At 36.9% G+C, this 72,089-nt stretch overlaps 2 protein-coding genes and 1 long non-coding RNA gene across 3 annotated transcripts; 1 reads left to right on the top strand and 2 right to left on the bottom strand.

Annotated features, from left to right (window-relative positions):
* Window positions 1-9,820: 9,820 nt before the first annotated feature.
* Window positions 9,821-27,846, bottom strand: ANXA1 (annexin A1). Its single transcript, XM_027708973.1, has 13 exons — window positions 27,747-27,846; window positions 23,913-23,991; window positions 21,688-21,781; window positions 20,823-20,917; window positions 19,386-19,499; window positions 18,336-18,426; window positions 17,325-17,404; window positions 16,350-16,406; window positions 14,921-15,014; window positions 14,231-14,326; window positions 13,163-13,221; window positions 12,130-12,252; window positions 9,821-10,191 (listed from the first exon to the last, which is right to left on the bottom strand). The coding sequence occupies exons 2-13, from the start codon at window positions 23,976-23,978 to the stop codon at window positions 10,132-10,134; spliced, it is 1,029 nt and encodes a 342-aa protein (XP_027564774.1). The 5' UTR covers window positions 23,979-23,991; window positions 27,747-27,846; the 3' UTR covers window positions 9,821-10,131.
* Window positions 27,847-50,673: 22,827 nt separating this feature from the next.
* Window positions 50,674-56,965, top strand: LOC113981556. Its single transcript, XM_027708975.1, has 7 exons — window positions 50,674-50,772; window positions 51,610-51,731; window positions 52,170-52,250; window positions 53,718-53,840; window positions 54,399-54,491; window positions 56,000-56,060; window positions 56,511-56,965. The coding sequence occupies exons 1-7, from the start codon at window positions 50,703-50,705 to the stop codon at window positions 56,768-56,770; spliced, it is 810 nt and encodes a 269-aa protein (XP_027564776.1). The 5' UTR covers window positions 50,674-50,702; the 3' UTR covers window positions 56,771-56,965.
* Window positions 56,966-63,234: 6,269 nt separating this feature from the next.
* On the bottom strand, window positions 63,235-68,277 carry LOC113981552. Its single transcript, XR_003538451.1, has 3 exons — window positions 68,131-68,277; window positions 66,512-66,518; window positions 63,235-63,245 (listed from the first exon to the last, which is right to left on the bottom strand). It is a non-coding gene; the product is annotated as an uncharacterized LOC113981552 (long non-coding RNA).
* Window positions 68,278-72,089: the final 3,812 nt, after the last annotated feature.

A 72,089-nucleotide genomic window follows, 5' to 3' on the forward strand; every position in this document is an offset into this window, starting at 1 on the left:
CATCAGCAACCATTCTGGGCTCTTCTCAGTCACTGTGCTTACCTGTGGCATTGACCTCAGCATCAGTCCTCAGCAACATTATAGATAGAACACATGGTGTCACTCTTCTGTATTTTCTGGATTTGAGTGTGTCCTCCTGCATTTGTGAATATTTCCAGTAAAATTAAAACAATTACACTTTCTACATCACACAGTAAGCCACGTGCTAAATGGCTTCATTAATAAAACTGAGATGTTTTAAAGTGCAGACTATGGAGGCTAATGGGAGCCAGTGAGCTGGCAAGACATCTCCTGAGAATCTCTAAGGACATTCCTGTGTTAAATCATAGAATCATAGAATCAGCTGGGTTGGAAGGGACCTCTGAGATCATCAAGTTCAACCCTTAATCCACTACCACCATGGTTACTAGACCATGGCACTAAGTGCCACATCCAGTCCCATCTTAAAAACCTCCAGGGATGGAGAACCCACCACTTCCCTGGGCAGCCCATTCCAATGTCTGATTAGTCTCTCTGTAAAGAATTTCTTCCTAATATCCAACCTAAACCTCCCCTGGCAGAGCTTAAGACCATGCCCTCTTGTCTTACTGATGGCTGCCTGGGAGAAGAGACCAACTGGCTACAACCTCCTTTCAGGGAGTTGTAGAGAGTGATGAGGTCTCCCCTGAGCCTCCTCTTCTCCAGGCTAAACAACCCCAGCTCCCTCAGCCTCTCCTCATAGGATTTGTGCTCGAGTCCCTTCACCAGCCTAGTTGCTCTTCTCTGGACCTGCTCCAGCACCTCAATATCCTTCCTGAACTGAGGGGCCCAGAACTGGACTTGAGGTGTGGCCTCACCAGCATTGAGTACACTTCTCTGGTCCTGCTGGCCACACTGTTCCTGATCCAGGCCAGGATGCCCTTGGTCTTCTTGGCCACCTGGGCACACTGCTGGCTCATGTTCAGCTTCCTATCAATCCAAACTCCCAGGTCCCTTTCTGCCTGGCTGCTCTCCAGCCACTCTGTGCCCAGCCTGTAGCGCTGCAGGGGGTTGTTGTGGCCAAAGTGCAGGACCTGGCGCTTGGCCTTGTTGAACCTCATCCTGTTGGAATCAGACCATCTCTCCAGTCTTTCCAAGTCACTCTGCAGAGCCCTCCTGCCTTCCAGTTGATCGATACTCCCCCCCCAACTTAGTGTCATCTCCAAATTTGCTGATGGTGGACTCAATCCCCTCATCTAAATCGTTGATAAAGACATCAAACAGAACTGAGCCCAACACTGATCCCTGGGGGACATCACTAGTGACCGGCCACCAGCTGGATGGAGCCCCGTTCACCAGCACTCTCTGGACCTGGCCCTCCAACCAGTTCCTAACCCAGCCCAGAGTGCCCCTGTCTAAACCGTGGGCTGCCAGCTTTTCCAGGAGAATGCTATGGGAGATGGTGTCAAAGGCTTTGCTGAAGTCCAGGTAGACCACATCCACAGCCTTCCCCTCATCCACCAGGTAGGTCACCTGATCATAAAAGGAGATCATGATGGTCAGACAGGACCTGCCTCTCCTAAACCTGTGCTGGCTGGGTCCGATCCCTTGTCCATCCTGTAGGTGCTGTGTGATTGCACTTAGGATGATCTGCTCCATAACCTTGCCAGGCACTGAGGTCAGGCTGACAGGCCTGTAGTTTCCCGGGTCTCCTTCCAGCTCTTTCTGATGAAGGATACTAATATTTGTAAAAAATCACATATAAAGAAAAGGACTAGTTTTTATTTTGCTTAAAACATCAGAGAGTCTATGTGTACCAGCAGACAAGTCCATATTGAACACCAGCCACCTTGTGCTTGTATCATTTCTTTTTGCCTTGTGAGGCATTTAAAAATTTCCAGGGTCTAAAAGGCTTTTCACCTACCTCAGGATTATTAAGTCTAATCAAAAGGGATGTATGTGGCAACAGGATATTTGAGACTATAACAAGAAGAGCTCCTGTCGCAGTTACTGAAAATGCTAGTCTAGGTTTGTTGTTTAGGACTGCTTTTTGAACCTGGACTGTTCTCATATTTCCATTTGGTTTTCCAGATTGAAAGCATTTATATTGACCTGTATTTCACAAGTTTTTTATTAAGGGTCAGGCTCACCATAGTGGGTCACGCATATGTAACTTATAGACCAAATCACTTTGGTACTTTCTACAACATCCTCAAAAGGCTGTTGAATGTCTCTGATGCTGAATATATCTGCCCTTCTCTTAAGCCATGGCAGCTGTGAAGAGATCACACTACTGGCATCCTATTTCTTTCCACCAGCAGTCCTAGGCGTTGAGTGTGAGTGCTATATATGTGCATCTGGGATTCCTAATGTACATTGCAGGTGCCATGAAGAAAAGGATCACCTCCTCCACCAGTCCAAGGACCAGAAAAATAGCAAGATACAGAACAGACCTTCAGCCATATTCAGACTTTTCCTGTTTCTAGGTACAAGAAATGCAGTGCAACATCTGTTTTGAACTGGATCAACCAATTAATTGTAACCATAGCAGTCTAGGAGAGGTTGTAGGCATCTTTAGTAGTCAAAGTGAGAGCAGGCAGTTTAAACGAATCAAGAATGTGAGTAATGCACTGTATTTGCAATTCTTTTCCAAGTGAGCGCCTTTGTGTGGCAGCAAGCAACTCAGTTTCAAAATCAAGTTTATAATACCTGACAATTAATTTCAGATTCCTCAGTTCTTTAATGATTTTCCCTAAATTCAAGAGACAAAAGCACACACACACAAAGAAAGGAGAAAAAAACAAACAAAAAAAAACCCCCAGACAACCCCCCCCCCCAAAAAAAAAAACTCCCTCCTAAACAAATGGAAGATATTTGGACATTTGGATGGGGTTGTTAAAATAAAGGTTCACTATTGTAAAATGGATGATGTTGGTTTCAACATTTGGGGGCTTTGCCTTTTTTATATCAAATGACTGAGTCATTGCTGGAACTTTTAAACTGCAGTGGTTTGTTTTGCTTACATTTCCAAGTATCTGATGGAAATATGAAAATCCACCACCCTAAACTTTAAATCATCCTGTTGACTATGCAAAAACAGTATGAACACAGAGAGCTTGTTTTCATGAGTCTTTGTACCATAAACATACAAATTAAAATTGTTTTGCTGTACCTCTGAGGGGCAGCACAGAGTTCATGACTGAAGGAAAGCAGACCCCTGTTATGAAGCACAGATTAGGAACAATGTGGGAAACAGAAGAAAAAAATTACTTTTCCTACTCTGATTCTCAACTTCTGCGTGATAGATATTGCTGTGGTAGTTTCTGTACACTTTCTTTGGCCTGTGTACACATTTTGTAATGCAGCTCTTACCTTTAAGACCTAGACTTTCCAATGGAAGCAGCTGTCCTAAATATGAGGGGAGGGAGACAAAGGGGACAGGAGGAGAGTGGAAACAACCTCTCTTATGAGACTGGCACAGAGAGGGCAAAACTGTGTTGAGGTCAGCAGCAGCACAGGACTAAGTTACCAGAAAGGGTAAAACTACTGCTGTTTTTCTCCTGGCTCTGTGGCTGCTGTGAATTTTCCCTGGCTGAGCAGGGAATGATGCCTGAGAAACCAGTGTAAGTCATTATTAACTGAATTCTTCAGTTAATAAAGTAAACTGAATTTTACTTTGAATTCTGGAGTTTCTCATGGCAAAACTCCTGAAGTTTTGCTTCTGGGTTTGCTTAAATACCTATAATCCTATCTCTGTGACCATTAGACTTCTTACACTGCTGATCTACTTGCACTGCTGCCTGGACCACATATGGATCTACAAATGTTGATGAAACTGCATTTATACTACAGCAATCACCCTAAAAACTGTACAATGTCACAGAAGCACAACCGAGGGCAGGAGACGGGCTCAAAGAACAAGTGCACATGGGAATGGATAACACTCTATATGACAGGTTTTTGGTATCTGCAGGGTATTAACTTTCATTCAGATAAGGGTGTAGATGCCACTCTACTTCCAATAATTAGTTTGTATAACACAACTTGTGTTAGTAACAAATAGAACACTTTCATTAACAGTAGACTAAACCCAAAACTCTTGCATCTCTCCAAATACTTCAACATTCATAAATGCACTGGAATGTGTGTTCATCAAGAGCCAGACATTAACATTCTTCTAAAACTAACACTTTATTATAGTAAATATTTTTTTGCATTTATCAGCTAGAAATGAAAAACAGCATCAGGTCCCTGGCTTCAGCACTTTTTCATTCACAGGGCATGAATGAAACATAACAACCAGCAAAACGCATGACACTGTCCACCACTATATCCATCCTTTCTGTCTCTCCCTCCCTAAATGTATGTTTTACAATTACATGTTAGAAAAGCATGTAAATGCAAATACAGGTTCCTACAAACATACTTGTCTTAATTCGCAGAGGAAAATAATGCAAAAAGTTTTATATATTCTTACATGTATACATTATGTTTATCAATAAAGGAATTAATAATTTATTTTACATTTTATTTTGTTAATTAAACTGTTCCAGTAGAATATTACAGAGTGACACTGTCAAAACTATTTTGAAAATTACTATGGCACAGGTAGCTGGAAAAAAACTTTAAAAAGCAGTATAACAAGTTGTGTAACCTTATAAATGCATTTCTGATGAAAATGATAGAACAGGATACAGAAGATTTCTCAAAGTAACTGAAATTAAAACCTCATCATATGTTTTGATCCAGTTCTGCAAGTGTTCCCTGATATTTTGCCAAGTGGTCACTGAATTCAATAATCTAGCCAGATTACTACAGGGCTTCTATTTATAGGGATCCATCTGGCATTGTGGCAATTGCAGCTGGTCAGATTACTGCCATGTCCCACCTATGTAAAATGCATCAAGGCTGCAAGAGAAACCTGCACTACACCACTGTAGTGGCAATATCAAGCCAATTGCTGGAAGCATATATACTAACATATTTTCAAACATCATTACTTAATAATTAATTCATGAAACTCATGTCATGTTTAAATTTTACGGTCTACATTTTTGTATCATGTCTAATGGAAGAGGGACTGACAAATTCAGAGACTGTGAAAGGAGCTACCTAATTATTAGGAAAACTACAATGTGAAGATTTGGTTAAAAAAAAAAAAATCCAAAACACCACACACACAAAACAACAAATACTCAGCTGGAGAAGATGGGGGGGAGTGTGGGGTGTGCAAGAGCAAAGTGTGGATATGGGTTTGGGTGTGTGCGCCCTTTCTCCTGCAAGTGTCAACAGCTACATCTAGTGTTTTTATGCAGTATGGACAATTTCTCTACAGCCAAACTGTATCTCAGGAAAGTATTTTGTATTCTGCATTAAAGAGAGAAGTAAAAATCTTCTCCAATACAGAGCACTGATACAAATATCAGTGTAAAAGCACTGATGTTTCACTGAAGGTACTTTTTTTCCCCCAGTTAGTCTTGTGCAAATTAATCTACAGAGAGTGGATGTTCTTTGTCATTTTAAGTTTTAATTGTGTATTTATAAGAGTTTCATATACTACATTTGTGTATTTTCCTTATTAATAGGCTAAATACACATATAGATGAAATGAACTTGACCTTATAAATTCCAAATCATAAGACTTACATTTTGTGGAGTGGGATTAAGCAAGTTAAGGTAACTTGCCACAGGTTGATATCTGAGTTTGATAGAAACACTCAACTACAGCATCATTTCCATACCTGGTAGGTATACCATGGATTAACAAGATCTTCAATTTTCCATAATATCAATTATCCTATTTTTCAGACACTCCAGAAGCAATCACCTCAATCAATTAGAGGTAAACTTGACATATTTCAAACAATGCCACATAATGATAACTTTAAATTATGCAACAAAAAATCCACACACAACCACTCCAGTTTCTTTTTTTGAAGAGCAGGATAGTGTTTGCAGGCGTAATAAACAATGTATGATATTTATTCATTTCCAGTTATTAGTCAGAATAAACAAGTGTGGAAGTAATATTACCAATTCAGAAATCAAGAATATTTATTTGCCAGTAAACTCATACTAACTGAACTGTGAAACACACACAAAAAGTATATTAAAAATCTCCTAATCATCCTCATGATTAAACATGCATGACTCCACAAAGACTGAAGTGCTTTGCACTAAAAAGGCAGAAATAACAGAAGAAACTTAAATTTAACTGGACTTCCTGAAGCCTGACATAACCTCCCAAGAAACTTCTAAGAAATTTGTCAGTAGTTTAGCAGCCAAGTTCTAGTATAGGTTAGAATATAGCAAGAAGTGGTGGAAGAAGAAAGTGTTGACTTTCAAAATGGATAAAGCTGAACAGTAAGAAATTCAAAATTTCTCTTCATACATCAAATTACATTCATCAGCTATTTCGAACAGCAATGGTGGAGCAGTGAAAAATCCCAGTTTTCCATAATATTCTGAACTACTGTATCGGTCTTTATTCCTACAGACTAGAAAACAGTGCCGGGATAAGACCTTCGCCTGTTTGAGATTGAATTTCTGTTGTAATACAATTCCTTGTCCTTGTTCTCAATGTAGTCACCAGGTGGCACCAGAGCTCAAACTTTTGGAAACGCCATTCGGAAGCTGTCTGCCTTCTACTACTAGCCTTCCGCAAATTCATTGTTTTGTCGGGGCAAAGCCAAAAGGGCCAGAAAAGAATTTACAGTGAAAGAGAACAGGGAGAATCCGTCCAACTCGTGCAGGAGGTGGCTGATCAGAAAGCCTTAATAAATTAAATGTGAGAAATGTAGCATTTCTAGTGCATTTTATCAAACAGTAGTGAAAGAACTAATGCTATTTGAAGTAATGGTTTTCCAATACTTTCTAAATGATTTAAAAATCACCATCCTTTAAGAAAGCTTTACCTGACGAAGATGCAGGGTGATTCCTTCATTTTATTGTTGCTTTGAAGCTGTGACCTCACAGTACTTTTCTGGTTACAGAATATAAGTGTACAATGATGAAAAAAAATCATATTTCAATCTTTTTACTGCTTTTCTTGTGACTCCTTGGTTGCCTCCCCAACCACCAATTTGCAATTTAGCAAGGAAGCCCTTCTCATGAATTTCACTATGGCCTTTTTTGTAATATATTTACTGACAATTCCTTTCCTCTTGATTTCATCAGTTACCTCCCCTTCATTAGCTTTAAATGGTTGAATGGTCATTCCCCATTAAATAAGTGGTTCGCTGTTCCTCACAAGTCTGAATGCAATAATCACCACCTTACTCAAACTCTAATATATGGCTTTCCAATAAAATCGTATCTGACTGTCTTTAAAACGTGGCAGGCTACTTTCCTCATATCCCATGTTCACACTTAATTAAAAGCTTCTTTATTTTTGTAGGCTGTTATGAAATACTTTCCCCAACTCAGAAGAGGCATTATAAAATTCATAAAAATAATAAAATTCATATAAAATTCATTGTGTTTCACTAAAATAGTGGTAAAAATTGCAGCACACTGACTATGCCCAAGCAAGCCATCCTTCAGACATCCTGAGTAAGCAACAAGCTGTTTTTTTCAGCAAGTTTGTTGTGGTAGACTTTCTGGTTTGATTTTTATATAAGTTTATAAAAAGACTTGAAAATACCTTTCTTTATATTATTTTGTCTCATTTTTCCTAATATAGCTGTTTAATTTCTAATATTGATTGGGAAAACAGTTGTAGAAAATTTATAAGCATCCTTCCTTAGTACAAATCTGTGGACTCATCTCATACCTACAGCTCAGCATAGAGAAAAGCATACTATTGGACGGAGTCCTTAAGGACTTACATTTCAAACTCATTTGCAGCAATTTTATATGACATTTTGTCCTTTGATGCAAAAAGATAAGTGCAAACAATATCCAAACAACCTTTGCTTACTTGTCTTCTGTGGTAACCCAGATTTTCTTAACGATATTCTGACTAGAGTCAAACTATTAGACCTCGTAAGGTAAACATATGCAGGTATTCTTCCCAAGAATGCCAGGGCAGTGGAAAGATTAAAAAAGATTTATTTCAGATGCCAGAACCACTTTTTTACCATGTTGCACGCACCGGGCCTCTAGGGGCAAAAGGCAATGCCCCTCCTCCTCCAAGGCTTCTTGTATCTTCTCTCTCTCCTCCCCGACTCTCTCTGGCCCAAGAAGGCCTTGTACATTTCTGCAAACATGTTACCTCTCTGCATATCAGAGAGCAAGGCTGAGAACTTCTCTTGCTATGCAGTGGAGGGGAAGCATTGAAACTGCCTTTGAGAAAGAGCCATCACCTATGCAGAAAGACTTCCTACTGAAATGATTTCTAACTTTCTGATACAAATTCTTCCAGATATGGATGTATTCCTACAGACCTGCACTTACCTTTTGCTGTTGATGCTCTTATTAATTTTCACAGAAAAAAAGACTATTTGTGCTGGTCCATTTAATTCTCTGTCTCTCCCCTTTACTCTGCACATTGCTTTTTAGGACAAGGATTGCCCTTTCTTAATGCCAGGAAACCACCTTTCTACTTAGGTGTTAGCATAACAGAAAAACATTCTTTTTTTTTCACTTTAGAAACATCTTTCATGTCTACTTAAACCATCTCAAGGCCTTCTTCAGTCAAATAGATGGTGCAATCACTCTGTTTCACAAGTATTAACCTCAGCCCTATTTTTTTGCAGTACAAAAGTTTCTGGACTTTAACAGTTGGTTGCATATTTCCCATGGAAATTACAAGTTATAATAAATACATCATAACCTTGAAAACACTTGTGAAATAGCCATATGAGTAGAATTTTTATCAAAAGCTTCTGGGTTTTTTAAATGTGTATGGAAGAAGTTCCCTAACCATACAGAAATGTGTGCCTTTTAGACAGGAATGTGTGCCTAGGGGGATTTAACTTTCTTGTTGGAGTAGTAAAACTGTGACTTCTCATTGATACACCACTACACAGACCAACACTACTTCTTCAAAACAAGCAGCATTTGTAGAAGTAGACACAAATACAACACAATCAAAATGCAACTACTCTTGCCTCCAGCAAAGATGCATGCATATATGCAATACTTGAAAATATAGTGAAATGCCTTAAAATTAGGTAAACTGCTTAGAATACAGCAGTGTAATCATTTGCTCTGTTGTATGGTCCTGCAAAACTCACAATCAGATAACAACTGTTTTTCTATTAATAGCACGTTTATATCATCTCCTCCTTTACTCAAAATGAAAATGCTAGGTGCTCGTTTGTGTTTTGAAGTTGAATCATTAGGGTGGACTCTCACAAAGAACATGCTGCTGCTTACACCCTCTTGAACTCAGCCAAAAAATGACTCCTTCAAAAAATTTTTAATAATTACTTCAGCTTTAATTGGAAGTAATTTTTAAAACCTGCTATACCCAAAACTTCTTCTCCCTTTTGTTTGGGGGGTGCAAACCTGGCCTCGGTAAAGCACCTGATACTTTTGCAAATGTCCAATTGTTTGAACATTTTAGTCTCTCACAAGGAGCTATGAGGAATTTTTCATATTTTTTTTTCTACTAAATACAACAGATTTATTTATTCTGCAATTTAAATGAGAAAGAACAAGACAGAGATATTGTTAGTTTTCTTATATTTTTAACAAGTTAATTTTTTTAACAGGTTATTTTTAGGTGTTTTTCACGTATCTGGCTTACATAAACCCTAGCTGAAGTGAAATGAAAGGTGCAAACTCAGCTATACAGTCCGATATTGCTACATTATTTTTTGATTAAGTTATTTACTGATTTTTCTCTCACATACTGTACTCAGACAACTTGAAATTAAATGCAGAATAGCAACAAAGGACATACAAAGTTCCACATGGCTTAATTTTATTTTTTAAAGTTTATTTGCTTAGAATAAATGAAAACTTTACCATTTTCCTGATTAATCAAGCAAATAGAAACTTGTAGGCATTCTTTGACTTTGGATAAATGATAACAAGAGATATTAATGCCATTCAGTATAAAGATACTGGAAAAAAAATACATTCTGGGTTACAGGTTTGCAACAAAATACATATGGACCAAGTACCATTCCACAGAAACCTCACTATGTAAAGCCTATCTTTTATATAGACAGGTAAATATATAGACCTTCATCAGCTGGGGTTGAGTGTGTTTCAGGAACATAAAACTTAGTTATCACTTCCACATAAAGCCACCAGGATGCTTTCATAATCCCCTTTGAGTTCATCCTGTCAATTTAAGCATAAAACCCCCACAATTGTTAGAATAATGGTCTTAAGTGAAATAAATTTCAATAAGCATTCAATATACATGTACCAAGCATTAGTGCTTCACCTAAATAAATTAATCACTTGATAATACACATGTTCACCATAGATTGATCTGCAACTGAGTACGCTCAGTGAAATTATTTGTAGGACCTAGAAATAAACACATGCATTTCCAGAGTGGCGCACTTGTAGACAAGGTGTGATGAGTTGACCTGGACCGGATGCCAGGTGCCCACCCAGCCCCTCTATCACTCCCCTTCCCAGACAGACAGGGGAGAGAGTAAGATGTGAAACAACTAGTGGTTTAGGATAAGGCAGTTTCTTAAAGCAAAAGCTTGTGCGCACAAAAGCGACACATAACAAGGTTTATCCTCTACTTCCCATGAGCAGCAATGTCCAGCCATTTTCCTAGAAGCAGCTCTTCAGCAACGTGTAATCATTCCTTAGCAGGCAGCCATTGGAGACAATGAATGCCTGCCGTCCTGCTCCTTGCCCCAGCTTTTATATCTGAGCTGATGCCATATGGTATGGAATATCCCTTTGGCTGGTCTGGGTCAGCTGGCCTACTTGGGTCCCCTCCCAGGATCTTGCCCTCAACTGAGGAAGGAATGTTACAGTGCTGATGCTGTGCTCAGCAGTAGCCAAAACACTGGTGTGTTATCAACACCCTTCTAGCTATCAATGCAAAGCACAGCACTGTGAGGGCTACTATGGGGAAATGAACTCAGTCAGATCCAGTACAAAAGGCCAGGAGATTTAATGGCAAAAATAAAGAAGAGAAGCACAGGAGATTTCTAGACATCCAGGAGCTTAAGCTTTTCTTCTCTAAATATAGTGAAAATTCTTCCTTGACCAGTGATGTCCAATTTTCCTTAATATTAAAACACTATACACATTGTGTCTAGGGGTATCTCAAACAAAGGCTAATACTACAGAGATACTCTATCCACCATGGGATATTCAGCTTGGTAAAAATGGATAATATGCATGAAGTGTGCAGTGTAATTATTACATGCTTTGTTTTCCCTAATTTGAATCTACTTTTCAGAGAGATATGAACTGTTTAGTGTAGCCATGCTATGCTTCAAGACATTTGGATGCAATTATCATGATGAGCTGATGTACTTACATAGCAAATTACAGTTCACCCACATTCATGAGGGAAGAACAAAAGTAACCTTTGGCACCTAACTGAAAAAGTAGCAGACACCAATAAAAATCCAAAAGGTACTCTCTACGTGTAGAGAGTAGGTTTCTACTCCAATCAAGATTTTTTTTTTTTGTCTGCACTACTAGCCTCCAAAAAGATGCTCTACCTTTCTCCAAGTTTAGCTTTCATCAAGTCCCTCACTGGTTAAATTTTCCAGAAAATACATTGGGTAGTCAGTCCCTTTTGAGAAAATATTTTTGTTAGTTTAACTCATTTACTTAGGTCATCTGGAAAGCAGCCCAAATAAATATTAATAAAAGTTAACATGCATTTGCAGGAGTACCTCAAATGCTAAAACCCAATAGCCAGTTTCGTCAAGTATCTCCCATAGAGCTGTCAGGGCAATCATCTGCACTCTCCTACCAAGGTACTTTATGTCTACTTAAGTACAGGAACTTGGGGATATTGTAACCTCCATTCAGCTCTTGGCTTCTATTGAAAGATGATATCCTGAGATATGTATCATTACTAACAAAGTACTATCCCTTTTTTGACAAAAAAGTGGACTCAGAAAACGAATTAGTTCTACCACCATGTGGACCATTGGAAACATGAGTTACTCAGCTACAATGAGATACTCAGGATGAACTGGTGACTGAGGAGCAGAAGAGTTAACAAATCTTTACTGGACTTCAAAAATCATGTGGTTGTTTTGCATTTTGTATGTCACCTGAGAAAAAACCTACCATAATGGCTTGGCAGAGAGAGATGCCATACAGCCTCTTGTAATAGCCTTTGATCTCATTCATATCCACTTCATGGCGTGAAACCATGATTCTGATGAGGTCTTTGTGCCGTGTCCCAGCACCCTATTAAAAGAAAAAAAGAAAAAAGGAAAAAAGAAAAAAAAAGAAAACAACAACAAAAACTAAGAAAAAAACAAACAGAAAAGAATTATACTACTTATGTCATTGAAACATCTTTAATCGAGTTATGTGTGTTAATCCATTAGACTTCTTTGCAGGTGAACAGATCCCATATCCTTTTCCTTAAAGCATAATGGGGACCTCTTATATCTGCCTTCTGTTCCCTGTGAGCACAATTCACTTCTGAGAGTCTACCTCCACCCTGAATTTTTTTTACATATTTTTTTATCTGTTTCTTGAAAAGAGGCATCTCCTTCACAGTGCTTTCTAGACATCCGAGACAACTTAGACTTCACTGTCTTTTTTCATTATTTTTTTAACAGTGCAAGGATCCGTATTTTCATAATGTTTCACTCAATTTTTCACATACTGTTCCTAAACAAGTCACAGGAGTTATGACAATACCTGCATACTAGACTGTTTCACAATCTCCAGCTGCCTCACTCAACTTGGGTTCCAGATTTGCCAGAAGGATCATGGATGTCTCATCAAAGATTAGGCTTCCACAAGGTTTGTGCTCTGTAATTGCTCTCCTGTTTCCTTCTCACTAATATTTTTGTGGTTTCATAAGTAAGAAAAGTTCCAGTCAGCTTTGTGTTACTGTTGACCGTGAAAGATATGTGTGGATAGATAGATGCCCTCCTGAACACACTGCAGCACACAGATAGCTCCTCTTATGGAAAGACTCTCAGGTTTCAAAGGCAGGAACAGAAGGAGTGAACGAAATACACTGAGTTTCCTTCCACAATCTTTTTCTATCACACGAAGAGCTTAGAGAGCTCTACCTAGCTTGTTATTTTTCAGCTTATAAAGCACCTCATGTTTACAAAGAGAAGTTCTTTCTTTAGGTTACCTTCATCGCCAAATGGAGTTTTTCAGCAAAGAAAGCTGGCTTGCTTGTGGCACACTTCACTGTAATGAAGCAGTGAGATAATGTCACTTCTGCTCTAAATGTAAGAAGTAATAGAAGACAAAAGTCTGGCAAAAGAACACTTTAAAAACAGTCTCATTGTTCCTACCTGCACATCTTATTTATATACTTTTTTGTTACCTGTCTTGAAAATATAGGAAGAGGAGCAGTTCCTTTCCTCTGTCTATTCAGAAAACAATTCAGTCAGGGAATTCAGTTACTATAAAGACAAGAGTGTTCTCCCTAGTTTACTGCCACAAAATTAAGGAAGAAAAGAAGAAAAAGGTGAAAACATTTATGTCTTCTACAAAAGAGCTGAAGGTTATGATCTGATGTTTTGCAAAACAAGTTATAGTAAGTACTTGCCTTACACTTTTGATATTAAGAGGTATCCGATGGGAAGAATTCTTTTATTCAAAATATGCTTGATAAAAAATATTATGTAATATAAAAGCTGAAAACAAAACAGGTGCCCGGCTCCTGATTCCATCCCTGGTCCACTCGTTAGAATCAGTCCCTGCCTCACCTTATTGTTCATGAAGAACAGTCACTAACTTTATATGAATATTTTCTTGAACACAACCATAGGAGGAAATTTGTTATATTTTTAATAATCATACATGAAAAGTGTTTTCACAAAACTTGGAGAAGAGTGGGTTTGGTTGAAGACAGGTTTAAAACTATTGGGTTTTCTACACAAGTTGTGCTTGTTGTTTTTGGCATAGTGACTTCTTATAAAAGTTTTTTTATGTTGACAATTTATCTGTTCTCTTTAAAAGATCGTCCCACATATCAGGAGAGGTATTTCTAGTAATTCATCAGCAGATAATTAATTTTAGATAAGTTAATTAAATCACTATGATTGGATTAGATTTTTTTCTTTTACTTAAAAGTTTCTCAATGAAGCAGGGCAAGTCCAGAAGAGTTTCTGATCAGAGCAAGTATAGCAAAAGTAAAACTTAAGTTATCAGTCAGTACATACAGTAGGTTGCATTCTACAAAACCACTTACCAAGGGCAGTGAGGCAATTCTCAATGTCACCTTTGAGCTCCAAATCCAGTACTTTGTTCATGTCATGCTTGCTGTATTTGCTGTACTTCTGAAAGACTAAATAAGGGAAGAAAACTCAGTGAATAGAGATGAAAATACAGTACTGCCTCTGCCTTATTCTGCCCCTACTGCTGCAGCAGAGCACAGTTTGTAAGTCATCTTTCTCATTTTCTTCAGACAGCATAGTGTAAAGAGCAGTATTACTGCATGGGCTGGTGAATCTGCATATGGAATGGGATTTTGTTAGGATGGAAGGGTTCATGTTCCCATTGGTAGGGGTAGAAGTGGTCCACTGACTATCAGAGCCTGTGACATTGTGTGATAACCCTCTATCTAGGGCAAAGTGGCTTAGGACCAAGACCATGTTGAGGAGTATTCAGAAACTCTGTCACATTGATTGCTTGTCATTGTGATCACTAGCCATTTGAGACTTCATGGTAACAGTTTTGTTAACAGCCTAAATGATATTGCTCATCTCTACCAGGGAAAGAACAGTCAAGCTGCCAACTGCACCCTTAGCAAGCATGCTTCCAATTACAAAGACCTTTGTAGCAGCCAGTCACATCTTGATAATCTATATCCTATCTGAATTCATGAGCAGGCCTTGTGCAAAATCCATGCCAGCAAAGCACAAAGTTTCATTCAACATACCACTTCGAAGATGTGGGTAACTTCTTGTAGTAAGAATAGTAATAAACACATTAATATCTATTCCTTTTCTTTTCTCTCCTGCTTCATACAAGGCCTGTCATAAAGAAAAGAAAGTAGTAAAGTCAATATTGGAATAGTAAAACTCAAACAGGAATACTGTACTTCTGAGAGTCATTGCTTGTCAGCAATGAACCCTAGCCCTTGACATGATCCATAACAAAACTCTACCCTACCTCAGACCACTCCAGCTCTGTCAAGTTATACTTCGTATTTCACTTACAATGGTACTTATAGAACACAGTGCAGCTAGAAAACATACTTTCAGACAATTTACGATCATCATCTAGCTCACCTAGATATACTTCATTCTTGAATTAAGTTATTTTTCATTTATCATGATATGATAGCAGTCTGCATGGGAGTTTAGGACTGGTAGGCATTCTTAATACTAACAAAATTATCTCTGCTATTAACTAGTCCAATGTGCAAGACAAGGCTATGCACCAAGCACTCCTTGTCTTTCCAGGAGTGACTTTTACTTCCAAGAAAGTAAGAAACAAACCAGTCTCCTTCACTTTCCTTACCTCCTAAAACCTGTCTAAAAGTAATCATTAAAGACCTCCATACAGCACAAAAAGATTCAACAACACTCTGTATAAAGATAAATAGTACTGAACTTGAGCTTAGACAGAGTATTAATTTACTTTCGTATCTAGGGCTGATGACAGAACTAAACTCTTTACGCACCAGGAATAAAAGCAGTATTTCTCCATGGCCTTTTTTATTTTATTGGATTTTTCAAAAATCAGTTTAAAGTCTATCTACATTTAAATTGTAACCATGATGTCAGATTTCTCAGAAAAGACTACTAAGTTTTACCAAGACTGTAACAATAATAGTCCCACTAATGGTACAAGAAAGAAGGAAAAGAATAGATGTTTATTTTAGAATTACTGAGAAAATGACTGTGAAGTTTACCCAATAATCTTGAAAGGTTATCACTCCAAAGCAATAGCTTTGGCTAACACACTGCTCAAGGTACGCTAGCTAGTTATGCACATAGATGAATACACCTTTGTCCCTCAATTCAAGAACTGTTAAAAATGGAAGGAAGATTAGACCTAATTCCTCCACTTATTGACCTGTACTTCAAATGGTCTGCACACTTTACACGAACTAGAAGAACCCTTGCAGAAACATGTCTGAAGCTAGATATAAGGGTGAATATCTAATTTCCTTCCAACATTGAAGCTTACATGAACTTCATGTAAGTCAAGTATTACTTCATGTAAACACTATACCCCCAGAAAAGATTGCTGTATGACATTCTCTGTTTGGTCTACAATGTACAGGATTCAGGCAGAACATGTGCAGCCAGTGTAATCTCAAGTAAGTCAGAAGTTCTGCAGAGAGCCAAGTATGATCTTACCCTGGCGTCATTGTCAGCAAGCTCATGATTCACATGAAAATCTTCACATCGGTCAGCCTACGTAAGGAAGTAAAAAGATTTCACTGGTACTCACAATCATTCAGTTCACTAAAGCTCAACACTTTAGAGTTCTGTAGAACCACTGTCATACCAATATATAACTGGAAATAGTTACAGTTATGACAATCATTCTATGAATAAAGCTGTTGTATTTGTAATCAATCAGATTTCATACTTCTAAGGCCATCAGCAACTTATTTCTTAAGCTCTACATGAAAATCCACAGGAAGTATTCTTTCTTGATGTGAAATTGCAGGCTTAGAACCTGTGATCTGCTCCCTGGTGATCAGTCAATAGACTTCTTTCAAGTTGATTTGAAAGCAAAAACTGAAAAACCAAACGATGGAAATATCAAAAAATAATCTTGTGTGCATGTAGAAGCTTCATATATGTACTCAAAAATCAAGTATCTATGCATTTTTATCAGGAAGCTCCAGTGTTTAAACTCAGCTTTTGAACATAAATTTAAAAAATGCGTTGTCCACTTGTTAACTCCTTGCCCTTGTCCCATTATCTAAGTACTGGAAACATACCTTAACAGCAGGACAAAAGGTTTATTTCTCTAATTGTAAGTATTTCTGCTTTTTCTATTTCTAGTCAATTGACATGACATTATGCCTGTTGTTTTTTCAAGTGCTTAAAGACAGCACCAAAAAAGTCTTAAAAGCATGATTGGTAAACAACAAATATGTTTTACAATAAAAAATAATGTTTTTTAAAATGCATTCAAGATAAAATCTCGTTATACTTTGTTTAAGAAAAATTACAACCGATCTAGGATATGAAAGTAAAAATCAGTGCAAGGAAATAAACATTACCCAAACCTTATTTATCGTATGACTCTCTAAAATAGTCTTGACAATATTGATTTTTTATTACAGATAATGTCACTCAAAATGCTTAAGCACAGCATACCTTGGCTAGAGCAACCAAAGCCTTCTGAAAGTCACCAGATGTGTCAGAGATAATGTCTTGTGTCAGATCTCTCTTCAGCACTGAAATCAAATTGTAGTTTGTTTGGAAGTTATCATCTAGGTTGGCCAGATAATCTTTAAAGGTCCTTTCCAAACCATTCTAGGATCTTTTTCAGTCTTTTCTTAATTCCCCACTTAAATATGCCCACTAGAAATGCAGTTGTCTTACTTTCTCTCATTTAGCTTCTACTGAAGAAGTATATTTGTAATGTATCCTCTAAATTCTAAGATACGCAGTGAAATTGGAGGTTAAACCCAAAATCTGATGAAAAATGTCCTTCTCTAAGGTCTTGTGGGTAGCATTGTCTTAAGCTCTGTTTGTGAAATACAAAAGCTTTTTTCTGAGCTGCTTTTTTTTTTTTCATTCTTATTTCTGGCTGTTTTTACCAGTACTGAACTAAACCAAAATGCTTTCCTGAAAAATCAAGCTATTAATTTGGGCTTCTAAGATTATTTGAATGGATATGTCTCAGAAAATTTGGCTCATAATCTCTGAAAACATTATTTAATTAGACAACAAAGTAAACTTGACATATATGACAGACACCACACTACATTTTATTTCTTCAAACACACTGTCTGTGTTTCTAACTCAATAAGCTTTTTTTTCATGCCTAGTGATAGCTCAAAAAGTCAGCCTTGTTTAGTTACAAGGGAAGAAAAGCAGCTCAGTTTAACATGCATCCTAGAAAATATTTAAATGTGTGACTAATTCCATGAGACAGCCACAGTTCTGGTAGTGATGATGTACCTTTTCCTTCTCTATTGGGATCTACTTAGGTCAGAAAAAGTCAGTATGACATCCCTCCCCCACAAATCCTTCAAATTTTTTGTGAAGGTTCATTTGCCTCCTGTAATGTTCTCCGCCTCTCATACTAAGAAGTGAGGCTATGATTCTAATGTGCCTACTACAGAGTTGTACCATTAATGCTTCTTTCTTGCTCTGAATTACCTTCTTTGTAGTATCTCTTGGCTTCTTTGATCTCTTTGTTGTTTCTTGAGGCCAGAATCTCAATTAAGGTATTTTCATCAGTTCCAAGCCCCTAATAAAAGTGATTAAATCTTCAGAAATGTCATTCAATAGAGCGAACTTAAAATTTGTAAGAGAAATTAGATGCAAATCATTGACTTGGCTTTGAAGGTATCACGTGGAACAAGAAATAAAAATTAAAAACATTGGGCTTCCACACAATATTGTTATTTCAGCTCTTTTGAAATTAAAATTTTATCACATTTAATATACTGGTACCCAAAAGAAGTGGGGACCCCTGGTGGCCTAGTGGTTAGCATGCGGGACTCTCACCGCTGCGACCCAGATTCGAATCCCAGTCCCCCCGGGCAGATGGAGCCCGTTAGCCCTGTGAGGCCATCCATCTATGAGAAGGTCACTCTAAACAAACCTACGTCCTGAGGACCTCACTGCCATTGTCCAAGCTTGCTTGGCCCCGGCAGATGAACCTTAGGATTAAAGGGTGGGCTCAGTTCAGCGCATGCTGTGTCTCACCTAAAAAATCCATTGCGCAGGCTGGAAAGGTAAAAGACCTTTCCCCCAATCTTCGTTCGCGAAGACTGGCCATTATTATTACCCAAAAGAAGTGCTAAAGGGACCAAACAGTGCACATAAAAGATAGGAATGTAAAATCTATGAAGAAAAATACCTTCTTCTCTTTTTGTTTTCCCTTATGCAAACATGTATGTAAACACTATCGCTCTCTATCACTATATTAGCAATCCAGTTAAGGCAGAGTTAATTCTCACAAAAGAATCTCCTCCGACCTGAAATTCAGCAGAGATTACTGGGTCTTACTCCATAATCTGAATTACCAGTATAGATTTGTTTTGCAAAATTAGGTTAAAAAAAAAATATTTTTTATTTTTTTTGCAAAATGAGGTTAAAAAAACCCAATACACAAGCTTTGCAATCGAAGTCCAGTGTAACTTAGAGGCCCTGATAATTACTTATGGTCTTTAACACAGTTTTTCTCTGAAGATTTTGTCTTACCTTCATAGAGGCTCTTAATTCTTCAGCATCAAACTGAGCTGGAGTTTTGAGCAAAGCCACAACAACATCTTCTAAGTGGCTTTTCAGGACTTTTTTCAAAGCTTCTTCCAGACTCTGTGTCAAGAAGAATAAGAAACACACTAAGCCAATGAATGGTAAAGATGTAACTGCTGTTCAGCTACAGTCCAAAAATTAGTCTGACCTCCAATGAATCTCAGTCTACACCATCCTGTTGGCTACTAAAAAAGATTATGAAGACCTACATTAATTTTTTGTCACCTTTATGTTAAGCAAATCATCAGGGTTTTTCAGTAAATATTCAGAAGTGTTTTCACACATTGCAGTTCAGCTATATTCATCCCTTTACTGCATCAGAAGATGACTCAAAATAGGCTGCCTGTTTTTCAAGAGAAGGTAATGCTATATTGTTCTTAAAATTATGACTAAGTTGCTTATGTGGATAACATTTAAATTTATCCACTTATTGCATGAAGGATACAGAATTTGCAGTGGAAACTCTGGACATATATAAACAAAATTGCAAGTTCTGAAATTAAGATATGGGCTACATTCTAATGTGACCTACATTTAACTGAAAAAAAAAAATTAAAAATCTTATTTATTCTGCCTCCTATCTGAAAATCCCCAGTACTCTTATTTTGTTACATTAAACATTTCAGCCCTGTTGTTCACCATGTATGTGTCCAGGCTGTAGCTATAACAGCGAGAAGGTCAACCTGCTTTGCCAAGATAGCTAAACCAACAAGACTATTTCAGAAACAAGCCCTATGTCCGTAGTTAGTATTGTTCTGCTTTAGATGGTGTGCCAGGAACTAGGGTATCTGATAGTTTAACATCGTTAGTCTTCCTATGTCTTTAAAGTTATATTTTAATATAATCATTTAAAAAATATAATTGCAAAGCTGGAGCTTTCTCTGAGGGAGAAGAGAGCTGCGAAAACCACAAGTGAGGTTTTCCCGAACATAAACAGGAAATCTAGGCTAAAACAAGATATTAGACTTATTTTCTGAGTTGGCCTTTAAAATTACACTTAAAGGAATCGCTGTTCCAAGAAACAAATGCTAAGTAACTTCAGTATTGCCAACTGTGAAATTGCAATTTCAATTTAGAGTTGCAAGTTTAACGGAAGAAAATCTGTAACAGAGAAGAGTAAGAGCAATTTAAACACATAGAAACATGTAGTAACTGCCAAGATTCTCAGTTCCAGGGACTAGCAGTTTTATCACTCAGAGGTAAGAAAACACTGACAGTGTAGGCCCAGCCGTATACCAGTGGTGGTATATTTATGGAACAGTATTATGGTCCTGTAACTCTCCTATCCAATTCAGTATGCTATCTAGATTCATACATGCCATCTAACCCAGGACAAACATTGATCTTCTGAGTGTAAATTTAATCTTGGCTGGAATACTTTACCTTTCCTTTAGTCTGCTGATAGGCAGCTTTGATCTGCTGACGCTGAGCATTTGTTCTTTTAGTCAAGATGTCAATGATGGTAGCTTCATCCACACCTATGAATCACCAAACAACAAAATTCCCAATATATTCAAAATATATGCATCATTTAGCCAATTGTATTTTTATTATTATTTGCTTCCTGTCATATTTTGATTTCTTGACACACTTAAGTTTAACTGAAAGTGTAATCATTATGGACTCATAGTTAGTGCTGTAGTGAAGAAACCAAATAAACAGATTCCCATAGAACTCAAAAACATATATTTCTGCAATTTCAAACAGAAATTCCTAAAGTGTCCTGAGTGCAGAACTTCCACTAATCTGAAAACAATAACAAAAAACCTAAAAAAAAAGATGGTATATTCATTTAATCTCAGTTAGTCAAACTGAAAAAGGTTTCAAAGTACAGATGAAGTGCCAAATGTGAATTTCATTAAAAAAGAGAAGCACAACAGAAGCATGCACTATATTATCAGCATATTCACTGCCTCATGCAGGAATGTTAGAGAAATCAAGTCGAAAAGTATCAGTATGGTATCTTATAATACTTTTTCCTTCTCTAGAAATTAAATTTTTACAACCCTTCATTCAACATATTCAAGAACTTTAATGCAGCATTAAGGTCTGAACTGTAATACAACATCAGGTTATCAAAGAGTTGAGATTCTTTAGCAAGTGGCATAATTTAATGTATTGTCAAGCCTTGAAAAGCAGAGGCACCTCTCCTGCTTGCCATTGCCTCTTGCTCTGATATTTTATTCAGTGCTATTCTGAAAATTTCCTCAGGAAGAGTCTTAGCGTAGCAAGATAATACTCCTCTTACCTTTTACAGTAATAGCTCTGTCCAGAGCAAAAACATCAGCTGATGGATCAAAATTAGGGTATGTTTGTACTCCTTGGATACCTTTTGAACTTTTCTGCAGAGGGAAAATAAAAAGTAAAATTAAAAATAAAATAAAAATTGCTCTTTCCAAAGAATATTTTTGCAAAGAAGCAATTTTGGATGCCTAAATAAAGTATGCATTTGGGATTGTCTATTATAGGAGTATGAAGGACACACAATTTTGTAACTCCAGAGAATTAAACAGATTCAGTAACGGATATGCATCAGATTTATTTCTTTCACAGCTCATATATTAAACAGAAAGTACTTCATATATCGTTTTAGGTACCTGAAGACCTGTTTTTCAGACTAAGTTGGATTGTGTAGGAAAACACTTAACTGTCATATTAGCAAATTATGTCCAAATTTTAAAGGTTCAATTAAATTCTACAGGCACTGCCATTAAAGCTAATTTATCTGTTCACCTTACACAAACTGTGCATCACATTAAGGGTCTTCTCATAGACTCATATCTAAGGCTATAAACACTTCTTGCATTCAAGATCTGGGAGAAGAATTCAAATCTAATCCTATAAGGAAGTGGAGACCGGTTGCCCAACTTCTTTGAAACTTAAGACATAAGCCACACTTTGCACAAAGCATTGTCTACTTATCGCCTTTGGTAAATCTACTCCTGGGTGGCCACTCTCTAATCAGCCTCTAAAGGCCTCTGGGGATTATACAACAGATTACATGGCTTGTCCTAAGTCAGCAACATGACAAATCATGTTAGTGGTAGGACCTATAACTCAATAGTGCTACCTAACTGATGCCTACTTCTTTTTCAGAAGTTACAAGATGCCCCAAGATTCTTGGATGAAATATTTGCACAAAATTCCCATTGTTCTGACGTATAGCAAGATTTTTTTATCAGAAAACAAAATCAGTTTAGCTAGACTTTTCAGAGTCACCTGTACTCTTTCTCTTGTTTCAAAAACTGTTATTTTAATTTTTTTAATCCTTTGCCATTAAAATTAAGCACCACAAGAGAAATGTCAAGGTCCTATGGATATACGTTTTACACACAACACTCTATTGAATTTGGTACACTTCTAACATCTGATAATCAAATGTTCATCTCCCTACACAATTTTATCACTAGGAGTCATAGGAGAGCAGACAGACTGCATATTTAAAAATCTCTTGCATACATTTCAAAACATCGTTGAGACTTGCATGATAAGTCAACAAAGGAATGTTTGCTGCCTGTTACTCATTCTCATCAAGTTTGTATAGTGGTTTCCATGATAAACTTATCTACCAGTAATAAAAAACTGTCTGTAACCACCACAACCAAGAATGTCTCAGGACCCTGGCAGCGAAATGGGGATAGGATGGTGGAGCCAAAGTTTTACACACAAAATGTTGTGGAGTCAAAATTACAAAATCCACAAAGGTCTAGAGCAGAAAACTTTATTTACTGAAATTTCCCCTATATTTCTTTTCAATATAATAAGTTCTTTAGGGAACTACTGTGACTTCACAGTGTACTGCTTTGCCCTTGCTGACAGTCATTTCAGTATCTTAACCTCATTATCAGAAAGCTTCTCCATATCATCCTAGTGAAGTAACTCTAAACTTCCCACCACCATATTCCTCCCTTCTAATTTGAATCAGTAGTGATTGTCTGAGATGTTTTATTACATAATGTGGCTCTTTCAAGCATAAGCATGACATGTGATATGATAACTAGGACATGTATTAATGACTTTATTTCCTTCTTTACATTCCTGGGTTCCAACTCCTGGCTTCCTGTACCTCAGCCTAAGGGTGCCTGATTTTCATGTACATCATCTGAACATGTTCTTACACATTCACACACCCCAGCATCAGATTACTACTTCAAAGAGGCCAATTTGAGTGAATCAGTGACTGGCCACTGGGAATTAGAGTTTCATTACAGTAACTAGTTTTGCTTAGGAATCAATAACTAGGTAATATGTACAAATAAGAGTAATTTTTTCTGATTATCTGATAGCAGACTTCCTCACTTATTGCATTATACATTGCAATAAAACTGAGTTCCAGTTCTAATCCATCGGAGTTTTGCCATTGTTTTTCCTCCCTTTGCATGTATGCAAAATGTTTGGTGGTCTGTGCCTTTAAATCACTTGTAAGAGTACAGAAAAACAAGCATTATGCTTTCAAAAGTTGATAATACTTACAATACATTCCTGCTCCTGATTTTCCATGAACCATGCCTGCTTCAGAAATTCTGATACCAATGCCATGTTGACCGAGTTTCTGGAAAGAGATGCATCAAATTATCATTTTTCATCATTTTCAGCACCAGTGAAACTCAAGGTTTTCCACTCTCAAAGTCTTTGCTCTAGAACTATGACATGCAGCGGTTAGTTTCCCAAGTGGTAACTGACCTGTGCTGTTGGAAACAGGGAACTTTGATGTTTGGCAGGGGATGCGATGCTCCCCCACTGTTTGCTCACCCCCATACTCTTAGTTACTTGCAGAAGTTTTAGATTAGAACGGTAAAGTAGTTGGACTATTTGCTTATTAGCAATACCTTAGGATTAGAATTGACCTAAAAAGGGAAGTTACCAGAAACCAATTAGTCTGTCTTTCTCTATCAGCTATACCCATTTAGCTTACTGAGTATTTAGTTATTTTCAAACTCAGTGGTAAACAAGTATTCTTGTCTGATTGTTTACTGAGGCTGGAGTTCTTGTGTATTATGTCAGGACAAAAGATATTCCCTTGTAAAATATATTCTCATGGAATTTCATTATGTCAGGACAAAAGATATTCCCTTGTAAAATATATTCTCATGGAATTTCTTTGACTAGACTCTTTCTAAGGAAGATGTGTAAAACTGGATATTTTCGTATACATTGTTCTTTTTTTCTTACATATTTCCTACAATTTCTACATAATAATAGAGCTTTATGCATTTAAGAAGAGAAAAAAGAGCAAAATTGTGCTCTTTGCCACTTGAAAGGAAAATCCATCCAGCTTTTTCATAAGTAACTATGCAGAATGGGAAAAAAATATGAGCTGTGATGTTACATTGAGCACTCAAAAATAATTAACAGGTTGCTTCACATAACCTATTGGTTGTGAAATAGGTGGTGAGAAATTCTCTGTTTGTTAACTGAAACAGTGAGTGAATAGAAAGGAGGAACCAATGGTTTATCAAATAGAGTTATTCAAAAGAATTTTTTTTTCAAAACACTCTTCCACAGCAAACTCTAGGGAAGGCTTGGTTTTAAAGCATACATACAAACAATAAACTAATGTTGCTGAGTAAGCCAGACTAATTTTGAATCTAATGTGAAGAGACAAAATTCTATTTGCAGTCTTGTGGTACAGATTATGTAATGTAGATTATATACACAGTTATAAAAAATAATGTTGATTATACTGCTAACACATGCTGTAGGTCCTACAGGAAGGGCAGAGATCAGTCTGTTAAAGCAACACACATTTAGGACCAAGCTACGTAGCTACAGTCCAGCTGGGTTTTTTGCCTCATAGCAAAACTGTAAAGCTTACTTCCATGTTCTGCAGACAGCAAAGGAACAGCTACCTCCCCCAGCCTGCCTTAAGCTCTCCTTACCTCCCCTCTCTGAGGCAGGAACCACCTATATTCCACCTTCCCCAGCAAACTCTTGCTTTTGTGCCCTTCTCTCAGCCCCAAGGGCACAAAATTCAGCTCTGCCTGTGCTGCCAGAAAACCTGAAACTGATTCCAAATCTGTATTTCTATGGTATTTAGAGTAGGTCTCAGCTGGGTAAACAATGGTCAGAATATTGTGTAAGTTTTAAGGACCAACTTTTATAATGTGTCATTTGTTCAGGATCAGAAAAGCATACTTACATTGTTATTACAAGAACACTTTTATCAAGCTGTTAGAGTGACTCCTGCACCCTTCTTGTATTGACAGAACTGAATGAGGGCAGATGAAGTGGTATTGTAGCTGAAGTTCTGCTGCATTTTATAACAGAACACACGAAAACCATATGCAGAGGATGAAAACATTTAAAGGTCTCCATACTGGGTGCACTGAGTCATCAACACCGACATGTACTGATATGTCTGTTGACAAGCTGATTCACAGAGCGTACAACCATTTAACATTAAGAAACAAGATTAATTCTCACACCACCTCTAAGAAGAAGAGGGAAAAAACTGTGTTTTGGTTGATAAAATAACGCTTCTCCGGGAGAGCTGGTTTCAGGAATGTATCCATGTCTTCTGCACATCCCCACACACATCCCTCACACCCAGCTCTACGGGTTTTACTGCTCTTGGGGTTGGCTAGAGCACAAGGCTGACATACTACACTGTTTATTAAGCTTCTAAACTTTTATGTATTTTCTAATTTAATGTATACATTAAAAAAAAAATCTCTGCCTTAAAAACTAAGTTTGGGGTTTTTTTTTCTTTTTAAATAAAGATATTTTGGCATGTAGATCCATCTATTTCTGCCTAGTAAACAATTTTAATGGAAGTCAAAGTAGGCAATGGCTCTTGAAAGGAGCTAAAAACCTTAGACTGTTTGAATTGGCTTAGAAAGATAAGAAACTAACTTACATATAAAACTCTTCTGCTTTATATGTCTAATAAGAAAAAAGAAGATTGGAATCTAGGAAGACAGCCAGCTCCCTGACGAGGTCTTTCCAAATGTTTTGACTCATGCCACTCTAAAATGCAAACAGCTCAAGTAAACAGTACCTAGATCCAGGACAGATACATTCAGCCCAAATACTATTTTAATTTAGTATCAAAAAGGACTGAAAGGACTGATGGGTGTCATATTTTTGGTCTACTTTTATGCTCAGGACATAGATTATAAACAGGGAGAATTAAAAAAGCATGTGCCTACTGAGTGATACAAACAGAAGTTGACACAGAAAAGTGTGATACTACTTTCTCGTTACTCCATACCAGATAACTATTTGAGAGTTATTCTGTTTAACAAAATATTGTCCTGGCCATGTGTCCCACTTTCCAATCTGGAATCAGTAGATGTCCTGTTTAAAAGGAAAAAGGATCACGAACTTAAAATATCTCATTTTGAAAAATATTGTGATTTTTATGTATTTTATCATTCCCAATTGGAATGATCAGCATTGCAACTGGTTTCAAAAATCAAACAGACTGAAAGCCCTAACTGTTGTTTCACAAAAATTATTGCAATGCTGCTTTCTGTCTGGCTCTTAGTCCCTAAAAGATGCGCCCTTGAACTGGACATATCTGAATTTTTGAAAGTTTTGAGAAGGTACTCTACTGAAAATATTTAAAGACACAAACTAGACTTTTACACTACAGTTTGTGTCAAACAGCAGCATTTATCTATGCTTATTTAACCATATCATGAACCACGTCAGATACATCTCCAGTTACTGTTCAAGGCTAGAGACTAGGATATTGATCTAAATTATAGTGATGACACCCAATCAGAAAAACAGGCAGAAGACCTAACACAGTAATTCATTTTGCATTGGAAATTCTGCTGAATATGAAAACATCAGAGAGAAAAACAATCTCATCCTTGTAAAGTTCTGTGGAAAGATTTAGCAGAACAAACCACAGATGTCATTTTAATGAGCAAAGACTCCTCTACAGTCCCAAAGCAACAAACTGTTGTTGAAGTAACAACAGCTGTTTCTATATTTTAAGTTTCCATACAAAGAATAGTAGTTTTCTAGGACCTCCAGTTTTACTGTAGATTTCTAGAGCAGCCTACTACAAAGGCAAAGAGAAAGCATTGAAATGGTCAACTCCAAATACATTTCCTTTTAAACTTTTAAGCTTTTTTTAATTCCCTTTATTTAATTACATTAAATAAAAGTGATAATTGTCCAAACCCTGCCATAAAATGTTTCAAAACCAAAAGAACTTCTCCTTCCCACATCCATCTTTTCCTTTGCCAGCAATTCCAACCCACAGAAAATTTGCCCCAGGTCACTTGACAAATTCAATGTAGGATTCTTAAAATGTGTCAGGTTTACAGAGAGCAGTAATGAACTACAAAGACCTACCTTCCTCCTCACAAACACTGCCTTGCAGGGCTGCACAGTCAGGAATAAAGGAGTGGAGGGTTCTCAATGCTTTTATAGCCTGGAAGGGAGACTCCACCCAGCAACCAGTGTTTCCACAGCGGCAGAAATCATCTGCAGCAGCTATCTGGGTGCTGCCCAAAACAGAGAACCACACGGAAAAAGTCGTTGTGAAACTACGTGCTGGAGAAAGCATGTGCAGATTTCAAAAAGGAAAAGACAGCAAATAAGCATGCTGTGGTAGCTCTCCTCCCCTGCCATGGCCCCATCCCTCACTGTAATAAATTGCCATAAATCTTTCGGGACTGTATGATTAAATGTTAAGAAAACTAAACTTGAGTTACTCCCTTCACATTATGACATGTCTGATACCAGTACAAAGTGAATATATTAAGATATATCTTTGCTTATTGAAACTTTTAGATAAAAAACAGTGAAGACTCAATGCAGCTTCCTCAATTCACTGAGCTCTGGTGGCTATTAGCTCTGCTTCTTCTGCACATGGGCCCATGGCATAAATGGCCCAGGAATAAAAGAGGTCTAATACTTAATATAAATCTCTTTTTTTTTTCTTGAAAAGAAACACCTGGAAAATGGTAGGCTTAATAGAATGGCAGTAACTGGCACCTGCATAACTAGAAAGAGGTTGAAACAATCTGATTAGACTCTGAAGATCAAAGTGAGAATGGTTTGCACAAGCTGAGGGTGTATCCCAGCTTGCTAGAAGCGGTTTTCTGCAAGCACTTCCTCACCAACCCAGCCAAAGACATTTTCCAGAACATGTCCAGCACAGCACCTTGCCTATAGATAGATAGATGAGGAGGAAGGGGAACAGACTGATGGTTATTATTAAAGGGGACCCTCGCAAATTTCTCAAATGTAACACATCATTACATATACATTCCACCATAGCTTACCCCTTCCTCTGTTTAAAATAGCTCTGTATAAATGGCTGGGCCCTAAACATATGCCGCCCATAGGGTTTGGTTGCAGGTGCTGGGGATAATCTGGTGCAGGATCATCACAGTCAAGGAAGTCCTCTTCCAACCAGATTAAGGGGAGAGCCTCCAGGAGGGCTGAAGGAGACAGTGGCCGACCACCCCAGTCCTGGGATAGGAGGGGCCTTGCTGACCCTCATGGGAACCCCTGCCAGCCCCCAGGGAGTACCCAGACCATGCAACATCAATTTTCCCCTGCACTTTATTTCATTTTTCCCTGTACATTTCATATATTATTTTAAAAAAGTATTTCAGATATTTGCATAAACTGAATAATTTAAGGGGCCTACCAACTGACAGTGATATTGTGAGCAAGCTGTCAAGTTGTATTTGGGTTTATTTAATTATGATGTGTGATGTTCAGAGTACTCCTGCACTCCCAGCTTCCATGTCAAAATGATATTACCAGTCTTATTTCACTTGTGTGAAGTGTTGGCCAAAACTCTGTTTACACTCTTTTTCTGGAACTGTTTCCCTTGTCTGTTAATGAACATATCTAAGGATAGGAATCATTGTGCTACAAGTTAGACACTCCTTGATGTTGACTCTTTTTTCTAATATAGTTTCTCCATAATTAGACTATTATCTAATTTTCTTCATAGTAATTTTTCATCTCTGGGTTTTTGTTTCTTGTTTGTTTGGTTTTTTTTTTTAATTCACTGTATTTTCTTTAAGGTCTGTCTTTCTACCTTCAGAGTGATCTGACAGGAAGGCATTGTTCTACAACTCGTTGCAAAAGCTGTTTGCATTTGCTTTTCCTCCTTCTTAATGGGCGGGCAGATGTTGACTCATCATCTTCCTGGAGCTGGACTGAGTCACCATCTGTGCTAGAGTGCCTTTTTGTGCAAAATGCTGACACTTAAAAAATGCAATTTAATTGGACAGAGCTCTTAACAATTGTTTATTGTTAAGTTTTTAACTGTAACTCCATCATTTGCTTCATAAAGCTGTAACAGTCTGTGTATTGTTGACCTGGCATTAGTTATTCAGAAGTGGCAAAGCTTGCAGCCACTGTCATAGTGGTTCAAATTTCTATACAAGACAAAAAGAAAGGTTCCTTTTTGTAAACTGTCAGATATGGTCATGCTAAATATTTCTTTTGAGGCTAGTGATAACAGCTCAAGTGGGGAGACAGAATTTCCTCAAGCCTACACGAAATAATAGTACAGTGAGTCAGGAATATTCTTGGAGTTTGAGAGAAACATCAGCAGCCATCACATCTATTTCAGAGGCTGCTGCCTACCCTGTTGTAACTCTATCTTTATTCTATCCAAGTTGCTTTAAAGAAGACTTAAGTCTGAGGGAACTGGGGAGATGACCATTCTACTTACACTCAGCTGAAAACCCCGTTTTATAAATGACCTTCAGATTACATATGAGATAAACTTTAAGTTAAAATTGATGTTAACAAATCACATTGTTATGAAATAGCTTTATCCTGAAAGAGCTCCTGAGAGTACTGTCAGGTAATAAGTCACAAATCAGAGCTCAGCCTGTTTCACACCAGGATAGCCATCTGTTCTGAGCCATCTGATATCAAGCCAGAGCCACCTGGAATCTGTGCCTCTCATCTCTTGCACCCTGTGACTTCAATTATCTTCAGTACCTTTTATCCACATCCTAAAAAACTATGGAGAAACATTACTCCATTTTCTTAGGCAGCTAAGACTTGCAATGTAGCAGCTGTACTCAAGTTTCAAGCAATAGAGAAGTGATATAGGTGATACAGATCTAAGACTGTGTATAAGTTACAACGGTCCTACACAAGACAATAATAGTTCAAAGAAGGCATTCCAGAAAGAACACAGTACTTTTACTGATACATTTTTGCCAATTCCTATATAAACCCAGTTTTAGGAAGCATATCTCAGTTACATTATTCAGAAAAATATCTTTCCTGCATGTTGAGTTACAGTGCCTCCTCAGACCTTCATCTATTCCTTTGACATTACAGCAGATTAGATTTCAAATTCAGTGAGAATAGCTACACTGTCTTCATTTGCACCTAGTATACATGATTCTAGTCAGTCCATCTATAGTCGAGTTGTGGTCATTGGTATCCCTGTAATCCTATACTATGGGCTGGATGACACAGACCTTCCAACCTAGACACAGAACTTTTTTAGTTTCATGCTTAAACAAACAAAATATATTCATTGGACACAATAAGACACAATCAAAACTGTGTAATATCTCTTATGGCTTCTCTGTTAAAGGATTTATTTTCATTGATGTGTTATTTACCAATCAGATCATGTTTCAGCTGTGGACCTCTTTGCAAGCTTGTAAATAGGGAAAAGATTGGACAAAATACTTTTGTGTCTTGATACTGATTCAAAATAATTAATAAATGTTTTTGAGGAAATTTCTAGCTGGCATTAACTGAATTTGCTTTTGCAATGCACAAAATATTTAAGACCTCTGTCTTTATAATGGATTTGCCAGCATTTTGTTCTTGCCTCATGAAATACTGAATTGGCAAAAATTCTCAGGCAACAGGCATTCCATGCATTAATCAAACATACACCTACTTCTGTAATTAGTTCTACTACTTACTGCTCGCTTAGTTGCAGTAAATACCTTTCTGTAGCTCCAGAGATTTTTAGAAGGTTAAAGGGATACTCTGAATCTCATGGTAAAACAAAGGTTGGCTGTCCAGAAGACACAAAACATTACTGAACAGCCCCCTACACAGAAAAATAAAAATAGCCCATGCCCTACTATAAATAGGCAGAATAGCTGCATGTAAAATCATTCCAAGATAACCATTTTGGGAATTAGAAATCCCATTCAGTTTAAATGAGATCAAATTTTCATTTTAGTGGAACCAGAAATTCATCTTAGGGATGCTGTGAGACTCTGGATTATTATATTAGTTATTGGCTCAGGTCAACTCAAGTGAGTGTGCATGGAGGGGGAAGGGACAGGTCAAATTTCACGAAAGTGAGGTGGTGGCCTGTCCCATACCCCAGATCCTTGGAGTCTCTTTGGGCAGCCTGGGAGCACTGCCCCTCACACCCTGGAGCCCCTAACCCAGCTCCACACTGGCTGGCACACCAGGAACATTGACTCTCACCCTGACCTGGAGCTCCAGAATGGCCAGTGGGCTGGAAATCCCACCTGGGGGTGAGGTGGTGTGAGGACAGGGGGGGACAGAGCAAATAAAACTAGCAACATGTGCTCTCCATGTTGTTTGGACCCCGCCATGTTTCTGTGCTCCTGGTAGCTGGATATATGCTGGATCTAGGGATGGTAGTTATAATTCTCTTTCTCTCTTTCTCTTTCTTTACTTGTTCTTCTCCTAATCTCCTTTCTTAGTATTTTGGGTAACTTAAAGCTTGATTTGTTGGATTTCACTGAGTTGAATGGGTTAGAATGTGCTAAGTCAATGCTTTGGGGAATGTTTTATTTTGGTTGAATGTTGCCCTTTAAACTTTTGCCAAGTGCTCTTATTTTCTACAGTTTGCCAATAAAAGTACTTCCTGAGAAAATGTGTACAACATTTCTCCTTTGCGCTTTCTCTTAAGGTTTTAAAAGAACTGAAGGCTCTTCTAATAAATTTGGTGGGCAAATTTTTGGAGTCCTGTATATTTTTGAAATAAAACCCCTTTGGTGAACTTGTAGCTTGGAGCCTGGAGTCTTACAGACACAGACTGAGAAACACTTCCAGAAGCTTTTGAACTTGTCAGCCTGCCTTCCAGACATAAACCCTGACTCTGCTATGGTTGTGTGCCAAAGTAATTTGTATGTGGAAAATCTGTACCTGCTAGGAAGCCTCTAGGAAAAAACTTTGCAAACAAATCCTGGTTACACAAATCTTCCTCCAAATTGCAGTAAAGCAAAATAGACCTGTATGATGATATAGCTGCGACAAAAATAGTAAATGACTGTGGAAGGGATAACTTAAGTACATATTCAGGTGAAAGTACTAAGGGTACAAGACAAATTCAGAATGCGTAAGATTTTTATTGCCTGCGAAGTGTGTGATGCTAATCAGAGAGTGTAAATAGTAACAGAAGTGACATGCAAAGGAAGGGAACGCAAATGACAGAGTGCTTCTTTAAACAATTGAACTGTATTATTAATGCTGTGGAAAGGTCAGTGCTCTTGACAGAGAAAAGTCTTGAGAGGAAAAAAAAATAAAAACAACACAAAAACAAAAACCAAACCAAACCAAAAAAACCCAAAACCAAACAAAAAACTCCAACCAACCAACCAACCAACCAACTAACCAATCAAAACAACAAAACCAAAACAACAACTACAAAACAAAACAAAGAACAACAACAAAAAACCCAACCAAATAGTAAGCCCAGGAGAGGTGCTGGTGTGTCACAACTTGTCTTAGGACGAGTGGAACTGGGCAGTGTCTTCCACTGAGACCAAGAAGCAGGATGAGCAGTTCTGTGATCTATGAGAGACTGAATCCTGCTCCAGAATTATGTTGTCGTAACTTCAAAGAAAGAAGAGACAGCACTAACTAGCAAAAAGTTAATCAGCAGATGAATCACTTCTGCCATTGCAATATGCAGGTTAAATTTAACCATCTAGGATTTCCCAGTTTATTTGACATTCTGACATTGCTTAGATCCCTCAAAGTAGCTTTACATCTACTGCCATTTCTTGTGCAACTCTTTTTCTTTTAAAGAAAATTAATAAGTTTATAAATAAGTATTATAAATATATGAATATATTTACAAATATTTCCTTAGCAAACTGTGCTGCTTTGGTTGTTTCTGTATGTTGCATTATACCAGTGAGAAGATCGATTGACAAAAAACACCTAGGTTAAACAATAAACCATATCTTAATCCTTATTTACAATGAGAAGCAAGTGTTGTACTCTGAAGCTTCAGAGTCCCTTCAGTCAAGCTGATATTTGTTCAGTGGCACAGCCCTGTCTTGGGTCCCATTACCATGCAGAAACAGGAATCACATAATAATTGAATGATAGTAAATCATGTTTTGCTCATTGTCTACATTCAGGGTGTGGTAAAAACAGTAATAAAAAATTGAGGAAACTGTACATTCCATTTGCTCTTGTAATACCTTGTTTCCATTACCAATAGGGGGGTTTTGTGCTTAGGAAGATTTGTTTAAGACAGCTTGACTGTTATTATTTCACTCAACAGCTTACCTGCCAAAATTAGGAGACAGAACTAATTCTCAATTAGTCAGTGATTGCAAAACTGATCTACTTCTATGGAACATTAGAACAGTTTCATGTTCTAATGAAACTCTTCATGTGCTTTTACCTCAAACCTTCACAAAAACAAAATACTGATAGCAAAAAATCTAAACTGCAGTATTTCATTTGAATATGTGCTTTTTTTTACCTTCTCCATTTTATATGTTTTTTTCCTCAATTTAAATATAATATAATTTATATCCAGGAGATTTCCTACAGATTTCTGTATTGAGATGTTGAATAGGAATTCCTTGTTACATTTCCAGCTAAAACCTCAGAAAACTGTTCTTTTGTTTCAGGTTTACCCGAGGTTGGATTGCCTCAAGACTGTTGCTGTTTGGGAAGAAATACCTCCAGGACGCGGTGGCTGGCATGGTGCAAGTCACAGTTATTAATGAGAAATTTTAAAGAATTTAAGCTTGTTACTGTTTCAAAGAGAAGAAACTTAAAGGCATGTTTGTATTTGTTGTAATTTGTCCCATTATAGAACTACCTGAAGATACAAAACTCAGAGCTGGGGTTTGCATCTTCATTTCCTCAGAGAAAGGTGCAGATGTGACATTTGAAATGTGGCCCAATTCTATACTACAATAAATTATTTCTCCCTGGAGCTGCTACAAGGTTCTAAAGATAATCAAAGTAAATGGGAATACACAAAGAGGAACATGAGATTTATCTTCACATAATTATGCATGAAGTATTACGGACGAGAAAATACCAGAGACAAGAATGGAATAGTGAGTCCCAATGATGTTGATTTTAAAAAAAGGCATGAAGTGTAACTGATTACTATAGGCTTTTTGTGAAGGGTGTTTTATTTAAAAATGTAAAGAAGGTTTGTCAGGTAGAGATTCTTCTTAGTGTAAAATTAGCAAGAATACCAATCAGAACAAAAGTACTGAAAGAAATGGCGTTAAGATATATGTGGCACTACTAATCCGTTTTATTATGTTTAATAGCTAGCATAGTCACATTCTAATTCAAGGCTAGGACTACTACACACTCCTTAAAGGATTAAACAAAGCAGTAAACATTACAGTGAATATTAAAAAATTGAAGTAGGAACCTAAAATATCTTATTTAAATACAACTTGAAGTCCAGTAATTTTTTTTATTTTGCCAAGTTCTTCTTTTAGCAATAGTTGTAGTGCTAATCATATGACATACATAATTATATTACTGTGTAAAGATTTGGATACGTAACCTGTCAAATATGTTTTTAATTTTAATAAAATAAAAGGTTGTGAATATTTAAAATCCAACACCCTCAGTTGTTAAGATGGTTTTCTCCTTTTCTATTCATTATTCTTTTTTTACTGATGTGGTTAGAGGAAAAGATAGGGGAAGACAAAAGCACCCCTTTATATTTTTGTTATCATAAAAAGAAAAATCACAAAAGGGTTCTTTTTTTATAAGAAAAGTACTCTCTCAGAGAAGCCTTTTATCTAGGTCTCATATCATGCTATATTCTTTACCTCTCAGTGAAGCTATAACATATTCAAAATAGCAGACTAGAGAAAATAGTCGTCAAAATTAAATTAGTTGTCAATTATTTGTACAAATATTCACAATGAAGCTGCTCCCTATAAACCCACAGCGAAACTGCTTGTTGAGTTAGTGATACCAAAAGCCTTCCTTTTGGACTACACTCTAAAGACAAGTTCCTGTTTTTAATCCTTTTTGACATAAGGGTGGAGTGCAGAACAATAGTGGTGAGGTAGAAATCCTGAGCCACTGTTCTCACCTGACGAGGGTGGATCACACCAGCCTGCAAACACTTCATTCTGTATTTGCTTTTGCAACTGTGGAATAATACTTGCTTCTCCCAGTTTCTGCTGCTGTATTGTTCATTATAATATAGGAACATATCAGAACTTCTGTGCCTGGAGTTATTCCAAAAGAACAGCATATTTGATTTGCAGATCAAAATAACCTGCCTATCTCAGCTGAGGCCAGTCACAGCACAATGGTATTGACAATGATAAAAGTGTGGGTTTTTTACCTTTAATTATCAAAGAAGGAAAATGGCCTTACACGTATGTGAAGCAATCATAAAAAGCAGGGCAAACTTTGCTCTAATGTGGCAACAGTTTCATCTGGAACCATGTAGTAACTTAGTTCATATGAAATTAGGGCTGAAATTGCATAAAACACCACTTGCATCTTTGCCAGTTTCATCACTACTGGAAATGTAACAGAATACTGTTTCACATTGTTTCTGTTGAAATGGGGAAGAGTGGGAGTTTGTAAAATATTCTAATGAAACACTTCTAAAATAACCCTTGTGGGTATTTTTGGTTTCAGATATATAACATCAGCCTGTATTTTTTTTTTCAGTTATAGTTATGCTTTCTACAGCATTTGGTTTCATTTAGTAAGTTCTAATCTGCTGGTAAAACCAACATTTCCCACCCTAGGAATCAGTGAGAAGAAACCTGATCTATGTCTCTCATTTTACTTTTTACAGGTATCTTGTTGCCTAGTGAAGCTCTTGCATTTTTTGCAGGTTAAATATTTATATACACAGTGTGGGAGGCTTTCAGAAAATACCAGAAGGTAATGTCATCTCTGTGAAAACACTGGCCCTGAGGAACAGACTGATTACCATGGATGAAGGTAATTTTTTAGGATATAATATTTGTTTAGTTTAAAAAAAATGTTCATATATGTTACATTATAGCACACATAATGTTGAGAGTGGAAGGGTGGAGCCAGACCACTGTTATATTAAATAAGCTGAGTGAAAAGTGTGAAGAGGAAATCCTTCTGTTTTCAGCTTCTCAGGTGTAAAAAAAATAATAATAAAAAAAAGAACCCACAGATATGAAAGACATATTAAGAGAGCTAAGTTGTTTACATAGCAGAAAGATAATCACAAATGAATGAGTATAGTTTTAAATACAGCTAATTATTTTTCAAAAGCTGTCTTGCTAACCTAGGAAAACATGTGTCCAAATGCTAGGGAGCAGTTGGAAAATTGTGTACCTGTCTTCATAAACATTCAGAAAAATGTGACAAATTAAGGTCTTCTAAGTGAAGTCAGTGCAGGTTTTACAAAAAGTTTGTGAGTTTTCAGAAAAACAGGATTGAGTTTCCACAGATCAACAAGGTAATGAGTATTTCAGGCATGACACTCTTGTCGTTTCAAGAAATACAATATTAGAAAATGAACAAGAGAGATTGTACAAGGGAATGATCAAAGGGCTGATGAATGTGGCTTCTGATGAAAGACTAAAAAGTTTGGTGGTCTAGTAATGTAAGAACCTTGAGTTCTTGCTCAGGAGACTGAGTTCAGAAATCTTCACAAGTCATCAATTTGGTTGTAGGAAGCAATGAACTTACACTAAAGGGGAGGGAGTTTTAGTTGGACTTTAAACATTAACTATTCTAACTAATAAGTGACTAAAAATGGGATAAGCAAGTCCTACTTTCTTTTCTACCACTGTTTTATTTAGGAATATCTTTCTGAAAACTCAGACCTTTGCTCAAGTTCTCATTTCCCTGCTACTTATTTCTTCCCTGAAATCTTAACTCCTATTTGCTGAAAAAAGCCCCAAACTTGCAAGGCAAATAAATTTATCAGAGGATTTTGCCTCAAAGAAGATATCATTATGCCACAACAAAATTAAAAACTTATATTGCCAAAAATTGTGGGTTTCCTATCAGATCTTCCACAGAGATAGCATGTATCCTAGCTTTGACATATGAAAATTGTCTTTAAATTGCATGTGTACTCTTAAAAGCATTTTTGTTATATAGAATATAAAATACTATTGTGAGTGTTTGGACTTCTTTTTTGTTTCTTATACCTATCATTATGTGACAATATTTGAGGGCTGGCAGCCAGCCAAGGTTGGGGTCTCAAAAATTAAAACATTCAGCATCTACAGTCATTTATAGTTTGAGACTTTTATTGTGCTTAGGGGTTAAGATAAGGGAAAGCAGAAGGCCAGATTCTATGACTGCTTTTCAAGGGTGTTTAATTAAAGAATAAATGAACAGTTATGCAAAGCCTATAATAAAAAAGCAGGATGGTTTGGTTTGTCCCACCTTAGGGAGCAGGCTGCTGAAAAGAGGTGTGAGAGAAAGATAAGGAACATTTCTGTCTTTTTCTATGCAACCTGCAGATCCTGCCCATAAATCAGGAGGGAACAGTCTTCTCTTGCATAATAATAATGAACCTATTTGAGGCCTCCCTACACGTATTTGTAAAAGTAATTTTTTCTTAGATGTCAAATATACTACTGAAGAATTATGCTTAAAATTTAAATGTAATAATGAATATTAACATTAAATTGTCATATCTGATTTAGAGATGAATAGCACTCCACTAGTGGGGCACTGTGGTCTGTCTGTATTCTCAGGCAGCTGACTAATGAATGAGCAAAGATTGAGAATACCATGGAATCTCAGGTCTAGCCAATATGAATGGAATAGCTGTGTCTGTCAATAGACATACAAATACAAATCATTTTCCAAGGAAAGTTAGATCTAGATTCTTGCATTTTTCTCCAGCATTTCTGTGACTTATAGTAGGAAATATGTGTCTTTATTTTTATTTTTAAGAGGAAAGTGGTAAGATAAACAAAACACAGCAAGAAAAAGCTTTGCTGCCTGTGGTAGCAAGCTGGAATATTGACATTGGCGTTTTGTTCCATATCGGCAACTTAGCAGTTGATAGCTTCTATATATTCTCTTCTTCGTGCTAATGTACGATATTAGTGTACCTAACCTGACTGACTGTTTGACCTTCCTTCACACCAGAATGAGGAATAACAAGTCAAACAACACCTTTGAGTGACAGCTCTGTTAGGCAATACCATTGGGCAAGGTTGTTGCTTACAGCAGTGTAACCTGAGAAAGTTAAGAGATAAAAATGTAGTTTGCACAGACTGAGTAAAAGGAAAATGTTTGCATAATTCATTTCCTTTTGTAAAAAAACTGAATTGTAGCTTGTAGCAATGTAAACAAATATCTATCTTTAACGCATCTTTTGAGTTCATTGTTAAATCACTTTCAGGTGATGAGATGGAGTTATAAAAGATATTACCATATGAATCTTCATACCAGCTGATATCAATGTGACACAGTGCCAGTGAGGAAGGACCAGACTTCTAAAACCACCCAGAGTGGGTAAATAGCAGAGGAAGCTACTATCCAATTCACAGGCAAGAGACAGGCCCCAGAAGGCCCATATTCCAACCACAGCTACACTGAATATTGCAACTACATTGCTACTTGCCCATTTCTCTGAGCAATCAGCAGCACCAGCAATAAAAATGATAATTTCCACTTTTCTGTAAGAAACAAATAGTAACAATGTGGTCTTGGTTGTCAACATCTTTTTGTTTAGGATGTTGGGTGAACAGTTATTCTTTATCCACATCAAGTTTCGCACTCCGTTAATGAAGAAGGGAACACTGTCCATCTGCCCAAGACACAGAAGCAACTATCTTCTCTTTCATTTGGGCTATTCTAACAAACCATGCTTTAAGGATACTCCCAAGAAACCCTGCCAGTCCACTCTCACACTGCCGTTCCTTGTCTTGCCTCAGAGCACAAAGGGTGGGACAGGCTCCATTCAGGCCACTGATGTTTTCGTGAGAAAGCCTAGTGCATTCACTTGCACTATGGGTAATATTGAATAGCAGAGAGTCTATACATTGATAGAACAGTGCTGTAACCAGGAGCAATGAAGAAGCTTAGTCTCCAACAGCCTCTCTATACAAAGTTATTAAAAGTACATTTGTTTTGTATTTTATAGATATTCTTCTGTCATTGCAGACAACCTTTAGTGAGATACTGCAAGCTCCCCAATATACACCCACTATACCAATAGTGGGTATTATTCACAACATAGGGGTGGGGCTGAGACCAAGTACTAAGTTAATTCATCCTTACTGCTCCTCAGAAATCATATATTTCAACTAATTCCTGGCCTGGCAAAATATGAGAAATTGATGTGAATGCTAAAAGTCACTCCACTATTTTGCCATGTTGATGAAAATTGCAGTGTTGTGTACCTTGCTGTACAACGATTCATACAACAAACACACAATGTTAAATGCTATTAACGAGAAATAGACACAAAGATATTCTTTCTTTTCTATTTTTTTTCTGCCATACTCTTAAAATGCCTTTTTATTACATAGAAAAATTAATCTGTGTGGGGTTTATAATACTCATATAGTGAGATCCACAAATATTTAACTGAGTACATTATTGATTTAAATACTGTTTTTCCAGAGTTAAGGAATGTTATAAAAACCTAACTTATTTCTCCACCCCTTTACTGCATCTTTTCTTTGATGTCTGTGGAACCTCTCAGTACAATAAGCTGTGCCTTGTGTTTCAGAAGTTCCCAGACATGTAGCATGCTTGCAAAATTTGCAATTTGAATGAATTACGTATGTGACTGATTTACAGAAATCCTCAGAGGCCCACTATCAGAGCTAGTCTAGGTTGGCTCTAAGTGTAATCAGAAGCCAAGGAAAGCTCAATATGATTTTAAAGCACAGGACTGTTTTAGTTGTTTCCCTGCATCTTATAGGACACTTATGATACAACATTGGTATTGCAGTTAACATTAAAGTACTGAGAATTAGAATTTGCTGTGCAGTGAAACTCCAGAGGAAGAATCCTATACATCTGTGAGATGACTTTTAATCCCTAATATCCTAAGCTTTTCTTATAGTGTTTTTTATAGTGATTTTTTTCATCTGAAAAGGCATTAAATAGGTGCATGCTGTAGCTGGCAATGCTATATGTAAAATTTCTCAGATTGTGGACTAATTACTGAGATGTTCTATTAAAACTGGTTCAAAGATATAAAAGGTCTAGGTAAGCTTATAACACTATTTTTTTTCTTGGCCACATGCAGAACATGAATACACTGTATAAGAATAAAATGGTTGATTTTCATCTGTCTCTGTGGAGATTTTCTTTACATAACATACCTTAAATAGCAGATAGTGTATCTTTCTCCTTTTACTATAACATATGATAGACGGGCGTGCCTGATTATATTTTCTAGACTGTCTCAGATGCACTGCCATCTATTCTATGCATATTCACAGAATAATTTGGTTTGGGGTTTTTGTTTGGTTGGGGGTTTTTTGTATTTTTTGTTTGGGGTTGGACGGAATTTTTTTGAGTTTGGTTTTATAACAAAAAGCTCTGCTAACCACTGGAATAAGAATTACTTTTTCATAATATAATTTGGTGGGGTATATTTCTGTTCCCGGGTTTTTTTGTGGTGTATTTTTGGTTTGTTTTAATGGGGTCTTTTTTCAATTTTACTTAGACCAGTATTCCCATTCTGAAGAAATATTCCCCTGTCATCACAATCCTCATCCTGGAAGAAGTGTAGTTCTGTCTCTCCTGCTGCTAAAAGCCAAAGCAAAACAGTTAACATCAGGCTTTTTTGTTTGAAAAGATTTCCGCACACCAAGTTGTTAGAAAACTATTAAAAGGCATATGACACCACTATAATGGATGTGTGCGGTTTTCTTATTTATACACCAAACTTTTTAAACAATAAGATAAAACCCGTTGATACACAGCCTGAGAAGAAGATGTCAAGCTCTCCCACTTAAATGACAGTCTGAATTACTCCTTCGAGCAGCTAAACTGTAGTGCCTGATTGCTCTAATTACGGGTATACCATATGTGCGGCTGAGAGGACCACCTGAGACCAGACTGGAAACCTTTGATAGGCCACAAAAGTGGAAGGTCTCTCGTACTTTAGACTAGAGGTAGTGTGGCTGAGCCAACAGCACATATTTGACTTTTGGAACATTACTGACACCAGGCTATCTTTTTAATGAAGATAATCTATTCTATCTTGGTTTAAGTCCAGATCTCCAAGCAAATTCTCAGCCATTCTCTTTTTATATTTCAATGTGGGGATGGAAGAGAAAGAGAAAAGAGCATTTGGAAGAGTTTCTAGCTGTGACGTTCCGACAGCTAGTTTCAGACATGACCTTAGAATGTCACTGTCGGGTGTATTGATATTATGATAAACCAAGTATGCTTGAGAATTGAAGAATAATTGGTTAACTTGTATTTCCATACAGGGCTTTAGCCTATAACTACTGTAGCTCCCTGAGCTTCTTTTCATGTGTCAGCTAAATCTTTGTGTATTAAGGTCAGACAATTGTGTGCTATCAGTCACCATGCAGCTTGAGTGGAAAACTGTGACACTATAAGAAATAATACTTGTTTCAGTGACTAAATGCTCAACTTGTTTCAACAACTAGCTGGCCCAGGTGGATCGCTAGCTAGTTTTGGGACAGAGTCAAGCCTACCATCTCTGGGAATATCAGAAGTAGTATTGCAGTAGCTTTAAACCCAAAAATAACACACCTGTCAAGCACATGGCTCCACCTTCCCACAAGGTTAGTTTGAGACCTAACAATTCGGTGACTCCAGCTATAGAAAATGACTGATCTATAAGGTTCAAAATAGTTTAAAGAGGGTTGTGCCATACTTCTGTTAACAAGCTGTACTGTTTCAAAAACCAGAACAGAGACATTTTTCTGGAGCATTGCTCTTTTGTAACTTCATGACACTAAACTTAATTAAATACTAGTAAAGAAACTATGCTTGCATCACTTCTATTTTTCTCATCCAAAAATGAGGAAAGGGAAAAGCAATAAGTTTTTTTAGCTCTTGAAGTGATAGTGCATTCAGTAGAAGTAATCAATTCAAAATACAATCATCTTTGCTTTGTGGTTAGAAAATTTCAGAACTCTAGAAATAACTGCCCATAAACTGCAGGATTCAACAAGGTCAGCTGCGTAAGAATCTCAGAAATGAGATGCAATGAAAGATCTACATTACTGCATCAGATAGTTCTGGCAGCTGATCCAGAATGAAATGAGTATAAAAACCGTAAAATTAGAACTGCTTTGTCTGACAAAATTTTAATCAGAAACTCTACAAGGAGAGCGTAAGTTTATCAGAATCTTGTGTGGGGATATGAGAACGTTAAGCACATAACAGAGTTCAGAATGAATCTAGAACAGAAATTGCTATCAACATCAAAGAGACACCTACTCCAAAATGTGCAAAGAGTAAAACAAGTGTTTATACTCTCATTCCACTGGACATTAGGAAGTTGAAAATCAGGTTATACTTCAGTGGATTAGCACACACAAGGAAAGTTTACCTCCATGACACACCTTTCTGTATTGCTTCCCATGCTAAATTATTCCATGCTCTGCTGCTGCCAATTTTCTTACTACAATACAGCATTGGTCTGCCTATGAAATTTTCTGAAGCTAATTGCAAAAAAACAAGACATTCAGAGACCTGAGGCAGGTTCTTATGACTGTTGCTCAGACGTTTTTATTATGGGGCCACCACACCACTGTCTTGCAAAAAGAAGTGGTTACTGGAAGAGATGAAACACTTGGAGGTCTCCTCTTCAGAATATCAGTCAATGTTATTGTGAAAATTTTGATCTTATAATTTAAAAAATATTTTAAATATAAAGAATTCATGTGCATATATGCATTATATAGTTTATACTTTTGTTATAATGAAAGGACTACAATTTTTCTTTTGTTTTTAATTTGTACTTATTATTTTAGAAGTTATGCAGGACACAGTTTTGAGGTTTAAATATGTATATTTTCTCCAATAGCTGAGTACTACTGGCTAGTTCCTCCTGGCAAAAAAGAAAAAGTTTGCCAAAACAGCCAATTATTACTCAATATACAATTAAAATTTTGTACCAAAACTGTAGTCTTGACCATAATTCTGTATTAAAAAATACCATTCCTCCATTCTTTAGCAAGAACGAGCAGGCACAACTTGCTTGTCTTAAACTGTCTTTTCCTTTTGGTAGAATAATAGTGTAACTACAATAGCAGCAGTTATACCTTTCAACGATGTTACTACTAAGAATTAAAAACATATGTAATATTTCATGACTGCAAAGAAAACAAGCACCAGACCAGCTACCTTTTCTTTGAGATCCTCAGAGACATTATCTTAGGTAACGATAAAAACCATGGCACATCTGCTTTGTCTTTTCTCTTCTCCGTCTTCCGAAGGGATTAGTTATGAGGAAAGTGGAAATTGAGAGTGCAGTGCAACGACATTTTTTCTGTTTTTTGTTTTGATCACTTAAAAATGCAGATTCTAATACACAAATACTTTTAAAGTATGATGAAAATGTGTCCTTAGAATGCAATATAATAGCATTTCAATCATAATATAATAGAATTATGGTTTTTTTCCATTCTGCCTATTTTCAAGGTTGTTAATAGCCACTTTTCTGAAAAGAAAAAAGCCCACTATCACAAAGCAGTATGTGCTGGTGCGAAGAGTAAAATAGAAGTCACTATAGCAAAAAAGTACCTAAATGGGGATGTGACAGCACAACAAGATGGATCTCAGAATTTGTGCTCAATACATCTAGATATTAGAACAATGAAACTTACTGGAATTGGCATGAAGTAGCACAGAAATAACATTAAGAGATTTCCATTACCATTGCATGCATTACAATGGTAACTGAAGTGTATTGTTAATTCTTCAGCATAAAATACCAGGAAGGAGTAGCCTAGCTATAAACAAGTGGGCTATAAATTGGAAGACAGAATGTTCCTGTTAAAATTGTGACTTTTATTTCAAAAAAGAAGAAAATCCTGCTGTACTTCCCAGGCATCAATGTTAAAGCGTAAATTAAGATTTCAACTCGACCAAACAGGTATCTTTCTCGACACAGCCTGTCACCTAGGTTCCTTAACCATCACACTGGAGATGCAGACACAGACAGTGGTTGTTCACTTTCCCTGCGGACACAGCTGGTTACATAATGATGATAGACACTGAGGATGATTGAGCATGTTCTCTGTTCAAGACTTGAGAGTAAGGATTATGAATGTGAGAATGTTTTATGTTTCTCTTTAGACATTTAGCAGTTGTATGTACACAAAGGACAAAAACCAGCTAACAGTTGAGAGAATGAGTGACAAAAATGCTATGTGCTAATTTCCAAGAATGGAACACATTAAGAAAGTTCCTATCTTGTCAGAGGAACTAAAACTTTATATGAAAATTAAAACTTTCATGTAAAAATGATACCCCTCTACATTTCAAAATTAGTCTTGTACATGGAAAGATACTGATTAGGGAATTAAAGATGAAAAGAAATCACATATTGAGATCCACATCTGGAAGTGAGGGTAACATGAAAATTTATCACGGAATCACAGAAGTGCTTGGGTTGGAAGGGACCTGTGAAGATCATCTAGTCCAAACCTCCTGCCATGGGGAATTCTATTAAATCTTTTTAAAAGAAAAGAAATTATTCAGGTTGTACTACAAGGGGTCTGCCTCCATTTCTCAAATTAAAAGTCTCTCCTTTTACAACCTAAATAATGCTAGGCAGAATTGATCCAAACCCTCACTTCAAACCCCAAATCTAGTATTTCTGTGTCTAAAATACAATAAAGAAATGACTGCAGGTTAAATAAAACTCCAAACTACTACTAGTCAGGGATAGATATTTATTTCAAAAAATCTTTGGTGGAATCCTCTGTTTACAAAGGAAAGAGTGGGGTAGAGTGACTGTCAGTAGAACTTTGTGGTTTTGTATTTATTTTATGCGGTGAGGCTTTTTCCAAGTACAAAGAAAGACAGATATTTAATGAAGATATTACAGTCTGAAAGAAACACACTAGATGCCTTCTTAAATTATGAAAATACTTTTAATTTAAACTGAGTTCTGATCACAAGATGAAATTTTCTGGGAATTACTTCCATTAGACTGCAGACCAGTTAGCCTGGACATAAAGGAAGGACTTCCCGACTCAGTCACATTGTATGAATGAAAGATCATCAAAACTTCTTAGGTTTAGTCCTTTTCTTCTAAATCACTGTTATTTGATATACAGAAATGAAGATGATGATAGCTTAGGGAAATTTATAGTGTAATCTTTTTTATTAAAAAAAATTTTTTTTTTAAAAAGAGAAAAATCCTTGTTTGTATCCTGACTACAGTAGAATCCAGCAGGTGATGGTTTTCTCTTTACAGATACAAGCCTCTTACTACAGTAAATGCTATACTCAAAATCTGCTCATCTTTAATCTTAGCTTAAAATGTATTTATAAATATATATCTGAAGCTTCCTTCGCTCTTCCAATGGTGCTTCTGTGTGTGTCACAATGTTTCTTAGTCTCTCTCTCTCTTATAGTGAGTACTATCAAACAATATTGTATTTGTATGTAGCCTTCATCAAAACCTGTATTCAGCACAAGAACCTATAGCAGTTTGTTTTCTACACAGAGTTTTTATATTTCTACTTTCTTACTGCATAGGTTTAAAAGCTTATTACATTTAACTTGGATGAAAACCATTGTTATCCTTCTAGCTTCAATGAATTTTCACTCACCTACCAGCCTAATATCACCTACCTTTCAGGCTACTTGGAAGCTCCACTGATTTGGCTGGGATAGAGTTAATTTTCTTCGGAGCAACCTTTATGGTATTTTTGATTTGAGATCAAAACACTGTTGATAACTCACAGTGTTAGTGGTGAGCAGTGCTTACACAGCATCCAGGCCTTTTCTGCTCATCACATTACCCCACTAGTGAGCAGACAGTACACAAAGAGTTGACCCCAACTGTCTGTCCTGATTCTGGCCACATCATTTCTGGGGTCAAGAGAAAGGAACTCTCTCTCCTACAGGAAGAAACAACTCCATCTGGTGAAGAAAATGTGGGAGCTGTCCCCTACTGTTGGGGCCCACAGTTAGCATTTTTGCATATGAATCACTGTCTTTTGTATACTTATGTTTTTAAAATTATTGCTGTTCATTTTCTTATTTCATTGTTGTTTTTGGTAAATTGTTCTTATCTCAACCCGTGACCTTCACCTTTTGTGCTTCCAATTCTCAACTCCATACCACCACAGCAGAAAGAGGGAGGGGAAGGGGCAGTGAGAGAGTGGCATGTGATTTGGGAGAGTTTCAGTGGGGGCACTGAATTGTGGAGCACTATTCCTAAATCAAGACAGCGTCGAAGGGAGTGTCACGCGCCATACAATATTGAGCACAGCAATAAAAGTTTAGAGAAAAGAGAAAGAAGAAAAGACTTTTAGAATTAAGTCATTTGTCTTTTAAGTAACAATTAACATGATGGAGCCCTGTTTTTTTACTGTAGATGACTAAACATCGACCTACCAATTGGAAGTAGTGAATTAATTCCCTATTTTGTTTTGCTTGCACGTACAGCTTTGCTTTACCTACCAAGCTTTCTTTAACTCAACCCATGAGTTTTCTTGCTTTTATCCTTCTGATTTTCTCACCCATCACTGTGGGGGAGTGAGCAAGCAGCTGTGTGGGGCTGAGCTGCCAGACAGGGTTAAAACACAGCAGAAGCTAGTATAGAAATATAGGAAAATACTCTTGTGCTGTTTATTTGGCTAGTGTTACTTACTAAATTGATGGGGGAAACATAAAAAAAGTTCACAATTCCGGTGGTGGTGGGAGGGAAGGATTAGTTAAAGCATCTTGATCTTTGCTATATTCCATTTCTGAGCTGCATTTTTCAATCTGCCATATGAAAACATTTTGTCAGTTTCATTAGCTATACACAACTTCAACCAGTCTATGTTCATTTTTACTTTGCTATCATCATAATTATTTATGACCACTGTTACTTCTGGAAGTGTAATTTACAGGCCTTTTCAATGAACACAAGCCAAGTTTTTAATGGTTTCAGGACATTTTGTGCAATGTTGACAGGAAGTGAGCAAGTACCAATGCTGAGACCCCTAGCCAGATAGCTGGAAATTCTGTAATAACATGTGTTCTGTTGCTGAAATTATAGTCACCTACATTTTAATTCCTGCACATGGGCTCTGATTGCTTCCCAAAAAACCTATCATTTGTAATTCATGTTCCAAATCAAGCATTCGTTTTCTTCCCGGCTGTGCCATATACACCATGAAGAGCTAGAAAAGCAGCATATTTCTCTATAGAACCTATGAGATTGGCAAGGCATTAAAAAAAAAAAAAGGGAAGGCTTTTCACTAGTAAATATTTTTGATTTATTTGAAACTCAGCAAAAGGAAAACCTTTTTTCGAGGAGACAGAAATCGATCAGAACAAGAAAACAAATATCTTTAAAATATCCAGAGGCAAAAGTTGGCCAAGAGTTATGCATTGAGGAAAGTGTTTGAGATGTGCTTTTGGGTGGAAGCTGCAGGAGAGTTGGCAGGTTTTATTCGGGATAGGTGGAGAATTCTGGTAATTTTATTTCACGGACCTTGATGTGCTTGTTATTCAGCTAAATCTGACAGTCAAACCAAGAATAAATCACCAAATAATGTTACATTTCAAAACAGAAAGAAAAGACCCAAAATTAAAAGTTTGCTCTTATCAATTTCTAAGAAACTCACCCAGGTTTAATTAAATTGGCTGTCAGTTTCCATTTTTGGGTGTGATCTTACAAATCTGGTCTTGTTTCATGATATTTGTTCTTAAGACTCTCAATTTTTCCTGTCTAGTATCTTATTAAAAACAATTATACTGCTTGTTTTTCCAGAAGCATTGGTGCAAAGAGTTAACCCTTCAGACTGGCAAGCCTCTGAAGACTCAGCAAAAATTGATCCTGAAGCTAAACCACAGACCAACATTCACTCATTTGTTCTTCTACCGGGCAGCGTTATTGATTACTCAGAGGACATACGGGAACATCCTTCATGTGTGATTAAAAGTGTTACAGTGGAAGATACACCTGAAGAGGGCAAGTAGTAGTTTATGCCTCAGATGCTTAGAATGAGATTGTACTTCACTGTTTTCCACAAAAGATGTGTATGGTAGTGTCACAGAAGCAGAGCTGCATAATCATTATAGTACACAGTGCTAATATAGCCTGAATACACATGAGCGACAGTATAGACTAAGTAGGAATATTCCTGTCATGGTTCAACTTATGGATGTGATCATCAAACTTCTCATGCACAAGAGATGCATATTGGCTTTGTACATGCTAAAACTAAAGGCATCAGAACAGAACTTAATTGTTACATGTGCTATACCTGTAACTTCTAAAACAAAATGTGCAACCTCTCTAAAAACTGTCAAAAAATACAGTTGAAACTATTCAGAAGCAATAATGTGGCCGCCTAGTCTGTACCAGATGCTTGCATTCTAGTTGTAATCTGAGAAAAGAGAGACCTCTGGTTTGAGGAGCCTTACATTCTAAAGGAATTAGACTGCAAGGAGCTGTGGTACTCAGAGTGCCTTTTTGGAGCAGTCTGAATTATGGCATTGAAAAGAAACAGAAAGAACTGTTACAGATGTCTTGTTCCTGCCATACCAGAGAGTTCTGTAAGGGTTAACTCACAGGAATGGTGTAAAAAGGTATGTTCAGTAGTTTTTAGAGTGACATGCTCTTCAAGATGCAAAGTTAAACAGAAGGCATGTAGATTGATTTTTAGCATTCATGAATTAACTGGTAGGAGTTTCAAATATTTTTCTTCCCACTGGTCTGTATCATTTGGAGACAAACTTTGTCGTTATTTCAGTAGATGGTGTAGTAATACATTTTTTCTAGTTGGAAATGAAGTCTATATTTTGATTTCCATTAAGGGTTTGAAATTAATCTTTATCCTAAAGGGAAGGATAGACTCTACACTCTTGGACTAATGGCTACTTTTGCCTAAAGTAGGATTATGTGAAGTGGAAGGCTAGTAAGAGTCTCCAAGGCGGCAGAAAGAAAGCAAAATGTGAACCAAAAGGATGTAGATGTGAGAGGTCAAGTCTTTTAAGAAGTAGCTGTTCTATATAGAAGTTAATATGTGTCTTTCAATGACATAATTCACAGAACAAAAGTTGATATATTTATACACATATGTAATGTATAGTGATGAAAATAATGAATTCAGAATTTGTTTAGTTATGTATTTTATAAATCATTAGAACTGGATTTTGAAAAACAAGACTTTTTTGTCTGTATCTGAATAGGATCTGGTGACTCCATCTAGTAGCTGGACAGATTGTATTTTAAAACAGTTCATCCTTCTACAATATATCTAGTAAAAGCAATGTGAAGAGACAGATATTTTGTTATATAAAATCATTGCACTATGTAAGTAAATGAGTATTGCTTTAGGAACTCAGGATTTGGAACATCTGGATTTCCCCAGTGGACAAAAACTCTGAATTTCTGATAATTGTTTTGACCAATTCAAAGAGTCAGAAGACTTCTTTCAGGCACTGTTTTCTCTTTCATAACAGAACACTTGAAAGTGTTGTGGCTTTGTTTTCTCTCAGCAGGAGTGTTTTATGCATCCGGAGAGCTCATAAATAAACCAGGGTGAGACGTACCTCATATAGCAACACAAACAACCCCGCACACACACACCCTCATACACATGTTTTTCAGGATATTGGGCAAAATCCAGTTTATTTTGTAGTTTTTCAAAATACATTTTGAAAACATTTTCACAGAAAATGAGAAACAAGGTCCGGAATATAGCCTTTAGATTAATTGCCTCTCTGTTTTCAGATCAGGTGGAACCATTCAAGAGTCACACAAGTATTAAATCCTTCTTATGCTTGCAGCTCTCTCAGTGACTTTCCAATTTCATACTTTTGTAACTCTTTTAATAATTTAAAAAACTTTTGGTCTGAAGAGAATTAGTGCAAAAATTTCAATGGCCTTAAGAAGATTTTAGGACCTGAATTTTGTTAACAGATGGAGGGGGAAACTCATGGTTGCACAAGCTTGGAATGAATATAAACAAGTGGTCATTTCTGAATTCCCTGATTGGATGGAGTGAAAACAGAACTCAGGAAAAAGGTATATTTACCTATCAAGTATTATTGTTGCTTTCTGGAACATGTGATACATTAAAAAAATTAGGAGGATTGTTCTTTTTTTTTTCTTGTATGTGAGCTTTAATTGAATGTAGTTGCGTAACTTGGATTTTCAAATGAAGTTCCTAAGTGTAGATATATACAAGTCACTATTCTAGGTATCTAAGTAATTAGATCAGTCTTTTTTGACCTTATATACTTGTTAGTTAATTATGATAGTTGCTTGAGGATTATGATACTCAAAGTAATTTTCCAATAGGAAGTCAGCTACTGTGTTAAGCCAGAGAAATCTCAAGAGGGTGGGGGAGTAAGGAGTGGGAAGTAATTTTATGTTTTTATTTAACAAAAAGGACAATTAAGAAAAAAGATTAGAATTTATATCATACACTGTTATAAACAGGGTCTGTCAAATAACCTGTAGTTTTATAAGGATTTAAAGTGTCTTCTTAACTCTGATAAAAACTAGTTTCTTAAGAGGCAACATGTTTCTGCATGATTTTTTTTTTAATTGTAATGACATGAATTTATGTAAGTAATAAATATCACAGTAGTGAGGGACAAGTAATTGTCAAACTACATAAATATGTGTGATGGTGTCCAGAGATCAAAGTTGACAAGTAAGAGTTGCTATAATTCTCTTTCCAAAAGTCTATTTTATTTGTTATCAGAAAAAAAAAAAAAAAACACCAAAAAACACCAAAACAAGAGGAAACCCAAAGATTTAAAACTATACTTGATGCCTCTAATAAAAAAAAAATTAAATGTTCATCTGAAGCTGCTGTGCATTTTAGTTGATAAAGTAAACTTTTTTATGCAATAGATCATGTTACTATGTTCGGAGATTGTTCTGATGCTGATCACAAAGCAACTGAGCTGAAGGAATGTACAACCAAAGAAGTGCTGTATATTCCCTACAACTTGGCTACATCGTATATCATCAAGGTAAAAAAAAACCCTACACTCCATTACCTGACTCTTAAATGCAAAAATGCAATCTTCTCCATTGTGTCCCTTTTTTTCCAGCAATAAACTTCACAGACTGAAGCTTTTGCAAAAGCCTTAGAAAAATCGTAATGACTGTGTCTTCCATATTCCATTTAGATCACTACAGTAAAAAGGAAGAAGTGGAGATGGCATATTAGGACCGGTAGAGAAATTCCATTTCAAGTCATCTACAGATTTTTGTTCAATAGCATAACATATTTTCTAGTTATTGAAGCCTGAAAGCTTTGGCCTGCAGTCATTTATCTGTTTTTAAGATCAAACTCTTCGCTGTACTGTATCTGTCATTTCGAGAAATGTACCTCAAAGTTGTTTGATGGTTCATTATAACTAGCATTGCTAGTGCTCTGAATTGATCATTTCCTTCATCCTCTACAGATTGTAAAAGACATGCAGCAAATGAAAAACAAACACATGAAAATAATCAGAAAACTAGACAATATAAGGAAAGAAAAACATGTAAGTATTCTGGAGCATTATCACTGTTGTGTTTTACCATCAAAATGATACAGAAGGATAAAATCTACTTCATTCAGAATTACATCTCTATACACCTACCCTTCTAAGTGTCTGTAAACAATGTCAGTATATCTTGAAATGTATTTGATCTTACAATTTTGTGAAGTCTGATTTTACTTTTTACCTGGCACAATGACAGAGATTTTTCTAAACTTCATTTGTTACTAGAATTTTCTCATAAATTACACATTCTTTTCATTACTGACACCATGATTAGAACATTTACATTAGAACATTTTGAGGCTATGCCTCAAAAATGACTGTATTGTAAAGGATGGTGCTGAACTGTATTGCCTTTATGCTTTTTCTTCTGTGGTACTCTTTCGTCTACTTTGCTTTAGCCTTACAGTGTTTTGTTAATATAGCTTACAGAGTATTAGACTCTCTTCACCTGTAAACCCTGAAAGGTCACAATGAGGATCCAGAGGTGTCATTCCTGTGACCATAACTCCAAATGCCTCACTTTACTTAGTGAAAGCATTTCTGCATTCCATTAGTCAATATTTCTCCCAAAAGATGAAATTATCCACATCATTTTGGGCTACACTGTTCTGGAATCTTTTCTTGCAGCTACTGCTCTATCTTTCTATTTGTCACATCATTCTCCTTTTCTGATCTAGAGTAAAATAGGCACTTAGTTCCTATGAAGGTGTATGTTTTCCACATAATTAAAGTTTATTCTTGGTGCATAGACAGCAGAGATTTGGAAATTCCTCTAGACTCTCCAAGGGGAAGCGAACAAACTCTTCAGATTGTCAACTGAACTTGAGAGTTTCCTGTATGTAGTGTAGAAAGGCTAGATACCCTTTCATAGGGAATGCAGAAGAATTGTAATACCTGTGTAAATCCATTTCTGTGCTTCAGTAGGAACGTAATCCTGGCACAGTCCCATCTTACACTTTCAACTGACTCCAGATCGCTCAGGGACGAGAAAGAGAATCAGGAAGGACACAGACGCATAACAGGAGACAATTGCCTTCTGGGCACTGATGCAAACACAGGGACTGTAATGATCTTTCTTCATAGAAACTCTTTCATTTTTGTTGCTGTATTTATTTTTTTTATGCTACTTCCAAGCTTTTGTTTTCTGAGCTAAGTTTACTTTCTTTAAAATTGCTTAGCTATGCTTGGAATGACTTCATTCTGGTCTGCTCTCAGAAAGGCTTTGGGTTTTACTTCTGCAGAAAGATACATAAAAGATAAATTAATTTAACAGTAATTGTTGTTCAAAGTCTGCAGCAAATGAAAGTACAAACCTCCTGTGATAAATAAGAAATGTTTGCAGAAAATAAAAGACATTGAATAAAGAGAATCAAACGTTAGCTCTTGTGGAAACTATTTTTTAAATCATGCCTGGCTTTCTGCTCTCATAACTATTCATTTTCTCAATAATATTTTGTAATACAGGAGCAGATTTTAACTACTATAAAGAAACATTATGGAGAGAAAATGAGGTGTCTGAAATCCCAGTTAGAAGCTTACCAAGAACTGATGAACAAGAGCAACACACATTGGGAAGATACAGTTAAGGTAACCCAGCATTACAATTTTTACACTGGGATAAGCCTGGCGGGTACTTACAGAGGTTGCTTTCTTCTTCTGGACTAACAGTCAAATGAAGACACACAGTCTGTGAAATCAATACAAAACTATGTCTGTCTCCTTCTGGAGATTAGTAAAGCCTTGCACAGTACACCTTCAAACCAGTTTTCATAACTTGGCCTAACTGTCCTTATGCACTTGGAAATAGCTTTGTTTTCATGCAAATAAATGTGAATTCATTCTAGAATATATATGATGTGTGCTGCTTTTCTGGTGAAACAGGTATTAAAGTTTATCCAGTTCCTCATTCTGTTCTGCTACAGGAAAAAGTTCAGAGTGTTCAAGTCTTTAGAGAGAGTCTTTAGAATCAGACCTCTGGTCACATGTGGTTGGGAATTTTAATTATTATTTGTGTGAGATCTCCAGGTCTTAGCAGCCTGGGCCAAATGTTATGACTTTTCAATGCGTGTATGGAACAAAAACCCCTCAAATTTTAGGCCTTTCTGAAAAAGGTGTTAAAATTTTGCCTTATTTTAATGTCTTCAGAGCCTGAGAGAAAGAAACAGGCAACTGATCCAAGAGAATGAAGATCTTCTTCACCAAATGAAACAACAAACTGAGAACTGGGAAAAAGAAAAGGTGAACAAAGCAAGTTTGTGTTTTCTTTTTGGTGTTCGACAGTGTTCTTTTTACTGCATCCAGTGTGTGCTGTTTGCCTGCCTGTCTGCCTTTAGATATCTACATCTGAATCAGCCAAGACTGAATTGCTGTGCACTTGCCTTCTTCTTTTCAGGGAGTCCATCTAGTTTTTTGCCCTTTAGACAGCAATGAAGATGACATACGCCTTTTTGTCTTACTATATTATTCTTTCCACTAAAAACTACTAGACTGTCATTTTTTCTCTCATTTCACATTTTATGTCTTTTTGAAGATTTCTTAGATCACAGTACAGCACATTCATTCTTTTTTATTTAGCAATTAGCATTAAAAATCAACATGTCACCACCTAAGCTATTGCAATACTGCATTTCACCTGGCTGACATAACAGCAATACTACCTCATTTGGTAGTTCCCATGGAAAACTACCTAAAGTTCCTCAGGTTTTCCAAATTTTTCTGTAATAATGCGACTTCAGTTTACCAAAGATTTGAGATGACTTCCTAGGTGTAAAAAAAGAATTTTTTTTTTCATTGATAGCATCTGTGATCATGGTCTAATATTTGTTGTTTTCTGCCTAGTGTTCTATTCTGTCCAATATGGTCAAGTCTTCCTGCAATTTTGCAAATCATCATCATCACTTTGTTACCAATTTTCATGATACTGCTCCAAGACCCATATTCAGGGAGATCCTAACCAACTTTGTGGTGGGGAGTGGTGGGGGCAGTGAGTCTGTGAGCCAGATTCCCTTTTGCATTTGTGAAACTGAATGTAGATTTCTGTAGGATTTCTGAGTGAAGATCTCAGGCAAGTTTTTAGGTTCCTTTTTCAAACAATGTGGCTCCACCTTCTGTTTTAGTTTTGCGTGGCAACAGTACTTAAAATTAAAGTGTTTTTTTACTTTTCAAGCACTTTGACGCATGTCTACTGGGCCTTATTGATGAACTGTGAAAAATCATGGGGTTTAAAAGTCAATTGACCTAATCATTACATATCAAGGAAATGTAGCAGAAGTATTACAATAAAGAGAAAGAACTGATGAGGATACAATATTCTGAGGCTTGTAGGAAGAAGGAATACTTTTTATTAGGCCAAATAATGCTGGTAAGATTTGGTGCACACAACTTTTTCTTCAGGGCAGTCTTAGAAATTCTCCCAAAAGCTTTTGTTATTCAACTGTTTCAGGAGTATCTATCATTTTTGTCTCCATTATTATTCCAGTAACATGGACAAATGCTTTAGAAAGTATAAGCGTGGGACAACTTGGTTCAGGCGCTTGTGAAAACACTGGAGTCTGAGCAATCTCTGGTTTATTTCAATATTTTCTTTTCAAATAAGAGCCAATTACTGCTCAATAGCCCATTTCTGTACGTTGTACCTATAAGTAGCAACAGCATTATTTTCTTATTGTTGACTATTCTCCCCAAGGAAATATAATGAAAAATGGTAGAGCACTGATTTCCTGCTATCTTCTTTGCTTGCCTTGCAGGTCTGGATTCTACAAAGTTTGAGTAAAAACCTAGATTATCTTTATACCCAACATGCACTGAGTGAGTTTTATATTTCAGATGTAGTTTCTTGATTTCTTTCCTGTTTACTTTTTGCTGCTTGCGAACTGAAGTCAATATAAGCCCTTCCATTGCAATACTGTGTGTGCAGATGGAGTAATAAAACAATATTGAAGCTACAAATAATATCTGTCATGAATCCAAACTCCTTAGCACAACTGTCTTATTACAGTCAGCATCATTTCTCACTAGGTTTATTTCAGCACTTAAAGTCTTCCCTTTAGAAGTTTAAAATCCAATAAAGCATGACCCCTTTATAATTCTTTGAGTTTTAATAAATTGAAATGAATTATTGAGTACTAAAAAAATATTAGTTCATGACAAATTCTTGACTTCTAAAGGGAGATCATTTGGCATAAACAATATTGTGGAAAATGAAGATTAGAAATGCTTAAGTTGTTCCTACCTAGTTTTCTCTTGTTTTTAATGCAGCTTTGCAAGAACTACACAACATCAGTCTACATGTGGAAAGATTGCATGACCTCATGAGTTTCCAGATAAAAATTCTTCAGCCAAAGTCTGAAAAGGCAGAAGGAGAAAAATCATATGTGTCAGAGGTTTTACTATTAAAAGCAGAACAAGTGAGCACAAAAATGGAAATGTTACTTGTTGTTTATGGGATTATTGCAGGTATTTCAAAGGCAATCAGGATGACTATAGCAAAAGCTGAAGTAAACCATGGGACTAAGTGATAGTAAAAATTGTGTGCAAATATATACATAGCTGGAGAATGATAAATTTTTGATGAATGACTAAAATATCACAGTAATGAAATCAATTCATTGGTTCAGGAATCATTGATAGTGTTCTGTTCTCATTATAATATTTGATAGCAGAAAACTTTCCACAAAAATCTTTTAAATATCCACTTCTTTGAATTATAAAAATTATATTCTGAATGTTGGAACCAAACAGACCTTTATATTCAATATTTCTTTTGTTTTCTCCATTTTTGCTCTACCTTGCTCATTAAAATCTTTGTAATTTCATATGAAAACAGTGAAAATCTAGATCCTGGCTTAGTGTATAGGAGTTATCTTTGTTGCCCCCAGATAGCTAATGAAGAAGAGAAGACTGAATGGTCAATGGAAAAGGGATATTTTTGGCAGGGACACACTATCCTTAAAAAGATACAAGGATCTTTGCAGAAACGAGAGAGGGAAGTCACTGAGCTCCTGCAAAGTGAAAGAAGATTTAACAAGGCAATGAAACCTCAAATGACAATGCTAGTTTTCTTGAAATCTCTTGTCAAGAAGGTAAGAACCCAATTTCTGCAAAGATGAAACTTTATTCGATGGGTTTTCTATACAGTTCAGTAAGGAAAAAATGCTGTTTTGTTTATTATTGTTATAATCCTAAAAATTGCAAAATGTACATTAGTGTACATTGATTTGCAGGCTAGATTTTAGGAATAACACATGGCATTAAAGAACCATAAGTACCCATTGAAAGTCAGCCTACAGAAAACTGATTAGACCAACTTGAACACTCATTAATTGGCGTTATTTTAAAAGATAAATTAGTGAAGCATGAGAATGGCATCATGGAAAAAAAATGTGTTTTTCTATCCTTTCAGTTATGTGAACTGCATGAATTACAAGCAGATGCACCAGCTTTACAGGAAATGTGATCTAATTTTTGATCCATGGTAGGTTCACACCATATATTGTGATGTTCCTGGGGCACAACAATGTGTCAGTCAGCTTATCAGGAAGAATGACGATAAAAGAGCTGATCGGAAAGAAGCCTTTAATAAAGCTCAGGCTGACATTTTGTCCTATGAAGTACTTTATGGAAATGAGCCTATGGATGACAGAAGGTATACTGAATAGTGAATAAAACAAAGATAGTAAAAATATAGAAAAATAATTAAATAACATAGAAAAATAATCTATTTTCACAAAGAGAAAGTACATTTTGAAGGATGCTATTATAATTTCCATGTGCAGTTATAGGGGGGAAAATATCAAAGTATTTTTTATTTATATGATGCCTAAAAGAAAATTCAGGGAGGAAAAACTCCGAGGCAAATGAGTTTTGAAGGTGAGATAAGGAAAAAAGAGAAGAAAAATTTGTGCTTCTGAGGCATGAGGTTACAAGACACGCGCATGTTTACAATTTATAATACTGCTTGTCCAATCCCAGATGTTTCCACCCCATGGCTTTTGCCCTGGACCACCCTCAGTCACGCCCCTGGGGAATTGGGGCTGGGGTCTTTTGAGACCACCTCTTCATCAATCTTCATCTTCTTCAGAGCACAAAGGGTACATGGTCATCCAGTTTCTGACAGTGTTCTGCGGTTTAGGCTAAGATACAAGCATTCTCCAAACAGAACAGGCCTATCTTAAAGTGAGACTAAAGATTTCTAATGGAATCCAGGGGTAGAATTGATATGGGGAGCATAGAATGAGGTAAGAGGGTTGGAGAGTTTCTGTGCGAAGGGTAAGGGAATAAATGCTGCTGCTTCTAAATCTACTTCTGCTATATAACTACTTATAAAACTTATAAAAATTAGAAAAATCAAAAAACTAGATGGACCTTAAGGTATCAATATTATAAATATAAAATATATATAATATATATAAAATATATTATATTTACAATATATAATAGAATATAAATATTTTATTTATATTATAATTTATATTACCAAAAAAATCAAGTAACTTAGAAACACCATAAAAAGCAGAAAAACATTTCAGCTTAACTGGCTTATGCAAGTTTCATCCATTGTATTATAAAATATGCTGAAATAAGCTTATTTGGCAGCCTTGTACTACAACATCAACATATTTTCTTCCTATTCTTTCTACAGGAAGTTCACTACAAACTTCTCTCTCTTTTTTTTTTTTAATGATAGGATGCACCTCCCAACGAAGCTTTTCAGAAATATTGGGAGAGCAAAGTCTGATTTAGAATATGCTGAAGTGGAGAAAATTGTGTTTGATTGTATCCAGACAGGGGAAATCCCCAACTGGATTAAAAGGGATTGTCTTTATGTAGCCTGGACAGGTGAGAAATCCCCTTGTAAATTGACAGAAGCCTAACTATCCTCAGCCAATTTACTTTTGAATATAAGAAACAATAGTACATCAGTAAAAGGCATTTAGACACATGTTGCTGCCATGCCATGTGTCCCATGACACATCTTCCATTATGCATGTGCATTGTAGTGAATAACTATATGAATTCTAATACCGAGTCATGGCTTGTAAACATATGGTTTCCAAGTTTATACCCCACTGTTCATTTTTCTTTAGTATCTTTGTTGTTTTGAAAATAGAAGTCGTTTGTATATTGTGCCTAAATGTCTCAGTGCATGTCCAAGATAGACTTGCACAGAATCTCCCCAGATTTGTCAGTCATGCACTGACTGCAATAACAAATGCAGAATTCAGAAGGAAGTAAGCCCTTTTTAAGAAAACTTAAAAATATTCATTGCATAAATTTAACATACTGTGCTTTTCTAAGGGGACTGTCTTCAAATATTTGATTTGCTTTTTCTATGATTCTGCCATACAAAGCCTGGTTGTTTTGGGGTTTTTTTAGTCAGGAAAAAGAAGGTGGATGTGTCTGAGAGAATGACTATTTCTAATTTACAAGATTTACTGCGTTAAATGCTGATTATATGTAACTATATAATTATTGGAACTCCCCAGAAGACCCTGCAACATGCTCTAAGGATACAGAGTGACCATCCCAAGGAACTCATGCAGAAGTTTAGAATGGAAATCAATGTAATACATTACAATGTATCACCCTACATGGTTTCAAAGAAGTTATTAAAATGCACTCATTTTCCTAAGAATTCTTAAAAGATTTGAGATTTCCTCTGGATTATATTCTGTGATGTCTGTATTTGCATCATTTTCTATAGAGCAAATTTCATTGGCAATTATGTACAAAGACCTACAGTTGTGTATCTCTATCCCCTAAGCACATTTGCATACAAGAATACCACAGCTTTGCTAACTAGGGAATGACATGGTCAAATGTTTCTTTGTGTGAAAAGATTCCCAAGTTATATTTTTCACCTGTATATTTACTTTACATGCAAATCCTTATGCATCTTGGTGGCCCTTGATGCCTGTTACAAGTAAAAGTATATTAGAATCATAGAATCCTTTAGGATGGAAAAGACCGTTACGATCATTCAGTCCAACCATTAACCCAGCACTGTCAAGTCAACCATTAAACCATGTACTTAAGTGCCGCATCTACATGTTTTTTTAAAATAACTCCAGCTGTGATGACTTAACCACTTCCCTGGGCAACTTGTTCCAATGCTTGGCAACCCTCTGCGTGAAGAATTTTTCCCAATATCCAATCTAAACCTCCCCTCAACTTGAGGCCATTCCTCTGGTCCTTTTACTTGTTACCTTGGAGAAGAGACTGACGCCCATCACACTCCAACCCCCTTTCATATAGTTATAGAGAGCAATAAGGTCCCTCCTGAGCCTCCTTTTCTGCAAGTTGAACACCCTTATCTCCCACAGCCGCTACTCATAAGATTTGTGTTCCAGCCCCTTCACCAGCTTCATTGCTCTTCTCTGGACACACTGCAGCATCTCATGTATTCATATATCTAATGATTTGGGATGCATGGTGTGAGACACTGGATTATTATATAAATTATTGGCTTGGACCAACTCAAGTGTGTGTGTGGGCAGGGAGGTGATAGGTCAAATTTCACGGACTGTGCCCAGTCCCAGAAGCCAGCCCCTGCAAGCCTCTTGGGGCAAACCCAGAGAAGCTGTTGGTCAAAAACAGCCCAGATGAACTGCCCATACCACACATCAGAGCCCCTGACCCAGCCTCGTATTGGCTGGCACACTGGAAGTCCCACCTGGGGGCAGGGGGTGTGGCCACAGGAGGGACAAAGCACATAAAAACAGCAACATGTGCTCCCCATGCTTGTTCGAACTTTTCATCTTTTAGACTCTTGTAGCATGACCTATGCTGGATCTAGGAATGGTAGCTATATTTCTCTTTTTCTCTCTCTTTACTTCTTCTTCTCCTAATCCCTTTTCTTAATATTTTGAGTAATTTAGGACCAGATCGGCTAGATTTTGCTAAGTGGTCTGGGTTAGCATGTGCTAAGTCAATACTTTGTGGAATGCTTTATTTTGGTTGTATGTTACCCTTCAAACTTCACAGAATCACAGAATCAACTAGGTTGGAAAAGACCTCTGAGGTCATCTAGTCCAACCTTTGACCTAACACCCACTTGGCTATTAGACCGTGGCACTCAGTGCCACATCCAGTCTCTTCTTAAATACCTTAAGGGATGGTGAATCCACCAGCACCCTGGGCAGCCCATTCCAATGTCTGATAACGCTCTCTGTAAAGAATTTCTTCCTAATGCCCAACCTAAACCTCCCCTGGCAGAGCTTAAGATCATGCCCTCTTGTCTTACTGATAGCTGCCTGGGAGAAGAGACCGACCCCCACCTGGCTACAACCTCCTTTCGGGTAGTTGTAGGGAGCGATGAGGTCTCCCCTGAGCCTCCTCTTCTCCAGGCTAAACAACCCCAGCTCCCTCAGCCTCTCCTCATAGGATTTGTGCTCGAGTCCCTTTGCCAGCTTTGCCCTTGGAAGCCTTGCCCTTCTTTGGACCCACTCCAGCACCTCAATATCCTTCCTGAACTGAGGGGCCCAGAACTGGACACAGTACTCGAGGTGCGGCCTCACCAGCTCTGAGTACAGGGGTAGAATCCCTTCCCTGGTCCTGTTGGCCACACTGTTCCTGATCCAGGCCAGGATGCCCTTGGCCTTCTTGGCCACTTGGGCACACTGCTGGCTCATGTTCAGCTTCCTGTCAATCAGCATCCCCAGGTCCCTTTCTGCCTGGCTGCTCTCCAGCCACTCTGTGCCCAGCCTGTAGTGCTGCATGGGGTTGTTGTGGCCAAAGTGCAGGACCTGTCACTTGGTTTTGTTGAACCTCATCCCATTGGATTCAACCCATCTATCCATCCTGTCCAGGCCCCTCTGCAGAGCCCTCCTACCCTGCAGCAGATTGACACTACCCCCCAGCTTGGTATCATCTGCGAATTTGCTGATGGTGGACTCAATCCCCTCATCCAGATCAAGTACTTTTGCAAAGTACTCTTATTTTCTAGAAGTTTACCAGTAAAAGTACCCCCTGGGAAAATGTGTGCAGCTATCCTCCCATGTGCTCTCTCTTAAGGTGTTAAAAGAACCAAAGGATTTTCTAATGATCTGAAGGGTGGATATTGTTGCAGCCTTGCATATTTTAAAGTAAAACTCCTTTGGTGAGCTCGTAGCTCAAGACTTGGGATCTTACACATGGATTCCCTCTTTAATACAAATGAAGTATTGCCTCATATGAATTTACATCAGACTAAATAACTCAAAAAAATAACTGTTTGAATTGAGTTTTCTCAGCCTAGGCAAACAACATCCACAAGTCCATGGGCCCTGATAGGATACCTTCATGGGCACTGAGAGAGCTGGCAAACACCACTGTGAGCCCACTCATATTCAACTTTGAAAGGTCAGAGCAATCAGGAGAGTACCTGAGGACTGAAAGAAAGCAAATGCCAGTTTTCATAAAGGTCAAGGAGTACACAGAGAACTACCCATCATCTCAGTCCCTGGAAAGGTGGTAGAGTGCCTCAATTCTGGAGGCCGTGCCTTTCCACATGGATGACAAAAAGGTGATCAGGAGTAGTCAGCGTGGATTGGCTAAAGGTAAATCATGCTTGACTAACCTAATTGCCTTCTACATTGAAACAACTACATGGATGGACGAGGAGAGAGCAGTGGATATTGTCTACCCTGAATTTAGCAAGGTTTTCAACACTGTCTCACAACATCTACTAAGGCAACCATAGGAAGTGTGGACTGGATTAATGGACAGTGACATGTATTGAGAACTGCAGCTCTGTGGAGAAGGACCTGGGGGTCCTGATAGACAATAAGCTGTCCACAGGCTAACAGTGTTCACTTGTAGCCAAGAAGGCCAATGGTATCCTGGGATGCATTAGGAAGATCATTACCAGAAGAGCACAGGAGATGATCCTGACCCTCTTCTTAGCCCTATGAGGCCGCGTCTGGAGTACTCTGTCCAGTTCTGGGCTCCTCAGTACAAGTGAGACATGGAGTTCCTGGAGGCATCCAGTGAAGGGCAACAGATATGATTAAGGTACTGGAGCATCTCTCTTATGGGTATAGGCTGTGAGAATTGGGCCCGTTGAGCCTCAGGAAGAGATAACAGAGAGTGGACCACAATAATGTCTATAGTATCTGAAGGGAGGGTGTTGAGAGGATGCAGTCAGGCTCTTCCTGGTAGTTCTGAGCAATAGAACAAGAGACAATGGAGAGAAAGTGATGCACAGGAAATTACACCTGAATATGCCTCACAAGAAGAGGAAGAATGTCTTTTTATTGTGTGAGTGACCACACACTGGAACAGGTTGCCCAGAGAGGTTATGGAGTCTCCCTCACTGGAGATAATCAAGAACTGTCTGGATGCAATACTATGCTGTGTACTCTAGGATGACCCTGCTTGAGCAGGGAGGTTGGATCAGGTGACCCACTGTAGTCCCTACCAACCTTACCCATTCTGTGATTTTGTGATTCTTTGCTGAAATTGACACAACCACAGATATCAAAATTCATCAAAACCAGCATGCAATAATGCATTTATGACATTGCTGTTGTTGAGTCTCAAAGCGAATAGACTCAAAATTGCATGAAATAATTATTTTCCCTACATAGATGTTAACACAGTAACCATCATGTCAGTTAATGTACAGAAGTTCTTTATTGTTAAGTAGTGAATAAAAACTGTGAAATATTTTTGTTCGTAATTATTAATTATACTGTTGGTTGCATTTTTTTTGTTTGATTTGGAGTTTTTAGGTTTATCAAATAACAAAAGAACAGTAAGAAAGATACCAACTCGGGAACAAGCTCCCCATTTTAGAGAGGAGAAATGGAAAGAAAGCTTGAAGTAGAAAAACACTGTTGAGTGGACAAAGAATTGGAAGCATTAAAGACCTATGATTCTCTAAATGTCAGAAAACTTTTGCAGGCATTTAAGTGTTTTGAAAATTTTATGCATTTTATTAAATACTTTTTTTAAATCTTCAAAAAGAAAGAAACAAAAACCCACTACAACAGTAGCCTGAAAGATTCTGAGTCAAACACGTATAGATCTGCTTGCAAGTAGATGTGATGTATCTCAATAAGTTTTTGCTGTCTAAAATGGGGCATTTAACATGTCTCTACAAGCAATGTATGCAGAGAGAGAGCTCCAAAAAGTAATTTGTCTCTGTGAAGCACAAGCCTCTGTAACAGCATACTTTGCCGTGGGAGTGAGGTCAAGCAACTCAAAAATGCCCTATTTTCAAGGCTACAGTGGTGGACTGAGAGAGGATATATCATACTGCTTTTTGTGATGAATTATGTTAAAACCAGTCTGACACATCAACCCCAACATTAATATCCTGACAGTGAGGCAAAGATTTGGCTGATAAACTGACACAACTGGACTGGAGATAATGTGGAGACATATGACTGGCAGTCAATCACTTTACATTATAAAAGTCCAGTCCACTTTCATCCAGTAGGTTCTTCTAACACGCTCTTTCTTAGAGTATGTATGGAGATCTCCCTTGAGAGGGATGCCCCTCAAGAGTACTCCTCAAGGCTGAATGAAAGAGATATGCCCAAGGTCATAGGTATGGGTATTTAATAACTGTTTCTTTCTTTTTGGATAGCTTTAATATAGTTACTTTAATATAACTGCTTTGATATAGAGCACTATACTATATCATACTATACTAATAGTTTTAGCTTCTATACTGTGTAATAAATAATTCTGATACAGACCTTTTTGTCTAATCATTTTTCATAATAAATAATTCATTTTATGTAAATAGATCTGATTTTCCATCTCTAACCCTGCAAGACAGTTTTATGAAAGTTCAAACACACCTCTATAATTCTTCAGACTTAAGCTGTTGACAGTCTGGAGCTAATATTGGATTCAGCTGCAATTGGATTCAGACTCCTCTCTGAGGAGCGCAAGAGGATCTTTTGTGCACCTCATGACTCAACAGAAGGGCTTTTCTAATAAACTTTTTGTTTGAAACTTCCACTCCCACCCATGACAGCCTCCAAAATTTACTTTGCTCTGTCCCACTTCAAATTATTGACTGGTTGTTTTAAAGTGCTGGCTCTTGTACCATAGTATACCTTTCAACTTTTCAGCTTTTTTTTTTTTTAATAGAAGATGAAATCAAAGAAATAGATAGGAAGAAAAGCTTAAAACTATGAACTTTGAAATTATAGATCAAATAAAGAACAAATGAATGTTGAGATGACGGTTGTTGTTGAAGACAACAACAGCAGCAACTTGTTGTTGCCTCTAACAAGTGGTTGTTGAAGATGATAATACTAAGTTCCTGGAAGAAAATGCAGACTGCAAATTTAAATACCAAATGTGCACTTTTAGAATTATTTTTTCTCTGCCAAGCATAGATATCTGGGGCTGAGTGGTTTATTTGAGTTAGTCAGCTGAGTCAAGTCCCTAATGTTACCATCTATATACTAAGTTGAAAAAAAGTTTTATACTGACACTGACCTGTCATTCAGAAGGTAACATCCACAGGCTTTAGTTTTTTTAACTGCATGCCTGTTCATTATGTGCTGCTTTTAGGTTTGAATCACGTATCCAAAAAGAACACTTTGTACAGATGAAGCATCCCTATGACAGTGCTTTTATGAAACAAGTTGATAAGTGTGCTTATCACTGTACTGCTGGGAACACAATGTCTGTTCCTGAGTGCATTAATGTACTTATGGCCTTTTTCAATTAAGTCTTGGAGTACACTCTAAGACTATTGGAAGGGAACGCAAGAGAAAAGAAAGAAGGACATGAATGTCACTAAAATTTAGATGCATTATGATGATAATGCTTCAGAGAAAAACAACTAGAGTGGATGAAGAAGGTGATTGTGAATGCTTTGTGACAAACTCCAGGATGAAGCAACACTGATGATAAGTGCAGGCTTTAGACAGGACTGGACCAGTTCCAGTACACCACAGGGAGACAAAAACCCCTAGATATTTATAAAAACTATTTACAATCTATATGCAGAATGTGCACATAGACCCCTGTTTGATTTTATGCTGCAGTTAGAATTTTGATGTTTTGGTGAGAGACAGTTAAGGGCAGTTTTAAATCAGTTTTAAAGAATGTAGTAAGCCAGAGCTCTGTTATAAGTCAAAGGAGATTGAATTGTAGTTCAGCTATCGACTGTATAGTGTAATTTAACATTTTACATATAGAAGTGTAAAATAAAATATCAAAAAAAGAAATATTTTTATTAACTTTATTAATTAACTTGGTTAACTATTTAAAATCCTCACAGGAAAATATTTATTTCTGTGAAGAAGTTTTGACACAATTCTTCTTGTTCTTTTTTTCTAAACTCTTTGAATATCTGACTCCAAAACTTATAATTTGGCTCCTACTTGCACTTAATCTCATGTCTATTCAAGTTTACTGAAGCAATTTCATGGCTTCGTGTGCAAGTTGCCAGTTTTTATCTGTTTTCAATGCTGCCACAGAGAGAAAAGGACTAATTTCTCTACTAGGCAATTGATTTTTACTTTTAATATAAAAGTTAGAGCTGAGAATTAAATTTTAATTATAATTATTTTCAAACAGCACTTCAAATAGCAGCTGTTACATATTTTAAATTTTATTAAATTAACTAATATATCATAAGTGATAAAAATAAGAATAAGAAAAAAATATTATTTTATTTTAGAATCATAATTCCAGAGCAATGCATCCCAACAGGGAGGAAACCAAGCAAAAATGCCAGGTTGTCTCTGTGGAAGGATAAGGAACTGCCAAGCAAACTCAGAGTACAAAAAGAAGCTGTAAAAATGGCAGGTGGCCTGGGAGAAGTACAGCGGAATTGTACAGGAAGACAGGGATAAAATTAGGGAAACCAAGACCCAACTAGAATTGAATTTGGCCAAGGATATTACGGTTAACAGGAAAGGACTTCTATAGACAAGTTGCAAACAAAAAAAAAAAAGGGATAGGGATAATGTGGGCCCTCTCTGGAAGAAAACAGGAGATCTGCCTACCCTGGACAAAGAGAAGGCTGAGGTTCTCAACAATTTCTATACCTACATCTTCAATGTCAAGTGCTCCAGCCACACCATGCAAGTCAAGAAGGACAAATGCAGGGACTGGGAGAATTAAGACTCCAAGCCCACTGCAGGAAAGGATCAGGTTCAAGACCTTCTAAGGAACCAGAATGTGCACAGCCCATGGGACCTGATGAGATTCATCCACAGGACCTGAGGGAGCTGGCAGACAAAGTTGCTAAGCCACTATCCATACTTTTTAAAAATTGTGGCAGTCAGGTGAAGTCCCTGATGACTGGAAAAAGGGAAATATAATCCCCAATTTAAAAATGGGAAAACAGAAGACCTTGGGAACTACAGGCCTCACAGACTACAGTCTCACCTCTGTGCCAGCCAAGATCATGGAGCAGATTCTCCTGGAAACTACACTACAGCTCATGGAAAACAAGGATGTGATTGGTAACAGCCAACATGGCTTTACAAAGGGGAAATCATGCCTGACGGTGTTACACGGGATACAGCATTGGTGAGGGCAGAGCAACTGACTTCATTTACCTGGACTTATGCAAAGCATTTGACACTGTCCCACATGACATCCTTGTCTCCAAATGGGAGAGACATGGATTAGATGGATGGATTACTTGGTGAATGAAGAACTGGCTGTGTGGCTGCACACAAAGAGTCGTGGTGAGGTGTTGTACATGGGCACGAACCCCACTCAGGCACGGACGAGTGCCAGAGCAGAATTGTCGTTTATTTCCAACGTTTAAGTTTAAATACAGCGCCTTAACATGTCATGTGATCTTCCAACCAATGACAATCTAAGCATGCATGAGAAGACTACAACTCCCATGGTTCTTTATTACACTCTTCCTGCCACATCTCCCTCCTCTTTTTATTAACAAGTTGAGAAACAATACATTTTTAACATTCTTATTATAACCGATCTTATTTCAACTAATTATAAAAAACAGGGCCTATCGTCACAAGGCCTTTATTGAACTATTTACAACTTTGTTGGTTCGTGCAATATTCAAGCAACCTCAAATTACCCAGGGTTTGAAGATCTGTATAACCTTTTATCTGAGGGTGACTTTGTGTAATGGCATCATCTCTATTTGAAAGGGAAATGTGTTGGGTTGTACTTGTGTTCACGCATCAATACATGCATCCACTCAACTTTCTCATTCATACTCCGGGGGCCACCGTTTCATTCTCTCCTCACACATGCATTCTTAAACCCTTTATTGTGTTTGACTCATGGTGTTTTGGTTTTGTATTGGTTACTGTTTATGTGTTTCTTTTTGGTTCTGTTGTATCATTTATTGCTTCTTTGTGATTATCCCTGTTTTAAAGAAATGTTAATGTAGATTTACACACATGGGGACTAGATCCATATCACTTCCCCCCCCCTTTTTTTTTTGGTTTTTTTTGGGTTTTTTTGTGGGTTTTTTTTGTTGTGGTTTTTTTTTGGTTGGTTGGTTTTTGTTGTTTTTTGGGGTTTTTTGTTTTGTTTTGTTTTTTTGTTTTTATAGTATGTTTCTCAATGTGTGGTGTGTTCCTTTTACTATTGTTGGTCATGTTTCTTTTAATCCAATTTCTTCACTCATTTTTTCTGGTGATTGTTTCTGTTAAAGGGGAGGGCCAATATAAGGCCTGATACATTTAGAAGGAATCCTTTGTGATTTAGTACTCTTTGATACACAGGCATATATCTCCCCCCAAGTTATGAGATCTACTGGTGTTGATCATTGCTTAGATATTAAATTTTTAATCATAACTGGTGTTTTGGAAGAAGAAAATATTTTAGTTTTATGTTAGTATTCATACCTGTTATGGTTTGCATCATCACAGTTTAAGAAATTTAGAACATATGATGTTTTTTACAAGTGTTCCTGGGGGTTATACACCGACCCCCTTCTTTTTTGCCTTTGAAGCATTTTCTTGTGTGTTGTTGTATTATTCTATTTGGAGTGTGTGAGAATGGATGTGTCTTATGAAAAAGTTAGATTTTGTGTGATTAACAACAAATTATGTGATGTGTATTTTTCTAGGTAAATGAAGGTTAGTGAAATCTCGAAGAAAGGAGGGTTCGAGATGTGAAAGTAACTTTGTAGCATAGCATGAATCAATTATGATATTCATAGCTTAATTACAAAGCAACTTAAATGTGCTAAGTACATGAGTAAGTTGTAACACTTATATAGAGTCCCGGCCCAAGGTTTGTACCTTATTGTTGAATTGTCCTTCTTTGTTTGTCCAGACGCAGATGGTCTCAGTGTCTTGTTCATTTCTTGTAGTCGTTTTTTATCCTTAAAAACAATCTTGGCAAACATGTTAATAACAGTTTAGTCTATTTCAGATGAAAGGTGGGCAAGAATAGATGCGAGGTTCAGGTGAATCTGTAGTTTTTGAAGTAATAGCAGTGAGTCACTCCATGTCATAGTGTCTTTGCTTTTTGGCTGAAGGCTTTAAAAATAATCTTTTGTTCTGTAGTTTTCTTTGGAGATTTCGTTGTTGGACCTGTTGAATTTTTCTGGAACGTTTTACAGTCTCCATTTCTAATAACATCAGTTAGAGCAACTGTAACCAGGTTTAATTCAGTCTCTTAGGTAGTTGCGATTTACAAGCAGCTATTTTTTACTCTTGTTGACATTATGTATGTTGTTTTGTGATAGCAAAATGTTTTGAGAATGTTTGAATGTATGTTTAAGATTCTATACTTATTATTTGAATAACATTGTTGAGATAATTGCATGTATGTGGATGTATTTGAGAATTTAATAACTTCTAATAACTTTCATTTTAAAAGCTGCTGTGAAATTAATGAAAAAATAGGGAAAAATTTTAAAGCTGTAGTGTTCTAGTTCGTGGAGATAAATGTTCTTGGTTAAAATGACACTAATTTACATCGTGAAAGATAATTACAAAGGTTTTTAGTCAACAAAGAGAATTTTTCTCTCCTTTTATACTATGAAAGAGAAGGTTTCCAGTCCTTTTCTTTACCTTGAGTTCAGTAATTGATTGGTAATCAGCCTGCAATTTATGCTGAAACAGTATATAGGTGAATTTATTTAGTTCAAATTTATCTCCCTAGTAAATTGTTTATATTGCTCCAGTTTTTATAATATGTGTAGCAATTTTGTTTGCTGATTGATAAGAGGTTCATCTTGCATACTTTATCATAGTTAGAACAACATGAAACTGCTAAGCTTAATGAAAGTTTTGTATCAGCCAGTTTTATATTTAAAAAATATGAATTAACGAATATATTGGGTTTTAAGATGGTGAGATTTTAAACTTCATTCCATATGTAAATGTTTTTAAACTATTTTCTGCTCTTTTTTTTTCTTTTTTTTTCTTTTTTTTTTATTGTTAAGAAAACAATTTACACTTCCTTTGAGAATACCGATTCAAAAACAAAAAACTACAAATGCTACAAGTAACATTGGTACCTTCTTGACAATGTAAAATGCAGTGGTATGAGCGAATAGTTAGTAAAGGAGATTCTGAGTGAGAGATGAGAGGGGCTTGTTTGTCATTTTCCTCACCCAAAGGTAAGTCACTTATTTGTTTAGCCAAGGAATTAGCAGGAAAGTTTATATAGGAACAGGAATAGTGGTAGAAAATGACAAAATCTAATTCCACCCAGCTGTTAAGCAGTAAACTATTGTTATTATGTTTAAGGGGCAACACATTATTTCCTTTTTTGTAAAAGCAATCATGCAAGAAGTGTTTCTTACCCCTTTCTTTAACTAAAAAGTAAGTTATAAAATCTCGGTTTTCAAAAACTTCATTCTTTTCTAACTCTGAGATAGGGGTAAAAAGCATGAAAACCCATCTTTCTTTAGGTTTGGGAGATTGACAGATTAGTGAAAGGATTTTTGTACATAGTGAGGCTGTGTTTATATGGTTTTCTAATAGCGTATGTAAATGCATCGCCTCTGTTTTAAGGAAAAGCCATTGTTTTATTGATTTAAGGTTACCTGTTTCTTGGGTCACTTGTGGGTTCAGCTGCAATAAAGCTGCCTTTGGGAAAAATCTGCTGTTAATTGACTTCCTCTTTAACAGAGGCAGTCTCTGTTCTACAGAATAAGTGATTTCAGTGGGTCCAATGGAAACAGAGTTAATGTCTGGGTTATTGCTGGTTATAATGTCTCTGTTTTGCTTTGGGGATGCTAGTTTAAGAAAACTTGTTAAATAGGTTTGGATGTTTTTTAAGGCCCATTGTGAGGTTATATCTGTTCTGTTGCTAAAAATGTTTGACATTCTTGTCTTTGTCTCCCATTCTAATTGCTTAATTTGGGTATAGGCCAATTTATGCATGTTTGTGTTTTGGGTGGATTTGGAGGTGTGTATTGCTGTATGTTGTAACTTTGTGGAGCATCTTTGGGCTTGTGTTGTATGAGGGTTTTGTTTGTTTTGCTTTATCAAAGCTCTTGCAGTGACTGTGTATAAAGAGTTATGTGTTTCTGCAGTTAAAATTGTAACTGGTTGTTTGTTTGCTCCTTGTTTAGGTTTGGCTTTCCATGTTGTGTATGGCATATTGTCTAACAGCATTTTAAAGTAGTGAGAAGCAAATACTTGATTTGGGGCCCCTCTTATTGCTATTATTTTTACCCCCTGTAACACAAAAGAACTTTTTATAATAGCAGATAATCTGTCAATTAGTAAAGTTGCCCTTTTGTGATTTAGAAAATTAAACACGGTACTTGATAGCCATATGCCTGCTGTGTTTTGCAATGTTACTTCTATATTGTTGGTTCTGTCAGTAGGTGGATTGTGTTGTCCCAGCTGAAATTCTCGCAGTACAAAACCAACAGCTGTCATCGCCAGCATTGCAGTCAGTACACGTATTGTCCACGTCAACATTGGTAGC

This window comes from Neopelma chrysocephalum, unplaced genomic scaffold (genome assembly GCF_003984885.1).
Source record: "Neopelma chrysocephalum unplaced genomic scaffold, ASM398488v2 Primary Assembly neopelma1_96657, whole genome shotgun sequence".
Classification (NCBI taxonomy): Eukaryota; Metazoa; Chordata; class Aves; order Passeriformes; family Pipridae; genus Neopelma; species Neopelma chrysocephalum.

Bases quoted from the DNA above. Each gene is read 5' to 3' on its own strand.
- ANXA1 (XM_027708973.1), bottom strand. From the start codon at position 23,978: ATGGCATTGGTATCAGAATTTCTGAAGCAGGCATGGTTCATGGAAAAT. The intron at 17,405-18,335 runs GTAATTCAGAGC...ATTTGATTTCAG, and splicing joins CAAGAGATACTACAAAGAAG to TGCTGAAGAGAGATCTGACA. The intron at 14,327-14,920 runs GTATGTTGAATG...TCCCTTATTTAG, and splicing joins TTACCCACATCTTCGAAGTG to TCTTTCAGAAGTACAGCAAA.
- LOC113981556 (XM_027708975.1), top strand. From the start codon at position 50,703: ATGAATATAAACAAGTGGTCATTTCTGAATTCCCTGATTGGATGGAGT. The intron at 52,251-53,717 runs GTAAGTATTCTG...TTTGTAATACAG, and splicing joins ATATAAGGAAAGAAAAACAT to GAGCAGATTTTAACTACTAT. The intron at 54,492-55,999 runs GTGAACAAAGCA...CTTGCCTTGCAG, and splicing joins AGAACTGGGAAAAAGAAAAG to GTCTGGATTCTACAAAGTTT.